This window comes from Pristiophorus japonicus, chromosome 1 (genome assembly GCF_044704955.1).
Source record: "Pristiophorus japonicus isolate sPriJap1 chromosome 1, sPriJap1.hap1, whole genome shotgun sequence".
Taxonomy (NCBI): Eukaryota; Metazoa; Chordata; class Chondrichthyes; family Pristiophoridae; genus Pristiophorus; species Pristiophorus japonicus.
The window spans coordinates 79,423,567-79,484,514 of NC_091977.1; the positions used below are offsets into that span (position 1 = coordinate 79,423,567).

Sequence of the window (60,948 nt, forward strand, 5' to 3'; positions counted from 1 at the left end):
TGGGTGAAGAAATTACCCCTCTCAACCTTCTACCAATTACTTTAAATCTATGCCATCTGGTTATTGACTCTTCTGCGAAGGGAAATAGGTCCATCCTCTCCACCCTATCTAGGCCCCTCATAATTTTATACACCTCGATAAGGTCTCTCCTCAGCCTCCTCTGTTCTAAAGAAAACTCCTCCAGCCTATCCAATCTTTCCTCTTAAAGTTCTTCAATCCAGGCAACATCCTCGTAAATGTCTTCTGTATCCTCTCTAGTGCAATCACATCTTTCCTGTAATGCGGTGACCAGAACTGCACGCAGTACTCTAGCTGTGTCCTAACCAGTGTTTTATACAATTCAAGCATAATCCACCTGCTCTTATATTTTATGCCTTGGCTAATAAAGGCAAGCATTCCGTATGCCTTCTTAAGCACCTTATCTATCTGGTCTGCTACTTTCATGAATCTGTGGACATGCACTCCAAGGTCCCTTTGTTCCTCTACACTTCTCAGTATCCTACCATTTAATGTGTATTCCCTTGTCTTGTTAGCCCTCCTCAAATGTAGAACCTCACACTTCTCCAGATTGAATTCCATTTGCCACTGTTCTGCCCACTCGACCAGTTCATTGATATCTTCCTGCAGTCTACAGCTTTCTTCATCATTATCAACCATACACCCGATTTTACTATCACCTGCAAACTTTGTAATCATACCCCCTACATTCAAGTCTAAATCATTGATACATACCACAAAAAGCAAGGGACCTAGTACTGTGCCCTGCGGAACCCCACTGGAAACAGCCTTCCAGTCACAAAAACACCCATCAATCATTACCCTTTGCTTCCTGCCTTTGAGCCAATTTTGGATCTAACTTGCCACTTTGCCTTGGATCCCAAGGGCTTTTACTTTCGTGACCAGTCTGTCATGTGGGACCTTATCAAAAGCTTTGCTAAAATTCATATACACTCTATAAATCACACTACCCTCATTGATCCACCTTGTTACCTTCTCTTCCTTTTTACATACTTGTAGAAGCTCTTACAATCTGTTTTTACATTTCTTGCTAATTTACTCTCGCATTCTATTTTCTCCCTTTTAATCAATTTTTGGTCATCCTTTGCTATTTTCTGAAGCTCTCCCAAGGCTTAGGCTTACTACTATTCTTTACAACATTATAAGCCTCTTCTTTTAATCTTTTACAAGGTAAAGTTATTTGCCCGATGGAAACACACCTAGTACAATTTCAATAATCATATAGGTACTCACACGAAGCTGAAAAGTGATCCATGATTGTTGTATTGCTGGTCACCAATAACTACTCACATTTATATAGCACCTTTAAAGGATAAATCCATCCCAAAGCTCTTCATAGAAGTGCAATCAGATGGAAATGGACACTAAACCAAAAGGGAGAGATATTAAGAAGGCTGACCAAAAGCTTGATCAAGGAGGTGGCTTTTAAGCAGGAACATGGAGGAGAGCGAAGTTTAGGAAGGGAATTCCAGCATGTAGAGCCTAGGCAGCTGAAAAAACAGCCATAACAGGTAGGGCAAAGGGAGAGGAAATAAATAAAAGGTCAGAATCAGAGCAATGCAGAGTTCTGAGGAGGTTGTAGGGCTAAAGCAGGTTACAGAGACACGGAAATGAATAAATTGTCTGAATCAGTGACAAAGATGTCCACAAGCTCCTTGCCCTGATTATTGGAGGTGAAAGTGGAGGGGGTGAGGGGAAAGAGTAATTTAAAAAAGTGTTGGAAGTGGTTATCGGTGCTTTCCAGTATGGTCCGGGAACAGTGAGTGGTTTGGGGGAGAGGAGAGAATGGCCCAATAGCATTTGATGTGGTCCAGGCGAATCTGGTAAGGGATGGCTAAGCCAATTGCTTGCCAGATACATTCAAGTCTGCCCCTCTAGGACTTAAGGGAGAAATGATGAAGGCTATACCAAGGGGACTACTAGGATGAGTGTGCGTCTAGGATGGGAGAGAGTAAAAGTTTTAATGAGGACAAGGGTTTCAACATTGGAAGAGGGAGTAGTTGAGCAGATCAAACAACTGCATAAGTATTGTGGCAAATTGAGATCCAAAAGCTGGGCAGTTGGCAGCTTGAATGTACATTTGTAAGTGCCTTCGGGGGAGCTTTACCAGGGCTGTTGGATGGGGTGGGGGGCAATGGGATACATTTGTCTATGAGTGTGACCACAGGAGTAGAAAGACCACAGGAATAGAGTGGCTCTGGGAGATAGCAAGGTTGAGGTAGTAGCCGTGAATATACTAGCAGGGTTTATATGGGAGAGGTTTAGGGAGGAAAGGAGGGCAATACAATCAACTGAGAGAAGGCAGGGTGAGTTGAATGGAGATGGAAATCACTGAGGTTGAAGAGTCACTCAGTGCAGAAACTGAGGGAGGATAGGAGGAAAGACAACTCAGTGAGAAACACAGGATTGTGCTCAGGAGGAGGAAAAGGTACCAGAGGAGTATGGGGAAAATACCAAAGATGTGATTTGGTGGTAAGGGCCACTGTAGCAGTTTGGGTAGGGAAAGTGTAGTAAGTAAAGCTGGCCGGATTGGCTTCAGTATGGAGAAAGATGTCGCCACCCATAAGCCAACTTTTCGTCAAAGCCAAGATGTCAATGGAAATATCCACAATAAGGTCCACAATGAATGGACATTATTTTGGAATACTGTCTATCAAATCATAGGGAGAGGTTGTGGGCTGAAGGACCTCAACAGTTAATGTATCAGAGTAAGTTTTTACTTCAAGAATAACACAAAGCAGAAAAATACTCTATTTTCCAAAACTACTTTAAACAGAATTTAATTTTGGAGTAATAAATGAAAAAGATCTTCTGAACTTTAAATATTACCTGATTAATTGAAGAAGTAGGAAGCATAGTCATAACTATCGAGCCATTATGACAGAGTCGTCTCTGGCTTTCTGCAGTAACCCATTGTGCTTTTATTGCAGCACTTCACTTTGCTCTATTCAAACCTGATTGTGCAGTATGCAATTACAGTATTAAGAGCTTTGTTCCCAAGCAGGTTGTCTCAAATTGTCTGCAAAACATTTAAGTTCAGTGTACAGAAAGGGTAGAGCATGCAAAAATAAATAAAATTGTTGCCAGTGCTGCATTTTGTGGTAACACATAAATGACATTTTGGATAGTTTCCAAAATCAAATTAGCAAAGTTTCTCATTATGAAAATAACTGTCCATTTTATTATATTTAAAAGCTAAACATTTTCCATATTTCACGAGATGTATTAATAGTATTTTTATTCTGGGGCCTCTGATTTTCACATAGTTGAAATATGAAAATAACACGATGCTTTGTGTTTTATAAAACAGAGCTTAATTGCATATGTAAATTGACATTGGCTTGTCTAATTTACAACATCACCTAATCTGCATGTATAAAGAAAATGGATCTAATTTGCATCAGAAATTTTTCTCATGACCAAGACAAAACCTTGTACAAAACCTTGCACAGGATATTTTGTTGCAAAATTAAAACACAAGCAACAGTCAATTAAAAAGACTCCAAGCATCTAGATTTTGCATTTAGAATCCAAGATCAATCACCTATGTGTTGCCAGGAAACAATGATTGCAACCCAGCAATATGTGCTTGAGTGTCAGCCTCGACTCAGTGGTAGCACTCTTGCCCGAATCAGAATGTTGTAGGTTCAAGCCCTACTCAAGGGACTTGAGCACATAATCCAAGCTGAAACTTCAGTACAGTACTGAGAACACTGCACTGTTGGAGGTGCCATCTTTGGATGTTAAACTGAGGTCTCTTCTGTCCTCTCAGATGGATGCAAACAATCCCACAGGACAATTCAAAGAACTCGCTGTCCTGGCCAATATTTATCCCTCAACCAACATCACTGTAACAGATCATCTTGCCATTTATCTCAGTGCTGTTTGTGGGACCTTGCTGTTTGCAAATTTGCTATTACATTTCCCTCCATCATAACACTTCAAAAGTATTTCATTGGCTGTAAAATGCTTTGGTACGTCCCAAGGTTGTGTAAAGCCTTTCCTTTTATGGGAGAGACAAATAATGAGGGAAAATGTTAAAGCTTTCTGTCACACTCATCTTCATCCTACATCAAGCAAAGGGGCACTGGGGAATGTTGAATTTAGCATCATAATTTGTATATTTTTGATGTATAACAACTTGCACTTATAAAGCACATTTGATGTAGAAAAAGTCCCATGGCGCTTCACTGGAGTGTTCTCAAACAAAATTTGATGCCGAGCCACATAAGGAGAGATTAGGACAGGTGACCAAAAACTGTGTGAAAGAGTTAGGTTTTAAGGACTATATTAAAGGAGGAGAGGTAGAGAGGCTTAGGGAGGGAATTCTAAGGCACAGACAGCCGCAATGGTGGAGTGATTAAAATAGGGATGTGCAAGAGGCCAGAATTGGAAAAGCACAGAGATCTTGGAGGCTTTGCCCTCTGCCACGTTATCATCTCTCCTTTAAGATCCTGCTTATCTACGGCCCTTCTAGACCCAGTGTTTTTAATCAGAGGCAGCAGTGGAAGTGGGGGATTGTACAGGATGAGGAGCTAGTGATGGCTGCCATCTTTGTAATGCCAGATTCAAGATTGTTTGAGATCCTAATATCTAAATACACCAGTTTTGTGGTCTCCAAAATACTTTCTCTTGCATCAACTAATGAGTGCGCATCTTGGTTGGGATACATTTGTAGCTTTGTGAGCTGTCTAATTAATCCATTTGTCTTGATCAAGAACAAATAGTAAAGAAATAAACTTTACTCATGCCCTCAGGATAACCAATGGATTATTTTTGAAGTGCAATCAATGTTGTTCTGTAGGCAAATATGAAGGTCAAGTTGTATACAAAATGACTGCACAAACGACAAATGAATGATCATCTGATTTTCTTTGTGGTGTTGGTTGAGGGAAAAATGTTGGCCAGGACACCAGGAGAACTCCCTGTTCTTCAAATAGTGCCATGTGGATCTTTTACATCCATCTGAGCAGGCAGATTGGATTAAGCTTAATATATCTGTACCTCTGACAATACAGCATTGTCTCAGTACAGCACTGAAGTGTTAAACCTAGATTATATACTCAAGTCCGAGAGTGAGGTTCTGAACCCACAACCTCTGACTTTGGGGCAAGAGTGCTACCAACTGAGGTGAGCTGGCTCCTGGTCACTGATGACCTTGTTTTATTCTAGATTATGAGATCCCAATAGCCTACTGGCAAGGTTCCTTTTTTTCTGGTAAAGTTTTGGATGCCTTTCCATTGTTCCCCCTGGTCCTCAAGTTAATGATGAGAAATTATTTAGGGCTCCCTACTGGCTCAAGATTTTCTGACTCAACCTCCACTTTGTATCAAATGTTTTCCGCACCCAATAGCAAAAAGGTCCCATGTGAGCAATATTTATCACATATTTGACCCTGAGATAAGTTTGCAACCATATATCTGTTACATCACCAAGACCACCTACTTCCACCTCCTCAATATCGTCCATCTCTGACCTTGCCTCAGCTCATCTTCTGCTGAAACCCTCATCCATGCCTTTGTTCTCTCTATACTTGACTATTTCAATGCTCTCCTGGCTGGCCTCCCAGCTTCCATCCTTCATAAACTTGAATGCATCCAAAATTCTGCTGTCCTTATCCTAACTTGCACCAAGTCCCATTCATCCACTACCCCTGCTCTAGCTGACCTCCATGGCTCCCTATTCGGCAACGGCTTGATTTTAAAATTCTCATCCTGGTTTTCAAAACCCTCCATAGCCTCACCCTTTCCTATTCTCTATCCTCCTCCAGTCCTACAACTATTTTGTAAAACCTGTAAATCAAATGCAAATCAAGTGCCCCCTGATTAAAGGAGGGGGGGGGGGGGCACCAAAACCATCAAATTAAACAAATGTACTTTTAACAATAATGGTTCAAATTAAAATTTGGTTGCCGGAGGTGATGATGTACTCCAGTCCCTCCCGTGCCCACCTCTTGCGGAAGGCCGCGAGCGCACCGGTGGACACTGCGTGCTCCATCTCCAGGGACATCCTGGCTCGGATGTAACCACAGAAGAGAGGCAGGCAGTCGGGCTGAACGACCCCCTCGACCGCCTGCTGCCTGGACTGGTTAATGGCCACCTTGGCCATGCCTAGGAGCTGTCCTACGAAGAGGCCTTCCGACCTGTCCGCTCCCCTCCGCACAGAGTACCCAAAGATCAGGTGTGTGGGACTGAAGTGCAACCAGAATTTGAGGAGCAGCCCCTTCAAATATTGGAAGAGGGGCTGCAACCTCGCACATACAACGTAAACATGGAACACTGACTCTTTCAGACCGCAGAAATTACAGGCGGCCTGGGAGTCCGTGAACAGACTTAAAACCTATTGCACGGAACTGCTCCATGCAACACCCTCCAGGTCAAGTCCCCAATAAATAAAGGGAGGACTCCCATGTAGAGAACACTCCATTGGGGACCCCTGCCTCCTGTCCTACAAGTCTTAGTTGAAGACAAATAAATCAATTAAATCAAGTGCTCCCCTTAAGGGGGGGGACACCCAAACATTTTCAACTAAGTGCCCCCTTGTTTCTTTTTGGTTTTTTGGGTTTTTTTTTCCGGGTGCACCAAAAAACAAATTATGCAAGTGCCCCTGGCTGAAAAGGTGGAGGGGGACACACACACACACACTAAAACCGGCAAATTAAACAAGATAAACTTTAGACATATAAAATCAAATTAGAATTTGGTTGCCGGGGGTGATGATGCACTCCAGTCCCTCCGGCGCCCACCTCTTGTGGAAGGCCGCAAGCATATCGGTGGACACCGCGTGCTCCATCTCCAGGGACACCCTGGCTCAGATGTAACCGCGGAAGAGAGGCTTGCAGTCGGGCTGAACGACTCCCTCGATTGCTCGCTGCCTGGACCGGCTGATGGCCCCCCTTGGCCGTGCTCAGGAGCAGTCTTACAAGGAGGCCCTTGGACCTGCCCGTTCCCCTCCGCACAGGGTGCCCAAAGATCAGGGAGCTTGGGACTGAAGTGCAACCAGAATTTGAGGAGCAGCCCCTCTAGACCGCAGAAATTGCAGGCAGCCTGGGAGCCCATGAACCGACTTAAAAATTTATTGCACAAGACTGCTCCGTGCACCATCATCAAGGCCAAAGACCCCAATAAATAAAGGGAGGACTCCTGTGTAAATGTTGATCTCTTAGAGGACGAGACCGGGGAATTAGTAATGGGGAACATGGAGATGGCAGAAACTCTGAACAAATATTTTGTATCAGTCTTTATGGTAAAGGACACTAACAATATTCTGACAGTGGATAGTCAAGGGGCTATAGGGGGGAGGAACTTAACACAATCACAATCACGAAGGAGGTGGTACTCAGTAATATAATGGAACTAAAGGCAGATAAATCCTCTGGACCTGATGGCTTGCATCCTAGGGTCTTAAGAGAAGTAGCGGCAGGGATAGTGGATGCATTGGTTGTAATTTACCAAAATTCCCTGGATTCTGGGGAGGTCCCAGCAGATTGGAAAACTGCAAATCTAACGCCCTTTTTAAAAAAAGGAGGCAGACAAAAAGCAGGAAACTATAGACCAGTTAGCCTAACATCTGTGGTCGGGAAAATGTTGGAGTCTATTATTCATCATAGGCAGTCCCTCAGAATCGAGGAAGACTTGCTTCCACTCATGAAATGAGTTCTTTGGTGGCTGAACAGTCCAATACGAGAGTCACAGGCGGGACAAACATTCGTCAAGGGAAGGGTTGGGTGGGACTGGTTTACCACATTCTCCTTCCACTGCCTGTGCATGACCTCTTCATGCTCTCGGCATTGACATTCGAAGAGCTCAACACCCTCCCGGATGCACTTTCTCCACCTAGGATGCTCTTCAGCCAGGGATTCCCAGGTGTCAGTGGTGATGTCGCACTTTACCAGGGGGGCTTTGAGGGTGTCCTTGTCATGTTCCCGCTGCCTACCTTTGGCTCGTTTGCCGTGCAGGAGCTCCGCATAAAGCATTTCCTTAGGGTGGGTCTCGTGTCTTTTATTATTAAAGAAGCAGTAGCAGGACATTTGGAAAAACATAATTCAGTCAGGCAGAGTCAGCATGGATTTATGAAAGGGAAGTCATGTTTGACAAATTTGCTGGAGTTCTTTGAGGATGTAATGAACAGGGTGGATAAAGGGGAACCAGTGGATGTGGTGTATTTGGACTTCCAAAAGGCATTTGACAAAGTGCCACATAAAAGATTACTGCACAAGATAAAAGTTCACGGGGTTGGGGGTAATATATTAGCATGGATAGAGGATTGGCTAACAGAGAACAGAGTGTCGGGATAAATGGTTAATTCTCTAGTTGGCAACCAGTAACTAGTGGGGTGCCGCAGGGATCAGTGCTGGGAACCCAACTATTTACAATCTATATTAATTGGAAGAAGGAACTGAGTGTAATGTAGCCAAGTTTGCTGACGATACAAAGATGGGAGGAAAAGCAATGTGTGAGGAGGGCACAAAAAATCTGCAAAAGGGCAGAGACAGGCTGAGTGGACAAAAATTTGGCAGATGGAGTATAATGTTGGAAAGTGTGAGGTCATGCACTTTGGCAGAAAAAAATCAAAGAGCAAGTTATTATTTAAATGGAGAAAGATTGCAAAGTGCCGTAGTACAGCGGGACCTGGGAGTACTTGTGCATGAAACACAAAAGGATAGTATGCAGGTACAGCAAGTGATCAGGAAGGCCAATGGTATCTTGGCCTTTAATGCGAAGAGGATGGAGTATAAAAGCAACTATATAAGGTATTGGTGAGGCCACACCTGGAATACTGCGTGCAATTTTGGTTTCCATATTTACGAAAGGATATACCTTGGTTTGGAGGCAATTCATAGAAGGTTCACGAGGTTGATTCCGGCGATGAGGGGGTTGACTTATGAGGAAAGATTGAGTAGGTTGGGCCTCTACTCATTGGAATTCAGAAGAATGAGAGGTGATCTTATCGAAATGTATAAGATTATGAGGGGGCTCGACAACTTGACAAGGCAGAGTGGATGTTTCCATTGATGGGGGAAACTAGAACTAAAGGGCACGATCTTAGAATAAGGGGACGCCCATTTAAAATGGAGAGGAGGAGAAATTTCTTCTGAGGGTTGTAAATCTATGGAATTCGTTGCCAGAGCTGTGGAAGCTGGGACATTTGAATAAATTTAAGACAGAAATAGACATTTTCTTAAACGATAAGGGGATAAAAGGTTATGGGGAGTGGGTGGGGAAGTGGAGCCGAGTCCATGGTCAGATCAGCCAGGATCTTATTGAATGGCGGAACAGGCTCGAGGGGCCGTATGGCCTACTCCTGTTCCTATTTCTTATGTTCTTATGAAATGTTCATCCCATTAGCTTGTGTTGTATTCAAACTCTGATCTCCGATGCAAGACCAGTGTCTAACCCATGATTGCACCATCCAAATCAAAAAAGGGTATACCAACTTTCTACCACTTCATAAAACCTGCTTAAGATGCAAGTAACTTTATTCTTCTCTTCCCAAAATCTGTGTTTAATTTAATTACACTATTCTATTTATTTTACCCTATCTGCTTTATTGGATTTAATATTTACTTCTGATGCAAGGATATTTAATTCAGATGCAATTAATTTGTCCATTCTTTTCCCCTCCCCACTATTGACATGATTACACATTTTCTCTCATTACTTCTCATGTTAAATTCATAGCTTTTTGTAAAGTGGCCATTGGTTTCGCACTGCACCAGGTAGCCTTTAACCACACCAATGGCTTTAAATGAATTGATCATTCATCATGCTCTGAACTTGGCTGACTGCAGCCAAAATGTCCAAACTAAGCATCAAAGCACCTCAAACATTCCCTTCTTGTCCCACTGTGAACATCTGTATAAAGTGTTGAGAAAGATTTTAATTTGGCTTCTCTCCCCTTCCCCACTGCTAACCTCACCATTAAATGTTCTGCCTGGTTTGTTCTGGTTTACTATGCTATTATAATTCCACAGGAATAGGGTGAAAATTACAACTCCCAGGATGGAAACAAATCACACACAGAATTTGTCCATAAAAATTACAATAAAAATCCCAGCTCAGAGAAAATTTTTGATTCTGGGGCTGAGCAGAACTCAAGCCAGTAAAATCAGAAAGTTTCCCTGCATGACAATGGTGACTACACTTCAGAAAAGTAATTTGTTGACTGTGAAGTACTTTGGGACATCAATATTTCTAATTGATGATGTTCACAAACTAAGAATTGCTTTCTGCCTGTGTTTTTTTCATACTTCTTTAGGTTTTGATCAACATTTATGATGAGATAATGATCACCAGGGTATCTCCTACCAGACACCATGTAGAGAATTACCAGAAACAGAGTAGAGGCACAATGATTAGGTGGGTAGAGTTAAAAGTAGGTTACAGCAAAAATATGGAAAGGAAAAAAAAAAGTTCAAATATGGGCTGAGATATAAAAATATTCAACCCAATTTTGATTTGAAGTCTCCAGCATCCAATTTATAATTCAGTAGCTCGTGTCTTGCCAAAGTCTTCCATAAACTCCCATCTCTCACAAGTGGCTCTCAATGCCTTTGCTTCAACATGATCTTTGCAGGCTAATAAAAACTTATGCTGATTGTTGATCTTATTTAAAAAATCATGAGGACAAATACACTTTCAAGATAGTACTTCAGTCAACATCCACTTGTAGTATAAATGCCAACTCATTAACAATTACTAGGTGGTTCGGTAAAGCAAGCATGTACAATTCAAAGCAACAATATTAAGGAGACACATGCAAGCTATTGAAAAATATTCATACCACATTGTGGTTTAATTGCATTTGAATCTAGACAATTGAGATTATGTCAAAGACCCACAATTAATATAACAGTAAACGCTTGAAAATGCCATTCTGCTTTCCAGGGGAATGTTCTCAATCTTAACAGCACATGGAATGATTGCTCTGTTGAATCTAGTCAGACGCCTGTGGCTACTTTCACCTGAGAAAATTCTGTTCCATTTTCCTTAAAGGAGCACGTTTCAGCAGAAGTAGCTTGTAAAGTAGGAAGCAGCTTGTAAGTTTCCCAAAAATTAAAAGCTATGGGGAGTCTGTTAAAAAAATCAATTTTATCAATCCAGGAAACAATAAGCTTCTTAAAATACATAATACAAACAACTAGTTGTTTGCAAAATAGGATTGTAAAATAATGCAATCTTTTTTTATTACATACAAATAGTATGTTTTCAGATCATAGCTAAATTGGTGCCATTTCATTTTCAAGAGCTCATCTTGAAAATGGAGCTTTCAACAAAAGCAACCATAGCATTTTTTTCTCAAATCAAATTAAAATATATCTTCTTTTTTTAAAGACATAATGGAAGTATTCAGATCCTCATTCAATAAATTGTTTTCTCATGCTCCAATATACTCAAGAACATTCATCTTTAACTCTATTGAATAACAGCAACCACGAATCAGCATGCAATGACTTCACATTTTGAAGTTAACTTAAACACAGGTAAATGAACCAAATGTGATCTTAACATTTTCAATTTATTAATCAATAAGTTTTTTTAACTAAACTTAAAAAAAACAAAATTTCTGCTGGACAAATATATTTCCCTGCAACACAAATCTACAATAACAAAATATGCAGCATTTATGAGAGCTCCTTGCTCCATAGATGTGCCTGATTTCTTCACCAATAACCCTATTTCAACATTTTGAGATATGTGCAATTTAGAACTACTTTATCGACTTCAAATAGGACTGCCACTAGAAGATCCATTAAAAAAAAAATCAAGTGTTTGGCAGCCTCTTACTATAATCGCAGTTCAGAGATGTACAAATAATGACATTCAAAATCATTGCAATTTTAGAATAGTGCTCAACATTACAAGGCATTAAAACACATGTTTTTAAAATGTGCTTTACTCTTTAAATCACAGCACTTCTCTCTCCTTCTATTACTTTACCTCAGTTATTGTGAAAATTCCTCCAAAGTGCTGACTCCAGTTAACTGGGACGACTGCTGAGGGCAAGATGGGCATTTCTTTCCCATTGGTTAAAAGTTGACAACAATAACAAGTCTACACCAGCACTAGGACATAAACATTTGACTGAATGAGGAAAAGTCACTTATCGTTTCACTGCCAGGCCATCCAGAGTACAATTAATTATTAGGCACTATGTTCGTGAGCATTCTTTGCACAAGTTCAAAATATCTGCACCCATTATTACAGCATAGCATTTTTGCAAAATATTTCCAACAGTAAATTTGAGTTCCATATTTTACTACTGAATTGCTAATGGAGCTCAGAAATGTGAAACAAAATAACGTCAAAAAGATTTCCTGCCATAGAGGAAGCACAAAGTAAATTTGCAATTTGGGGGAGGGAGAAAAAGGGCGAGAGTGGAAACAGGAGTGTTCTCTAGTATTCTACTTGGCCTGTAGTGTTAAGTTTACAATAATTCACACCACTTAACTGCTGTACAAACATAGCTGTAACTCTTAAGACTGTGTTTTGGTGTCACCAGCTCTCATTAAAGCCTTGATTGCCCTGGCCCGCATTTCTAGTTCTAGCAGTTCCAGTTGCTGTGCTGAAGGCTGAAGACCATCCCCATTAGGATTGGGAGAACCAGCAGATTGATCTCTCCCTGTGGTAGAGCCCGACAAACCTAGAATCTCATTTACACTCTTTTCAATGTCCTTTTGAATCTCATCTTCAACACCAACACGAGTTGTCGTACTTTTGTGAACTATCAAGTCTGTATTGTCTTCTTGTTCATTGCAGTTTTGTTCTATGTCACTATCATATGCTTCAGCATTTATGCTAAGGGCATCACTTTCATCTCCAGAGGCCCCACCTGATTCAGAAAGGACAAATCCATATTATTTAATGACTTAATGCATATCAATTAACTGAAAATGTACCTTTCATTGAGCTTAGTAAATAAAATATACCAAGAATGCAACAAGAAAATCCAGCTGTTGTATCTCCATTTTAAATATGATACATCACTGAACTAGTAACATTCCACATTTGACTAGAGAGCAGGCCATCCTAGACTGGGTCTTGTGTAACGAGAGAGGATTAATTAGCAATCTGGTTGTGGGGAAGTGTGAGCATAATATGGTAGAATCCTTCATTAAGATGGAGAGTGACAGTTAATTCAGAGACTAGGGTCCTGAACTTAAAGAAAGGAAACTTCGATGGTATGAGACGTGAATTGATTAGGATAGACTGGAGAATGATACTTAAAGGGTTGACGGTGGATGGGCAATGGCAGACATTTAAATATCACATGGATGAACTACAACAATTGTACATCCCTGTGTAGCTAAGAATAAAAAAAGGGAAGGTGGCTCAACCGTGGCCAACAAGGGAAATTAGGGAAAGTGTTAAATTCAAGGAAGAGGCATATAAATTGGCCAGAAAAAGCAGCAAACTTGAGGACTGCAAGAAATTTAGAATTCAGCAGAGGAGGACAAAGGGTTTAATTAGGAGGGGGAAAATAGAGTATAAGAGTAAGCTTGCAGGGAACATAAAAACTGACTGCAAATGCTTCTATAGATACGTGAAGAGAAAAAGATTAGTGAAGACTAATGTAGGTCTCTTACAATCAGAATCAGGGGAAATCATAATGGGGAACAAGGAAATGGCAGACCAATTGAACAAATACTTTGGTTCTGTCTTCACTAAAGAAGACACGAATAACCTCCCAAAAATACTGTGAACCGAGAGTCTAGCGAGAAAGGAGAACGAAAGGAAATCTTTGTCAGTCAGGAAATGGTGTTGGGGTAATTGAAGGGACTGAAGACCAATAAATCCCCAGGGCCTGATAGTCTGCATCCCAGAGTACTTAAGCAAATGGCCCTAGAAATAGTAGATGCATTGATGGTCATTTTCCAACATTCCATGGACTCTGGTTCAGTTCCTATGGATTGGAGGGTAGCTAATGTAACCCAACTTTTAAAAAAAGGAGGGAGAGAGAAAACAGGGAATTATAGACCGGTTAGCCTGACATCGGTAATGGGGAAAATGCTGGAATCAATTATTAAAGATGTAATAGCAGCGCATTTGGAAAGCAGCGACAGGATCGGTCCAAGTCAGCATGGATTTATGAAAGGGAAATCATGCTTGACGAATCTTGTGGAATATTTTGAGGATGTAACTAGTAGAGTGGATAAGGGAGAACCAGTGGATGTGGTTTATTTGGACTTTCAAAAGGCTTTTGACAAGGTCCCACACAGGAGATTAGTGTGCAAAATTAAGGCACATGGTATTGGGGGTAATGTATTGATGTGGATAGAGAACTGGTTGGCAGACAGGAAGCAAAGAGTGGGAATAAACGGGTCCTTTTCAGAATGGCAGGCAGTGACTAGTGGGGTGCCGCAGGGTTCCGTGCTGGGATCCCAGCTATTTACAATATATATTAATGATTTAGATAAAGGAATTGAGTGTAATATCTCCAAGTTTGCAAATGACACTCAACTGGGTGGCAGTGCGAACTGCGAGGAGGATACTAGGAGGCTGCAGGGGAACTTGAACAGGTTAGGTAAATGGGCAAATGCATGGCAGATGCAGTATAATGTGGATAAGTGTGAGGTTATCCACTTTGTGGCAAAAACAGGAAGGCAGTTTATCAGAATGGTGACAGATTAGTAAAAGGGGAGGTGCAATGAGACCTGGCTGTCATGGTACATCAGTCATTGAAGGTAGGCATTTGAGTATCGGAGCAAGGAGGTCTTATTGCAGATGTACAGGGCCTTGATGAGACCACACCTTGAGTATTGTGTGCAGTTTTGGTCTCGTAATCTGAGGAAGGACATTCCTGCTATTGAGGGAGTGCAATGAAGATTCACCAGACTGATTCCCGGGATGGCAGGACTGACATATGAAGAAAGACTGGATCGACTAGGCTTATATACACTGGAATTTAGAAGAATGAGAGGGGATCTCATAGAAACATATAAAATTCTGACAGGATTGGACAGGATAGATGAAGGAAGAATGTTCCCGATGTTGGGGAAGTCCAGAACCAGGGGTCACAGTCTAAGGATAAGGGTTAAGCCATTTAGGACCGAGATGAGGAGAAACTTCTTCACTCAGAGAATTGTGAACCTGTGGAATTCTCTACCACAGAAAGTTGTTGAGGCCAGTTCGTTAGATATATTCAAAAGGGAGTTAGATGTGACCCCTACAGCTAAAGGGATCAAGAGGTATAGAGAGAAAGCAGGAGTGGGGTACTGAAGTTGCATGATCAGCCATGATCTTATTGAATGGTGGTGCAGGTTCGAAGGGCCGAAATGGCCTATTCCTGCACCTACCTTCTATGTTTTTATATTGATATCATTATGATCCAATTAAAATTAACCAGTTTTACATATTAAGATGTTTATGCAGTAGCACTTAATCTACAAAAAATGAAAAAAAACAGCGAATGGAGTCAGGTGTGATCAGTACATTGCTCAGTATCACAGAAACCTTGCTGAACTAAGCTCACAAAGGGACCACTGCATTTTTATATCACATGACATTCAGAATTTCCAGAACATTAAAGTGGAAGTTAAATGAAATGTGTAAATATTTAATTCTGAGTGAGCAAATCATTGGTTTGAATGTATATGATTATATTTAGTACATCCATTTTTAAAATTAATGTGATTTAATTGACTGTGGTCTAGAGGATAGATGCTGGACTTCAAGGATTCCAGACCCCCCCCCCCACCCCCAATAACTACACTATAATTTTTAACAATTCACCTTCACAAATCCCATCAATGGCACTGTCCCAACTGGCATGGAAAGGTTGCCGTTACATTGAATTATCTCCGAGATCATCAAAGCTTCTCAGTGCTGTTTGAACTTGACTCTTCCCGAATAAAGAGTATTAATTTAATACCAGAGTTTAAACCATTTCTCCATGCCCCAGTCCCACCCTAATAACCCAACTGTGCTCAGAATAGCATTTGGAATGTAGCAAAAGGGTCTGAAGTTATTTCCTCTAACTGTAGAACCATCCCATTTGCACTGTGAGACTGTCACCAACAAGAAAATACGACCACAATTCCATGAACATGCAACCAACCTTGGATCTGCCTCCTCTTCACAATGTACAATAAAACTTAAATACAACATTTCACATGTGCACCAAAAATTTAATTTCCTAACTTCACCTTAAGAATGTCAAGCAAAAAAGATAAAATCCACCCTTTTCTACTGCCCTACTCAGCAATTTGACTCAACGATAACCAAGGTGAAACTCAAGGATTATGATGATCAAATTCAAAGTAGGTAAAGATACAAAAGTTCAAGGGGTTGGGGGTAATATATTTGCATGGGCAGAGGATTGGCGAACAGAAAACAGAGTCGGGATTAATGGTTCATTCGCGGGTTGGCAATCAGTAACTAGTGGGGTGCCGCAGGGATCAGTGCTGGGATTCCAACTATTTACAATCTATATTAACGACTTAGATGAAGGGACCGAGTGTAACGTAGCCAAATTTGCTGATGATACAAAGGTGGAAGGAAAAGCAATGTGTGAGGAGGACTCAAAAAATCTGCAAAAGGACATAGACAGGCTAAGTGAGTGGGCAAACATTTGGCAGATGGAGTATAATGTTGGAAAGTGTGAGGTTATGCACTTTGGCAGAAAAAAAAAATCGAAGAGCAAGTTATTATTTAAATGGAGAAAAATTGCAAAAGTGCTGCAAGTACAGCGGGACCTGGTGCATGAAACACAAAAAGATAGTATGCAGGTACAGCAAGCGATCAGGAAGGCCAATGGAATCTTGGCCTTTATTGCAAAGGGGATGGAGTATAAAAGCAGGGAAGTCTTGCTACAGTTATACAGGGTATTAGTGAGCTCATACCTGGAATACTGCGTTTGGTTTCCATATTTCAAAAAAGGTATACTTGTTTTGGAGGCAGTTCAGAGAAGGTTCACTAGGTTGATTCCGGAGATGAGGGGGTTGACTTATGAAGAAAGGTTGAGTAGGTTGGGGCTCTACTCATTGGAATTCAGAAGAATGAGAGGTGATTTTATTGAAACGTATAAGATTATGAGAGGGCTTGACAAGGTGGATGCAGAGAGGATGTTTCCACTGATAGCGAAGACTAGAACAAGGGGGCACAATCTTAGAATAAGGGGCTGCCCATTTAAAACTGAGATGAAAGTGAATTTCTTCTCTCAGAGGATTGTAAATCTGTGGAATTCGTTGCCTCAAAGAGCTGTGGAAGCTGGGTCATTAAATAAATTTAGGGCATAGACAGTTTCTTAACTGATAAGGGAATAAGGGGTTATGGGGAGTGGGCAGGGAAGTGGACCAGAGTCCATGATCGGATCAGCCACGATCGTATTAAATGGCGGAGCAGGCTTGAGGGGCCATATGGCCTACTCCTGCTCTTATTTCTTATATTCTTCTATACTTGAGCACCAAAGGGATTTGGTTTATACTGTGTCTGGCTTTTTTCACTTTGAAATCATCTTTATTTTTTTAAATGGAGATTTTACCATCTAGAGGCTGAACTTCAAGAACTACACATTGAGTTGTGCATGGATGGAGGTAGCTGTACAACACACAGGCACCTCATGCCAAAACCATTAAGAAAATTCTTGGCTGAGATATTGTTCAACTAGCCTTGCACAACTAATTTTTATATCAAGAGTCACAGGATATTCAGTAAGGAACCGCAAAATGCAGTACAGGTGCAGCGTCGAAAATACGGAGTTCCGGAATCCGGAAAAATCAGTGGCAGGGTCATCTGGAATCCATTAAAATGTTCCGGAATCTGGACCGCTGACCTTGCCGATCTCAAGGTCCCGCCACTGCCCGACCTCGGGCCTTTCCCCAACTGACCTTACCTCGGGGCTTCCTCGCCGGCCCACACGAACACCTCCTTTTCGGCGAGGCCCGCCCAAACACCTCCCCCTCGGCGGGACCCCACCCAAACACCTCCCCCTCGGCGGGGTCCCGCCCAAACACCTCCTCCCTCGGCGGGGCTCTGCCCAAACACCTCCTCCCTCGGCGGGGCCCCGCCCAAACACCTCCCCCCTCGGGGCCCCGCCCAAACATCTTCTCGGCGGGGCCCTGCCCAACAACCTCATCAACGGGGCCGGCCAGCCTGAACAGCTCCTCGGCGGGGACCCCCTCCCTCTTTTTTGATGTTCCAAAATCCGTAAGTAGCCAAACCTGGGCTCGGGTATTTCTGGATTTGTGATGTCAGAAAGATCGAAAGTCCAGAAATGCCCAGAATCCGGAACGGCCTCGGTCCCAAGGGTTCTGGATCCTTGACGCTGCACCTGTACTCTACAAACGTAACAAAATATGATAACTTTAATTTGGTTACCAGTGAATTAGAGGACTTCTTTCCAAATATAAAAAATCTGTATTCCTTAAAGTGTATCCTTTATATCACAGGTAGATAGTTTAATTTAAATCTACCTACAATGCCTGGAATGCTTTAATACAAAGCCACCCCTTGCAATAATGGCTGCTATCTTGAAAATACTATAACAAGGAGGTTAAATTATCAACATAAATACATTTCCAGTCCTTTTGAGAGTAGAAATGTTATCTGTGGAATGTATTTTGTTAAGGGTAGAATAGATATAATGATAGCTTACTACACTGGAGTTTTGCTTGGGAGTTTTTCAGGGAATTTTAACCTGGTTATTCATCCCAGCAGATAATCTTGTGGCAACTATAGCTGTGCAAACAATGTGGCGGATAGAAAGGAATCAAATACATGGGCTAAATAGATTTTTCTGATTTCAAGTTTTGTTTTAGATCTTAAATAAACTGTGTTGTCTTGGTTTGAGTTAGAATACATTTGGGACAGTCAGTCACTGAGCTAGGATGAGGGTTATATTCCAGTAGTTAATGTACCCAGTAAAGCACTGGTTAGCTCCATTTTGATATTCAAGGTTACTGCTCTTCTGGATGTTAATTTAAAAAAGCATGTGATTCTGTCCATGCAATACAAAATGTCCAATATAGAATAGGATTCACCTTCCCAGACTAATTAAATCTACCCAGCTTTCTATGCAGTGGAAAGTATTAAAGTAGCAAAGCTCTTCCTCCAATTTTATCTTTAACAATTTGAAATGCACAAAGCTGATGAAGTGCAATAGCAAAATCAGTTTGAAGCACTACCAAATACTTTTAACATCTTGGATTATTTTAAAATAATCTACACATAATTGATATGAATGAACTGTGCAGCATCACTAAATTAAGGATAACAGTTTCAAATTTTTACTGTTGAGGATTTTCAAAGTTTCAAAGTTAGTGGGCAACTGTTACAGCATTAGTTTTGACCTGTAGCATTTACATTTCAAATGCCACAGTACGGCAACGGTGTAAACAAGTTAAAGGTGAACTGTAGCTAACAAAATGTACAACTTTCTGCAATATGTCAATTGGCAATTGTAAGACGATCAATCATCACATATGTTAGTGTAGGATTTTCTACTACCTGTAGCCAGAAATGATACAGTTCACAGGCTTTTCTGCTGATTGTGCAAGGGAACAAAGATGCAGAATTAAACAGCTAGAGTAGGTATGTCAGTAGAATAGCACATATGTAAAGTCCAAGCACAAATTTCTTGAAAGCAATGTTTGTGACATATGGACCACCAGCACTTTATCATGCTGTAAATTACTAATATGTAACAGCAGAACCCTCTACATGGACACATGGATAGTTTTCTGAAGTGATTATATCATAAGTGAAGACTATGCTTCAGCTATTTATCATAGCTGTTGAGGAAAAAAAAACAGTAAAATTCAACTCTACTCTATTTGTTCCAAAAGTGAAATGTTCCGGACATACACACTAACCCAGAAAACTAGTCACAACTGTCAGCCCAAAAAAACTAATGCAAAAAAGCCCTGCTTGTAAACTTATGCCATATAAAAACAAGTGGTTACACAGGGATTTGTAATTTAAGCTGTTGGCACACTCATTTCTTCACTGAAACTGAAAAAAAATATAAGTCCATGAAAGTCTGAAGGGAGAAATCCATATGTCGAGGAAATTGGTATGCATTTAAGGCGGGAGTTGCCCCAAAATATTTTGAATTTTTACATTGAAAATGACACATTCTGGCAAAGTTTAAACTCATTTATACTTCACAATTGATTTAAAAAATATATATAAATAGAATTATTTTTTAATGAGAAAAACAGGCCAACAATATCACTTCCCCAAAAGTCATTCCTTCAAGAGTCATTCTCCAATATATCAATCCTTCTGTGCTCCAGTTTACATTCCGAATCTCTCAGTTTGTACTGGAACTCTTCTAGTACTCCCTCTCGATACAACTTGGCATGCGTATCTTTCCCCAATTCTACCTCGCAATCTTCTTCAACCCCCTCTTCAGGCTAATCTCCTTCTCCCTCTTCCCCACCCGCAAATAAACCTGGCACACTTCTCCCCAAAAACAGGTACTCTCCTCCTCCCCACGCCACACCCTATTCAAGCTGACACTTCTTTTACACTTCCCAGTCACGCTGGCTCTCTGCTCTTTCTTTCCTCAACTCCCACATACCCGCTTCCCACTCCCAAGTTCAAACCAGTTCTTATCCATTTTCCTTCCCTCATCTCTTCATTACCATCATGTCTCCACTATCTTGCCATCCATTCCCCTTCTTATCCCTTTCTCGTTCATTGCAATCCATTTCCTCCTGCTAGTCCCCTCAGCACTATCTCTACCAGAATTTTGCGGCTAATGGAAGGGATGCTGGCTGCAGCATAGCATAAGTGGAAACTCCTGTCCTAGCAAGCATTCCTCTGTAGTGTAAAGCAGCCAGAATCCCTTCCAGTAGTGGCAGGACTCTTGTAGGAATGACAAGGCGGCGAGTGGGGCCAGTCCACAATGACTTTTGAGCAAATCCTGACACCTTATCCAGATTTCTAAAATATTAATCAGCATAAACACTGATGATTGGCAAGTATATCATCTCCTGCTTTTTCCAACAGAAGTTCACTTGGGTTTCTGGATACAAGGGGTGCATATTTTATCTTACTCCTATTTAAATGTGCACAGGAAAATTCCTTTTATTATTTTTGTATAGGATTAACCAATTCAAAATTGCTTAACTCTTAATTTGTCACGGTTCCACAAATTACAGTTTATAATGAAAAAAAAAAATCAGGAATCAGAAGAAATCACTGGAATGGAATCTACGACATAACTTATGCAAAGGGTACAATGCTTAAGAAAGACCGGTAAAATGGCACCCTCTTGTGTTCATTAACCCATTTAAGTTCCATACAGTTTTTGAAACCAGAAATATCTCTCATTGGAATTGCCATTTTGTGTATATCCAAATAACAGTTGACCTATCAGCCCAATTTTGATTACTGTAACAAATTATTAAAGATTTATTATTCTGTTATCAGATTACATCCATTTTGAAAGAAATAAAAATTAAGGAAATCAAGAAAGCAAACTTTAGGCAAAGGTAAAATAGTTTCCTTGATCTTATTTTTAATTATGGCAAAATATTAACTCAAGTCCCCATAACTTTTAAAAAGGATACACACAAGTGCCATAAGAAGAATTAAAAAAAATAAATGCAGCATTCCAATGCCAATTTAACTTACCCTGTTTCAGTTTGGGTGCCTCTTGTTCATTGTACTTTTTATAGGAAGATGTGGAATCTATATTATTATCCTGTCTGGAAAAAAGGTCAAAACTTCAGAGCTTGTTTTTATCCCTCTTTTGTTAGAATATATTTAACAATGCAGACGAATAAACAAATTTTAAAATCATAATATCCAATAAGAAAGAGCAAAAGAAAAATTCTAAGTAGACAACTTCTGCCATCTTGTGGCAATTTTGAGGTAGTACATACTGTACAGAATTTATAAAGTTATTGAAGGCATGTTACTGTAATTCAAAGCTAAATATACTTTATAGAAAAAACACTTGAATGTAAATAAAACCAATTAAATTCATATTTATTTCTTCCACAAAATATCGTCAGAATAGGGTGGAATAAACTAGCCCAACAACCAAGAGCTACTGCTTTGTTCCTTGGAATGGCATACATACAAAAACGTATACAGGTTCGACCTCCCAAATCTGGAGTTCCAAACTCCGCAATGTTCCGAAATCTGGACATCGCGCTGATCCGTAGAGGGGTCGTCTGAAATCCAGAAAATGTTCCGAAATCCGAACATTTTTTTTAAATGGCGATAGCGGTATTTTTTTGGAATTTTGCGCCAAAAATACCGCTAATCACTCCGCTATATTTTAAAGGCCCAACGGTAAAAATCAGCGAAAACTGCGGTCGGTCCGAGCCAACTTTACTCCGGGGCCGATTACCGCTGTGAGTTGGGCCTTGGGAGGGGGAAAACATACAGAAAAAATTGCAAAAAACAAACAATAAAAAAAGAATCACAAAACATTTACAAGACACTTCACCATTGAATCGCTGAAAAATAATTAAAAAATAAAAACTTATCCTTTTTGCAGGTCTTCATACTTACCGCTGTCCCAATGGCTGCAACGCTGGTTTTTCCCGGGCAGTTTTTTTCGACCTAACTATGGGTCACCGCTGAGCCAAATAGTTTTTTTTCCGCAACAGTAAATAATCCCCCCCCCCTCACCACGACACACGCACCAAAATAAACTGCAAAAAACAAAACAAAACAAAAAAATCACAAAACATTCACAAGACACTTAACTATCTAATCACTGCAAAAGAATTAAAAAATAAAAACTATAACTTACCTTTTTTGCAGATCTTCATACCTACCGCAGTCCTTGGGGCTGCAACGCAGGTTTTTCTCGGGCGTTTTTTTTTGCCCAGAATATGGCCGGCCGAAAGGTTCCGAAATCCAGAAATACCCGAACCTCGGCCCGGATATTTCCAGATGTCGGAAAAACATTCCAAAATCCTGAAAATTCCGAAATCTGGAATGGCCTTGGTCCAGAGGTTTCTGGATTTCGGAGGTCGAATCTGTACACACATTTCACCAATTAATCTCCATCAACTTCCATTATCTTTTAACTTGCTTATCGGAGCTGGACAAAACTTAAATTGCAAAAATACACACATATGCAATATTGTTTTTGTTCATGATCGGTTACTCAGGAGTCAGCCATTTACACATTTTCAAATAATGGCTCCCATATTTTCTTGAATAATTCCCATTTCAAAAAAACACATTTTCAGGAAGGACACTAGAGCTGTGGAAAGACTATGGCCAAGATTCACTAGATAGATTCCGGGAACAAATAGTTAGGAGTTATACAGGTTCTGAAAATTAGTAGTTTCCCGAACTGGAACAGGGAAGGTTAAGTGTGCATGGGTGTGGGCAGGGGAGGTTAACCAATTGAGCTTTTAAAAATTGCAAAACATATTTAGAGTATAAATAGTGAAGAATTGTTACCACTGGTTGGGGAACCGGCAACAATAGGGCATAGATGGATCAGCAGCAGTAGAACAAAGGGGAAATTCAGAGTCCCCCATCCCCCTCCCCGCCCCCAGAGGACTATTTTGCAGATGATACAAAACTTGGCAAAATTGTAGATAATGATGAGGATAGTTATAAGCTTCAGAATGACGCAGACAGAATGGCAGATGGAGTTGAATGCAGAGTGTGAAGTGATGCACTTTGGGAGGAATATGAAAAGACAGTATACTATAAATGGCATGATTCTGAAAAATGCAGATAAGCATTTGTGGACCTTGGTGTCCATATCCACAAATTCTTAAAAGTGGCATGCCAAGTTGATAAGATGATTAAATGCATATGGGTTATTTGGGTTTATAAATAAGAGGCATAGAATATAAAAGCTAAAGAGATCGTGCTTGAAATTTATAAATTACTGGTTAGGCCTCAGCTGGACTATTGTGGACAATTCTGGGCACTACACTTTAGGAAAGATGTAAAGGCCTTAGAAAGGGGAGAGGAGGTTTACCAGGATATTACCAGGGATGAAGGACCTCAGTTATGAGGAGCGGTTGGAAAAGTTAGGACTGTTCTCCGTGGAACGGAAAAGTTTAAGAGGTGACCGAATAGAGGGTTTCAAGATGACGAGAGGTTTTGATAGTGTAGATAGAGAAAAACTATTCACTCTGGCCAGAGAGTCAATAACCAGAGGTAAAAGATTTAAAATCATTGGTAAAAGATCTAGAGGGGAGATGAGGAGAATTTTTTTCACTCAGGAATTTTTTTCACTCATGAAAATGTGGTGGAAGCCAATTCCATAAATAATTTTTAAAAGGGAGTTGTACAAGTATTTGAGGATGAGGAACTTACAGGATTACGGGCAAAAAGCAGGGACGTGGGACTAAGCACTACTGCTCTTTCAAAGAGGCAATATGGGCCGAATAGCCTCCTGTGTTATGCTTTTTTGATTCTATTAAGACATGGAATTTTTTTTACATTCGGCTATTGTGATAAAGACTATACATTTCACTTCAAATTAAACTGGCTAGGCATTTCAAAAAAGCAAAAAATGAACTAGAGAAAAGGCAGTAAAATAGCATTAGAATAGATAAATTCAGTTGGTACAGGCGTGATCACTCAATTCCTTCTATGCTATAATTCCTGTGATTTTCAAGGATTAGGAAAACAATGCATTTTTGGTGACAGCTTTACTTTTATGTTGATTTTTTGTTAAGGTGTTACCTTAGCTAAGTTAGTAGTGTCTCTAAGTTAGAAGGTTGTGGCTTCAAGCCCTATTTCAGACCCTCTATAATCTAGGTTGCCACACTAGTGCATTACTAAGTGAGTGTCATAAGAACACAAGAACATAAGAATTAGGAACAGGAGTAGGCCATCTAGCCCCTCGAGCCTGCTCCGCCATTCAAAAAGATTGCAAAACCGAGACCCATCTATTTGGACAGTTAGATGTTTAAGATCCCATGGCAATTTCCAAAGACCAGCAGGGAGTTTTTTCCACTGGCCTGGAAGGATGGTAAGAAATGAAAATGTGGAACAATGACCCATAACCTTCCCTCAACACTACCAAAAACAGATTGATCATTTATTTCATTAATATTTTCAGAATCTTGCTGCTGTATTTGCCTACATAACAGTGACACATTCAAAAGGCAACTTGTGTGAAGCATTTTTGATACATTTTCCTGAACTGTAAGGTGCTGATAAATAGGATTACACTTTCCAATGTAAAGTGCTTTGGAATATCCAGAGGATGTGACAGGCACACTATAAATCTAAGTTCTTCCTTTTTTTCATGCAGTAGTGTCTCAGCAAAGAATGTTGACTGATATGCTCCCAAGCATGGTTTTATGAAAGAGAAATCATGTTTGACAAATTTGCTGGAATTCTTTGAGGATGTAACGAGCAGGGTGGATAAAGGGGAACCAGTGGATGTGGTATAGTTGGATTTCCAGAAGGCATTCGATAAGGTGCCACATAAAGATTACTGCATAAGATATAAGCTCACAGGATTGGGGGTAATATATTAGAATGGATAGAGGATTGGCTAATGAACAGAAAAGAGAGTCTGGAAAAATGAGTCATTTTCTGGTTGGCAAACAGTGACTAGTGGGATGCCGCAGGGATCAGTGCTGTGTCCTCAACTATTTACAATCTATATTAATGACGTGGATGAAGGGACAGAGTGTAATGTAGCCAAGTTTTCTGATGATACAAAGATGGGTGGGAAAGCAAATTGTAAGTAGGACACAAGAAATCTGCAAAAGGATATAGACGGGCTAAATGAGTGGGCAAAGATTTGGCAGATGGAGTATAATGTGGGAAAATGTGAAGTTACCCACTATGGCAGAAAAAAATAGAAAAGCAAATTATAATTTAAATGGAAAAATTGCAAAGTGTTGCAGTACAGAGGGACTTGGGGTCCTTGTGCATGAAACACAAAGTTAGTATGCAGATACAGCAAGTAACCAGGAAGGCAAATGGAATGTTGGCCGTTATTGCAAGGGGGATAGAATATAAAAGCAGAGGTGTCCTGGTACAACTGTACAGGGTATTGGTGAGGCCACACCTAGAATACTGCAAACAGTTTTGGTCTCCGTATTTAAGGACATACAGGCATTGGAGGCTGTTCAGAGAAGGTTCACTAGGTTGATTCTGGAGATGAGTGGGGCGGCTTGACTTATAGAAACATAGAAAATAGGTGAAGTAGGCCATTCGGCCCTTCGAGCCTGCACCACTATCAATAAGATCATGGCTGATCATTCCTTCAGTACCCCTTTCCTGCTTTCTCTCCATAACCCTTGATCCCCTTAACCGTAAGGGCCATATCTAACTCCCTCTTGAATATATCCAATGAACTGGCATCAACAACTCTCTGCGGCAGGGAATTCCACAGGTTAACAACTCTCTGAGCGAAGAAGTTTCCCCTCATCTCAGTCCTAAATGGCCTACCCCTTATCCTTAGACTATGTCCCCTGGTTCTGGGCTTCCCCAACATCGAGAACATTCTTCCCGCATCTAACCTGTCCAGTCCCGTCAGAATCTTATATGTTTCTATGAGATCCCCTCGCATCCTTCTAAACTCCAGTGAATAAAGGCCCAGTAAATCCAGTCTCTCCTCATATGACAGACCAGCCATCCCTGGAATCAGTCTGGTGAACCTTCGCTGCACGCCCTCAATAGCAAGAACGTCCTTCCTCAGATTAGGAGACCAAAACTGAACACAATATTCCAGGTGAGGCCTCACTATGGCCCTGTACAATTGCAGTAAGACCTCCCTGCTCCTATATTCAAATCCCCTCACTATGGAGGCCAAAATACCATTTGCCTTCTTTACCGCCTGCTGTACCTGCATGCCCACTTTCATTGACTGATGAACCATGACACCCAGGTCTCGTTGCACCTCCTCTTTTTCTAGTCTACCGCCATTCAGAAAATATTCTGCCTTCGTGTTTTTTCCCCCAAAATGGATAACCTCACATTTATCCACATTACACTGCATCTGCCATGTATTTGCCCACTCACCTAATCTGTCCAAGTCACCCTGCAGCCTCTTAGCGTCCTCCTCACAGCTCACACCACCACCCAGTTTAGTGTCACCCGCAAACTTGGAGATATTACACTCTATTCCTTCATCCAAATCATTAATGTATATTGTAAAAAGTTGGGGTCCCAGCACTGAGCCCTGCGGCACCCCACTAGTAACTGCCTGCCATTCTGAAAAGGACCCGTTTATCCTGACTCTCTGCCAACCAGTTCTCTATCCGTGTCAGTACATTACCCCCAATACCATGAGCTTTGATTTTGTACACTAATCTCTTGTGCGGGACCTTGTCAAAAGCCTTTTGAAAGTCCAAATACACCATAACCACAGGTTCTCCCTTGTCCACTCTACAAGTTACATCCTCAAAAAATTCCAGAAGATTCGTCAAGCATGATTTCCCTTTCATAAATCCATGCTGACTCGGTCCGATCCTGTCACTGCTTTCCAAATGGGCTGCTATTTCATCCTTAATAATTGATTCCAACATTTTTCCCACTACCGATGTCAGGCTAACCGGTCTATAATTACCCGCTTTCTCTCTCCCTCCTTTTTTAAAAAGTGGCGTTGCATTAGCTACCCTCCAGTCCATAGGAACTGATCCAGAGTTGATAGATTGTTGGAAAATGATCACCAATGCATCCACTATTTCCAGGGCCACTTCCTTCACTGGGATGCAGACTATCAAGACCCGGGGATCTATCGGCCTTTAATCCCATCAATTTCCCTAACACAATTTCCCGCCTAATAAGGATATCTTTCAGTTCCTCATTCTCACTAGACCCACTGTCCCCTAGTACATTCGGAAGGTTATTTGTATCTTCCTTTGTGAAGACAGAACCGAAGTATTGGTTCAATTGGTCTGCCATTTCTTTGTTCCCCATTATGATTTCCCCTGATTCTGATTGTAAGGGACCTACATTAGTCTTCACTAATCTTTTTCTCTTCACGTATCTATAGAAGCTTTTGCAGTCAGTTTTTATGTTCCCTGCAAGCTTACTCTTATACTCTATTTCCCCCCATCTAATTAAACCCTTTGTCCTCCTCTGCTGAATTCTAAATTTCTCCCAGTCCTCAGGTTTGTTGCTTTTTCGCGCCAATTTATATGCCTCTTCCTTGGTTTTAACACTATCCTTAATTTCCCTTGTTAGCCATGGTTGAGCCACCTTCCCAGTTTTATTTTTACTCCAGACAGGGATGTACAATTGCTGAAGTTCATCCATGTGATCTTTAAATGTTTGCTATTCCTTATCCGCTGTCAACCCTTTGAGTATCATCTGCCAGTCTATTCGAGACAATTCACACCTCATACCGTCGAAGTTACCTTTCCTTAAGTTCAGGACCCGAGTTTCCGAATTAACTGTCACTCTCCATCTTAATAAGGAATTCTACCATATTATGGTCACTTTTCCCCCAAACAACAAGATTGCTAATTAGTCCCTTCGCATTACACATCACCCAGTCGAGGATGGCCAGCTCCCTGGTTGGTTCCTCGACATATTGGTCAAGAAAACCATCCCTAATACATTCCAGGAAATCCGCCTCCACCGCATTGCTACCAGGTTGGTTAGCCCAATTTATATGTAGATTAAAGTCGCCCATGATTACTGCTGTACCTTTATTGCACACATCTTTTATTTCTTGTTTGATGCTGTCCCCAACCTCACTACTACTATTTGGTGGTCTATACACAACTCCCACCAGCGTTTTCTGCCCTTTGGAATTCTGCAGCTCCACCCATACTGATTCCACATCATCCAGGCTAATGTCCTTCCTTACAATTGCATTGATTTCCTCTTGAACCAGCAACGCCACCCCACCTCCTTTTCCTTTCTGTCTATCCTTCCTAAATGCTGAATACCCTTGGATGTTGAGTATCCAGCCTTGGTCACCGTGGAGCCATGTCTCAGAAATGCCAATCACATCATATCCGTTAACTGCTATCTGCGCAGTTAATTCATCTACCTTATTCCGAATAATACTTGCATTGAGGCACAGAGCCTTCAGGCTTGTCTTTTTAACACACTTTGCCCCTTTTGAATCTTGCTGTAATGTGGCCCTTTTTGCCTTGGGTTTCTCTGCCCTCCACTTTTACTATTCTCCTTTGTATCTTTTGCTTCTGCCATAGAAACATAGAAAATAGGTGCAGGAGTAGGCCATTCGGCCCTTCTAGCCTGCACCGCCATTCAATGAGTTCATGGCTGAACATTCAACTTCAGTACCCCATTCCTGCTTTCTCGCCATACCCCTTGATCCCCCTAGTAGTAAGGACCTCATCTAACTCCTTTTTGAATATATTTAGTGAATTGGCCTCAACAACTTTCCCTGCACTACTCTTCCTGTTGGTCTTCCATTCCCTATCTGGCTGTGGACCCTTTACCTGTGGTAAGACCAACTTACTAAACGTGCTATTCACGTCATTCTCAGCATCGTGCATGCTCCAGAGTGAATCCACCCGCAGCTCCAGCTCCGCAACGCGGTCAGTCAGGAGCTGGAGGCGGACACACTTCCCGCACATGTAGTCGTCAGGGACACCGGAAGTGTTCCTGACTTCCCACATAGTACAGGAGGAGCATAACACGTGTTATGTAGATAGGTTGAGCCTCTACTCATTGGAGTTCAGAAGAATGAGAGGTGATCTTATCGAAACATAAAAGATAATGAGGGGGTTCAACAAGGTGGATGCAGAGAGGATATTTCCACTCATAGGGGAAAGTAAAACTTGGGGACATAGTTTCAGAATAAGGGGCTGCCCATTTAAAACTGAGATGGAGGAATTTCTTCTGAGGGTTGTAAATCTAGGGAATTCTCTACCCAAGAGAGCTGTGGAGGCTGCGTCATTGAATATAGTTAAGGCGGAGATAGACAGATTTTTGAGCAATAAGGGGATAAGGGGTTATGGGGAGCGGGCGGGGAAGTGGAGCCGAGTCCATGATCAGATCAGCCATGATCTTATTGAATGGCGGAGCAGGCTCGAGGGTCCATATAGAAACATAGAAATATAGAAAATAGGTGCAGGAATAGGCCATTTCGGCTCTTCGAACCTGCACCACCATTCAATAAGATCATGGCTGATCATGCAACTTCAGTACCCCATTCCTGCTTTCTCGCCATACCCCTTGATCCCCCTAGTAGTAAGGACTTCATCGAACTCCCTTTTGAATATATTTAGTGAATTGGCCTCAACAACTTTCTGGGGCAGAGAATTCCACAGGTTCACCACTCTCTGGGTGAAGAAGTTTCTCCTCATCTCGGTCCTAAATGGCTTACCCCTTATCCTTAGACTGTGACCCCTGGTTCTGGACTTCCCCAACATTGGGAACATTCTTCCTGCATCTAACCTGTCTGAACCCATCAGAATTTTAAACGTTTCCATGAGGTCCCCTCTCATTCTTCTGAACTCCAGTGAATACAAGCCCAGTTGATCCAGTCTTTCTTGATAGGTCAGTCCCGCCATCCCGGGAATCAGTCTGGTGAACCTTTTTGCTGCACTCCCTCAATAGCAAGAATGTCCTTCCTCAGGTTAGGAGACCAAAACTGTACACAATACTCCAGGTGTGGCCTCACCAAGGCCCTGTACTCAAATCCCCTCGCTATGAAGGCCAACATGCCATTTGCTTTCTTAACCGCCTGCTGTACCTGCATGCCAACCTTCAATGACTGATGTACCATGACAACCAGGTCTCGTTGCACCTCCCCTTTTCCTAATCTGTCACCATTCAGATAATAGTCTGTCTCTCTGTTTTTACCACCAAAGTGGATAACCTCACATTTATCCACATTATACTTCATCTGCCATGCATTTGCCCACTCACCAAACCTATCCAAGTCGCTCTGCAGCCTCACAGCATCCTCCTCGCAGCTCACACTGCCACCCAACTTAGTGTCATCCGCAAATTTGGAGATACTACATTTAATCCCCTCGTCTAAATCATTAATGTACAGTGTAAACAGCTGGATCCCCAGCGCAGAACCTTGCGGTACCGCACTAGTCACTGCCTGCCATTCTGAAAAGTACCCATTTACTCCTGCTCTTTGCTTCCTGTCTGATAACCAGTTCTCAATCCATGTCAGCACACTACCCCCAATCCCATGTGCTTTAACTTTGCACATTAGTCTCTTGTGTGGGACTTTGTCGAAAGTCTTCTGAAAGTCCAAATATACCACATCAACTGGTTCTCCCTTGTCCACTCTACTGGAAACATCCTCAAAAAATTCCAGAAGATTTGTCAAGCATGATTTCCCTTTCACACATCCATGCTGACTTGGACCTATCATGTCACCTCTTTCCAAATGCGCTGCTGTGACATCCTTAATAATTGATTCCATCACTTTACCCACTACCGATGTCAGGCTGACCGGTCTATAATTCCCTGTTTTCTCTCTCCCTCCTTTTAAAAAGTGGGGTTACATTGGCTACCCTCCACTCGATAGGAACTGATCCAGAGTCAATGGAATGTTGGAAAATAACTGTCAATGCATCTGCTATTTCCAAGGCCACCTCCTTAAGTACTCTGGGATGCAGTCCATCAGGCCCTGGGGATTTATCAGCCTTCAATCCCATCAATTTCCCCAACACAATTTCTCGACTAATAAGGATTTCCCTCAGTTCCTCCTCCTTACTAGACCCTCTGACCCCTTTTACATCCGGAAGGTTGTTTGTGTCCTCCTTAGTGAATACCGAACCAAAGTACTTGTTCAATTGGTCCGCCATTTCTTTGTTCCCCGTTATGACTTCTTGATTCTGACTGCAGGGGACCTACGTTTGTCTTTACTAACCTTTATTCTCTTTACATATCGATAGAAACTTTTGCAATCCGTCTTAATGTTCCCTGCAAGCTTCTTCTCGTACTCCATTTTCCCTGCCCTAATCAAACCCTTTGTCCTCCTCTGCTGAGTTCTAAATTTCTCCCAGTCCCCGGGTTCGCTGCTATTTCTGGCCAATTTGTATGTCACTTCCTTGGCTTTAATACTATCCCTGATTTCCCTTGATAGCCACAGTTGAGCCACCTTCCCTTTTTTATTTTTACGCCAGACAGGAATGTACAATTGTTGTAGTTCATCCATGCGGTCACTAAATGTCTGCCATTGCCCATCCACAGTCAACCCCTTCAGAATCATTCGCCAATCTATCCTAGCCAATTCACGCCTCATACCTTCAAAGTTACCCTTCTTTAACTTCTGGACCATGGTCTCTGAATTAACTGTTTCATTCTCCATCCTAATGCAGAATTCCACCATATTATGGTCACTCTTCCCCAAGGGGCCTCACACAACGAGATTGCTAATTAATCCTCTCTCATTACACAACACCCAGTCTAAGATGGCCTCCCTCCTAGTTGGTTCCTCGACATATTGGTCTAGAAAACCATCCCTTATGCACTCCAGGAAATCCTCCTCCACCGTATTGCTTCCAGTTTGGTTAGCCCAATCTATGTGCATATTAAAGTCACCCATTATAACTGCTGCACCTTTATTGCATGCACCCCTAATTTCCTGTTTGATGCCCTCCCCAACATCACTACTACTGTTTGGAGGTCTGTACACAACTCCCACTAACGTTTTTTGCCCTTTGGTGTTCTGCAGCTCTACCCGTATAGATTCCACATCATCCAAGCTAATGTCCTTCCTAACTATTGCATTAATTTCCTCCTTAACCAGCAATGCTACCCCACCTCCTTTTCTTTTTATTCTATCCTTCCTGAATGTTGAATACCCCTGAATGTTGAGTTCCCAGCCCTGATCATCCTGGAGCCACATCTCTGTAATCCCAATCACATCATATTTGTTAACATCTATTTGCAGAGTTAATTCATCCACCTTATTACAGATACTCCGTGCATTAAGACACAAAGCCTTCAGGCTTGTTTTTTTCACACCCTTTGTCCTTTTAGAATTTTGCTGTACAGTGGCCCTTTTTGTTCTTTGCCTTGGGTTTCTCTGCCCTCCACTTTTCCTCATCTCCTTTCTGTCTTTTGCTTTTGTCTCCTTTTTGTTTCCCTCTGTCTCCCTGCATTGGTTCCCATCCCCCTGCCATATTAGTTTAACTCCTCCCCAACAGCACTAGCAAACATTCCCCCTAGGACATTGGTTCCGGTCCTGCCCAGGTGCAGACCGTCCGGTTTGTACTGGTCCCACCTCCCCCAGAACCGGTTCCAATGCCCCAGGAATTTGAATCCCTCCCTGCTGCACCACTGCTCAAGCCACGTATTCATCTGCGCTATCCTGCGATTCCTACTCTGACTAGCACGTGGCACTGGTAGCAATCCCGAGATTACTACTTTTGAGGTCCTACTTTTTAAATTTAGCTCCTAGCTCCTTAAATTCGTTTCGTAGGACCTCATCCCTTTTTTTACCTATGTCGTTGGTACCAATGTGCACCACGACAACTGGCTGTTTTCCCTCCCTTTTTAGAATGTCCTGCACCCGCTCCGAGACATCCTTGACCCTTGCACCAGGGAGGCAACATACCATCCTGGAGTCTCGGTTGCAGCCGCAGAAACTCCTATCTATTCCCCTTACAATTGAATCCCCTATCACTATCGCTCTCCCACTCTTTTTCCTGCCCTCCTGTGCAACAGAGCCAGCCACGGTGCCATGAACTTGGCTGCTGCTGCCCTCCCCTGATGAGTCAGCCCCCCCAACAGTACCCAAAGCAGTGTATCTGTTTTGCAGGGGGATGACCACAGGGGACCCCTGCACTACCTTCCTTGCACTGCTCTTCCTGCTGGTCTTCCATTCCCTATCTGGCTGTGGACCCTTTCCCTGCGATACGACCAACTCGCTACACGTGCTACTCACGTCATTCTCAGCATCATGGATGCTCCAGAGTGAATCCACCCTCAGCTCCAACTCCGCAACGCGGTCTGTCAGGAGCTGGATGCGGATACACTTCCCGCACATGTAGTCGTCAGGAACACTGGTGTCGTCCCCGAGTTCCCACATGGTACAGGAAGAGCATAACACGTGACCGAGCTGTCCTGCCATGACTTAACCCTTTGATAAGCAACAACAATGCTAAAGTTTACTCACTGTTATGTAAGAGAAAAAAGAAAAACTACTCACCAATCACCAGCCAATCACTTACCCCCTTGGCATACTCCTGTTTTTATTTCTTATGTTATTACTTTTAAAACATCTTGCACCTTGAATTTGCCTTTTCCTCCCACAAAGTAGACAGCACAAGAGTATTAAGAGGCAGATTTGTTGCCAATCCAGTTAACTATTGACCTAGACAAACCTTCATCAAAAATAATTATACATGAGGAATCATCTTGGACGATTAATAAAATTGTGGCCACAACTTCTGTAATATTATTGTATCCATTGTTCTAAAAAAATAAAAATTAAGATAATTTGAAATGTATCCAGCATGCAGACAGACATAACAAATAAATGTAAGAAAGAGGAGCAGGAGTAGACCATTGGGCCCCTCGAGCCTTCTCCACCATTCAGTAAGATCTCAACTCCACTTTCCTGCACTATCCCCATATCCCATGGCTCCCTTAAAATCCAAAAATCTATTTTGAATATACTCAACGACTGAGCCTCCACAGCCCTCTGGGGTACAGAATTCCAAAGAATCACCACCCTCAGTGAAGAAATTTCTCCTCATCTCAGTCCTAAATGGCCCATCCCTTATTCTGAGATTGTGACCCCTGGCTCGAGATTCACCAGCCAGAGGGAACATCCTCCCTGCATCTACCCTGTCAAGCCCTGTAAGAATATTTTGTATATTTCAATGAGAACACCTCCCATTCTTCTAAACTCTAGAGAATATAGGTTTAGTCTACTCAATCTCTCCTCATAGGACAATCCTCCCATCCCAGGAATCAGTCTGGTGAACCTTTGTTGCACTCTCTCTATGGCAAGTATATCCTTCCTTCGGTAAGGAGACCAAAACTGTGCACAATACTCCAGGTGCAGTCTCACTAGGGCCTTATATAATTGCAGTAAGACGCCTTTACTCTTATACTCAAATCTTCTTGGAATAAAGGCCAACAATCTGAATAAATACAAACAAACCTTCCAAGGCAGAAAAATTTTTTTACCCACGAAATGGGTGATTTGTCAAAACCTACATTCAATTAAGGTTCATTCAGCATACAAAGTGTTAGCAAACTTGTTGGGTCCGTCCCATTGGAAAACTTATTTAACAAACCACATTATCTCCCATTACACATGTGACCTTTAATTCTAACCCCAAAAGACTTCTAATACAAGGTTCAACAAGAATTTCTAAAATCCAATCTGTCCTCTGATACAAAAAGAAAATTTCCAAATTATACACGAAAAAATTTCTTTATTTTTCTAAGAAAATATTCAGAATAGTTCCACCAAGAAAGAAGGAATAGAGGAGAGAGGCTGAAAAATCAAGAACTGTCACTCATGTCCTCTCACACACCAAGTTCCACAAATTCCTATCCTCGTCATGTTTGTACCCCACCAACTTTAAGGTCCCCGCTCTTGTCCTCCGAGGCCTTGCTCCACTTCATCAGAAACCTCCTGTTGTATCTTCTGGTCTGACATCTCAACTCCTCTCACAGAAGATACATACATATCTTGGGCCACCCTTGCATTCCAATTAGTGTGTCCCAGTACAATTGCGTGGTTAGCTTGCTTTGTTTTTTCCTACTGTCGTTTGTTCAAAACAGAAATGTGAGGATAGTACACATATTTTGCTTAATGCACCTTCCCTTTAACAGCTTACAAACTTCATGAATTGCTCCCCATCAAGGAAAATGCTAGCTCCCTGCAGACTTTGCTACAAAGTGCAAGTCCGAGGACCTCTGATTTAGGAAGTATTTGCATGTCATACCAGGAAGATGCCAACAACCTGAGCACCTTCCCATAAAGCATGCGGCAGCAAAATAATTACTTGGGTTTTTGTCTAAAATCAGTGTAGATCTCATGAATGAACTCAAAACTCACCCAGTTTTTTCCATATCTTTGATTACCCCAGTAATTCTTCTCTTAGACTTTATCCTCATCTTCAAATCTAACTTTTACAATCTATCTGTCTCTTCCTCACCCCGGGTTCTTTCCAATCATCGTATCAGATATACCACTTGTAGAACACCCTGATACCATGCAACAAATCAGTCCTTAAACCAGTCCCCTCTTGCTTTGTACAGTAAATCAGACATTCTAAGAATTCTTTGCTGCTTTCCCCTCCTTTCACCCCTGGGGTCTCAGGTGACCACTGAATCTATGGCTAGTAATCATATACATTGGGTTACTAACTGATCGGGTGTTCAATTTTGTATGAAGCATGACTTTACAAACTGGAGTACTTAGATTTAAGGGGTCCCCAAAGGAATCCCATTCCCGAAAACATCAGATTTCGGGGTTTTTTTTTTGTAATTTTTGATTTGAGTATACAATTTTTGAATACCAATAAAAACAATTCTGTAATGATAGCGGTATTTATTTTGGGTAATAGATTCTGTCTTTCAGAAGTTTGATCAAAGAACCCCCAAACTGTATTAATATTTTTGAGGAGGCCCAACGTTGAAAATATTGAAAAGCACTGGTGTAAAAAGATACAGATTAAGACCACAGTATGTTACAAAAACATCAGACTTCAAGGTAAGCATGACAACTTTAGTAAAATTTTGAAGGGGTTGAAAGGGGTGAAAGAGAATTATCACTGTAGGAAGATAACTTCTATTTAACTACACGGAAACCATTTTAAGCATTCCCATCTGATATCTTTCATTTTTACTGCATGTCGAGATGAAACTTTTTGGGTAAGAAAATCAGCAATGAGTAAGAAACAGGAGGCATTGGAACAATCTTGTATAAATAAACAAAAAATCATCCAAAGGGATAACTTTATAAATGTTTGTAGGTACTGACGATATAAAACAGTACAGGTACTATATTGTAGCATAGGTTAATTCCAATGCAAATCTCGTACGTTGCCACCACAATGCATTTAAACCAGTACCTCAAAAGAGGATCTTGACTGCACCAACTTTCCTTCTTTACACCGTCATGTAGCCTGTTGGGGTGAGTCTGTAAAGTATTGCCAATTTTGAGGGAGTTTTGTGCTGAGCACTTTTGTCCATCTTGATCTGTCAGTCTAGCAGTTATTCTTTAAAAACACAGCATAATTAAAATATAACTGCATTAAAGTGTTTTTTTGAAAAACAGATGAGAACTTGAAATAAATAAAATTACAACAGTGTGCTGGCAATCCCAAATGTGTGCCAAGTAAAACAATGCAGGTTTACATATGATTTCCCACACACTAAGTTTCTGATAAAGCAATGTCTTTCTCCATAGCAAAAGTCGGAAAAGCTGACAGCTAAATCACTTGAGTTACTGAATTGCATTCCCTTGCTGCCATATTAAGAGCATCAGTGGCAAGAACCTGCAAAAAGGCCACTTGCATACTCTTCAAAAAAGTGTGTGATGTACGACAGTGGAAAATCAAAAAAGCAACATCAATGTTTGTGGAGGTAAAGAAAAAAGTCCTGTAATCATATTATTTCCCATTATAAATGTGGAAATCGGAATTTGTAATGGAAAATATAAAAAAAGGACTGATGTGCAATGTTCCCTTTAATTTTTTTTTGGGTGCGCCGCCCATTCAAGTTTCCACGGATGCATGGTTTTCCCCATTGTGAAGCCGGCAAGCAGCCTGTGTGGGACCTTCAGAGCACTGCGCAGCCAAGTGCCGCGCAGCTTAACGGGAACATAGCTGATGTATGACTTTTAAAAATGGGAACCAAAATAACTCTGAGCTCTGGTTCAATTATCCTCACCCCGGCTTCACCTCAAGAGTACACTTGGTCTCGACTCCCCTTGTATAATGCAATGAAAGATCAATCTATTTTAAAAAGTCGAACACATGGAAATAGCAACAATTAACTGAACCAAGTGAATTTTATAGCTCATCAGTCTGGTGCTGCTGGGTAACATCACTTTTACACAGTAAACAGCTTTTAATAGACATTCCAATTACATGTTTTGCAATATCGCACCATTTTTTTTTAAATGACGGGATCATTTGTTTTATAAGTTGCCCAAATTTAAATATTTTTTGTAGCGGTTGACCCTTCAGTGACATTGACTTGAAATTTTAGATTGAAATAATGCAAACTGTTTTATACATTTCCTTCTTACTTTTGAATAGCATAGGAGGAAAACCTAATTTGTTTCCCCCTCACAGTAAACGTTTTGTCCACCAGGTGCTGCTATTTACTAAAACATGCCTAAATATTACTGACAAGAATCATCTTCTTAGGCGGTCCCTCGTATCGAGGATGACTTGCTTCCACGCCAAAAAGGGATGAGTTCACAGGTGTTTCAATGAAGGACCTAATATTCCAGGTCCCGAAAGATATGTTGAAGAGTGGAAGATGCCTGTGCGTGGATTTAAAAAAAAAACATGTGGTGGCCATTGCACACCAGCCATCACACAGGCTTGACAGAGGTAGGTCTTGGTCCAGTGGCAAGGAATAACCAAGACGACTGAATCTGTACACAGTTTACAGACTATTTGACGTCTACATGAACACATTCATGCTGCTTTGAAATTTAAAAAAAATTGACCAACCTGGTTACCACACATGTTCAATACATAATTACAATATTATGACCTTCTGAATATACTTTTAATTTGATCTAAAGACATAAATTGTACATAAATATTTTTACAAAATATAAATAGTACCTGACAATTGCAATTTGCCCAAGAGCATGAGTTAGATAATGACTGCAAAATTTTGGACAAAAAAGTACATTATATTTAAAACAAACTTTTAATATACTTGTGGCACCCACAGTATATTGCTCTATGTTGTTATACCATATTAAGTAATGAACTTTGAATCAGTTATTTTAGGCTGATATAATTGCTACCAAGTAATGTTTAATAATCTTTGAACATTGATATGTAATATTGTCAAACCTAGTGTTTAACCTCCCATTTTATGTTCATCGTTTTAGGAAAAAGTTTGTATTTTCATCTTGCTTCAAGAACACATTACATACATACACACATTTATTCTACATTTCTTTCCTACTGTTATTTAACTATGCCGGTGCAAAATATTTAATTACCACAAAATATCTACATACTTTCAGCATTGGAAACCCGTCCTACTTCTGTTGTCATGTATTCTCTGATCAATATTATGTAATTGTGAAATCAATAGGTTCAAAGATAACAGAGGGGAACAAAATGGATTGGATTTCCATCCTAGATGATCGAGGACGAATCGAGTAACAATGTAACGGGAACAGATTTTGTTCCCTTTTAACTTTTGATCCCGATGAACACAGCTAGCTAAAACATCTTTAAATTTATTGTGTTTCTTCTGGTTATAACTCACTGATATTATATACCTGCTCAAAATACCATGGGCCTGAAATTGCGGTTGCAGGCTTCCCACGAGCAGATGCTACCGACCTGCAAAGAAATTTACGCATTTATCAGATGGTCCCGGAAGTTCGGACACTTGCGCTCTTGAACCTCTCTCGGTATCTGCGGGTAGAGGCTCACATATTCCAGGGACACATGCGGTTTCGCAAGTGTCCCTGGGATCACATGGGCCAGCCCAATGAATGAAAGAAGGGAGATCCCCTTTCATACTTATCGGGATTCCATATGTACAGAAAGCCCATACGTATGACTGGGAATACCCCCAAAAATACACGTACACTTAAAATAATTTTTTTTAAATCACATTTAAAATCAAAATGGCATTTAGTTAAATATTTAAAACAAAAATGTAATTAAAAAAATTTAAAACATATTTTAAAGGGTCTAAAAATAAACTTAGCTTATTTTACAGGTTTTTAAAATATATGAATTGTTGAAAAACATTTATTTTTCTTTCCATCAACAAGTCTTACGCTGGTAAAAGCAAGTTTTCTGCTTTTACCAGACATAAGAATTTCATGGACATTCGCTGGGCAAACAGTCCAACTCTCTGCCCGGGAGGCCCTTTTGCCGGGAATGCGTGCAATCTGTTAAAATGATTATTGGCAGAGCGCAAGTGTTTCACATGCCTAAACCCGGAACCTGCGTACGCACCCGTAGGGGCCGCAAATTACGGCACCATGTATTCTGCATTGTGATTTGTAACCTGAAGAAATGCAATACAGCAAATGATTGCATTTACTAGTGCTATGCATTCAACATTGTACTTTCAAAACTCACAATTCTTGGGTACAATGAGCTAAAATTCCAATATTTACAATTCACATTGTTATCTTCTCATCAATAAATAGTCAAAGTAAAGACCTACAAAAGGCAGTTTCACTGCACTAAAGCTCATTCATCCAGCAACACCCTGGTTCTCTCATTATAACATCGAACTGGATTTTGAACATAATACGCAAGTCTTATTTCTGGCATATTTTTGAAGTTGCGGTCAGTCATTTACTGCTTCTTCAGTGGCTGTGCTGTGTCCCCTCTCCCATAGCCTCCAATCAGTGAAAATGACAAAAACTTGGTCTTTTTCATGGTAATAATTGCTGTTAAATACCCCATTAAATGTTAGACCTGGTTAGATTAGGTGGAACTGGAGTTTTAACAACATATTAACTGCTAAACAAACAATATGGCCCTGAAAATCTATTTTCATTTTGTGGAGTGCCAAATTTCTCCATTATGATAAAAATTTATATTTTTAAGGAACTTAAAAAAAAATATATATATTTTTTGAAAGTTTGTTCGTATTTTTTTCAAGATTACCTTTCCTCCACGCGAGAGCCCCAATCTTGTTTTGGTCTCTAACATTTTTTTTTAAAAAGTGGGGATAAAAGCAGCTTTTCATTTCCTGTTTCCCCGCCTGTGAGAATTCTGCATTGTGATTGGTTACTTAGACAGATTGTTGACATCACAGCAGATCGCAGTAGGGATTGACCACTAAAATCAATTACGCGTCGAAAAAGGCAAACTTCTCACCACAAAAAGCGCACGATCTTTGTGGGTAGCTTTCTTCAGGGCCAGTGGTAATGGCTTTGCTTCGCCGCTGACCACAAATTCCGGGCAATTTCGGTTAGAAATCACTGATTTAACATGATCAACTTTTTACACACAATTCTTGCTGTAAAAACCCATGAAAATGTTAAGCCTTTTTGAATAAAGTGCAACTGAGTTTTTAAATTGTGTAAAGACTCGGATTTATATAGCTCCTTTCACGACCACCAGACGTCGCAAAGCATTTTACAGCCAATGAAGTACTTTTGGAGTATAGTCACGGTTGTAATGTAGGGAATGCAGCAGCCAATTTGCACGTAGCAACCTCCCACAAACAACATTGTGATAATGACCAGATAATCTGTTTTGTTAAGTTGATTGAGGGAAAAATATTGGCCAGGACACCGGAGATAACTCCCTGGCTCTTCTTCGAAATAGTGCCATGGGATCTTTTATGTCCAGTTGAGAGAGCAGATGGGGTCTCGGTTTAACGTTTGATCCGAAAGACGTCACCTCCAACAGTGCAGCGCTTCCTCAGTTCTGCACTGGGGTGTTAGCTGAGATTTTTGTATTCAAGTCCCTGGAGTGGGACTTGAACTCACAACCTTCTGACTCAGAGGCGAGAGTGCTACCAACTGAGCCACAGCTGACACATATCAATTACTGAGTCAATTAATGCTCAACAACCTCTCTGACCCTGAAAAACTAATTTTCTATTGTGGAGCGTCAAGTACGTCCATTCCATGATAAAAATTCTGTAGATTTTTTTAAACTTAAAAATATAAAATAAACTTTATTTTTTATTAAAGTTTATCATATTTCACCTTCTACCTTAATTCTGTGTGTATTTCCCAATATATATTTTGCTTTTTATAAACTTAATGAATAAAAACTTCCTGGTTTGCTGTCTGTGAGAATTCTTCAATGTGATTGGCTGCTCAGCCTGCTTGATGACATCATTGCTAAACATCACAAATGTCATAAAGATGTTGCCAGATGGAAGTCATGTTGGACAATCATGTCGGACAATCATGTCGGACAATCATGTCGGACAATCATGTCGGACAATCATGTCGGACAATCATGTCGGACAATCATGTCGGACAATCATGTCGGACAATCATGTCGGACAATCATGTCGGACAATCATGTCGGACAATCATGTCGGACAATCATGTCGGACAATCATGTCGGACAATCATGTTTGGACAATCATGTTGGACAAGGGGAAATCAACGACACACAGCCCGCTAAAAGTTTGTGGGCAGCTTTCTTTGAGGTTAGCGGCGAATCCATCACTTTGTCGCTGACCGCAAAATCCGGACCATTTAAAATTGTTCGTTTGCTCCATTGTAAAACCAATACATGTACTAAAAGATACTTCTGCCAAACTCTCTCAATTCTATTGCTCTTCCTGTTTTACTGCTGTCAGCAAATGTGACAAAATTGTATTAGAGTCAATACCCAGCGCATGAATTTAGATTAGAACATGGGTGCCAGCGCTAACTCCGATGGAACCCCACTCAACACCAGCATCCAATCTGTCATTATGTTTCATATAAATACACTTCTTTTCCTGAGAAAATAAATTATCTATATCCTACTCTGGATTTTAATGGATTTTAGTTTAATTAGGAGTCTTTTATATGGAACGGTGTCAAAAGCATTCTAAAAGTTCAAATAAGATACGTCATTGGAAGTTCCACTATCTATTTTACATGAAATTTCTTGGGAAGAATCATATCTTCTAAACCAATGCTGGCTGACTCATATTACTATACCAATATTTCCTCAGCCTATTAATACAATAGTATCTAATTGACAACAAGCTTCTGAGAGTGCCATTGCTTGATTCTGTTTTAGAAATACAGGTATATTTGCTTGCTTACCATCATGGGAAACTGCAATTAGTTTCAATGTTTTCTTTACAATTGGCCAATTCCCTCCATCGTCTTATTTAGAACCCTTATCTTAGAATATAATGTTGGAAAGTGTGAGGTCATGCAATTTGGCAGAAAAAAATCAAAGAGCAAGTTATTATTTAAATAGAGAAAGATTGCAAAGTGCCGCAGTACAGCGGGACCTGGGGGTACTTGTGCATGAAATGCAAAAGGATATTATGCAGATACAGCAAGTGATCAGGAAGGCCAATGGTATCTTGACCTTTATTGCAAAGGGGATGGAGTATAAAAGCAGGGAAGTCTTGCTACAGCTATACAAGGTATTGGTGAGGCCACACCTGGAATACTGCGTGCAGTTTTGGTTTCCATATTTACGAAAGGATATGCTTGCTTTGGAGGCAGTTCAGAGAAGGTTCACTAGGTTGATTCCGGGGATGAGGGGGTTGACTTATGAGGAGAGGTTGAGTAGGTTGGGCCTCTCTACTCATTGGAATTCAAAAGAATGAAGTGATCTTATCGAAACGTATAAGATTATGAGGGGGCTTAACAAGGTAAATGCAGAGACGATGTTTCCACTGATGGGGGAGACTAGAACTAGAGGACATGATCTTAGAATAAGGGGCTGCCCATTTAAAACAGAGATGAGGAAGAATTTCTTCTCTCAGAGGGTTGTAAATCTGGGGAATTGGCTGCCTCAGAGAGCTGTGGAAGCTGGGACATTAAATACATTTAAGACAGAAATAGACAGCTTCTTAAACGATAAGGGGTTATGGGGAGCAGGCGGGGAAGAGGAGCTGAGTCCATGATCAGATCAGCCATGATCTTATGGAATGGCAGAGCAGACTCAAGGGGCCGTATGGCCTACTCCTGTCCCTATTTCTTATGTTCTTTTAATATGCGCCATCTTGGCCATGGGGAATTGTTTGTTTTAAATACTTTTAACTTGTCAAGTACTTCTGTCACACTGACTTCAAAACCATCTAAAAAATTAGATAGTAAATTATCTTCTGCTGAATACCTGACAAAAATTTAAATTTACTATTTTATCTTCTTCAGTTTATCTTTTAGAGTTCTAAGTTCTTCTGTAACTATTGTAATATTGTACCTGGTCTCTTTCTCAATACTCATCTCTTAGGTCCATTTTGCAAATCTAATCTCAATTGCAACCTACATCAGCAATTACCTATTTTGTCAGGGTTCTTCACTTTTATTTTCTTGAAATTTCTGGTTCCTAATAGTTTAATTGCCCAACTCATACATTTTGGGGACTGCTGTTTAATTTACATTATTTTTCTTGGGATATACAGTTATCTTGCATCTGCAACACTATAGTTTTAAATTATGTATGATCACGGATTGTAAAGTGAATTCAAAGATACAGATGTACACATATACACACACACTCTTTGAGGTGTAGAAACAGTTGCAGTCGGAGGCTTCCTGCGGGGAAATGCCCCCGATCTGCAAATAAAATGCCCGCGTACTTGATGGTCTGGAAGGCACGGAGATTCACAGTCCTGGGCCTCCCCGGGCAGAGAGCCACGAATCTCAAGGGCACATGAGGTTCGCAAGCGCCCTGGAATCATGTGGGTCAGCCCAACGAATGAAAGAAGGGGATCCCCATTCATACTTATGGGGATCCCGTATGTACAGAATACCCATAAACATGAATGGGAATACCCAAAAAAATACATGTATACATACAATTTTTAAAAATTACATATTTAAAATTAATTAAAATGCTGGTTGTTTAAATATTTAAAACCAACATTTAATGTTTTGAAAAATAAATTTAAAAGTTTTATAGGGGCTAAAAATAACCGTACCTTATTGTACAGGTTATTTAATGTTTAAATGATTAAAAAAACATTAAAATATTTTTTTTCCAAACTCTTAATACACTGATAAAATTAGGTCTTACACCTGCTTTTACCAGCCGTAAGAAATTCACGGGCATTCCTTGAGCAAATAGCCCAACTCTCCGCCCGCAGATGCTCCTTTCCTGGGGATGCGTTGGCTCCGTCAATCTTGACAGATCGCGCGCATGAAACCCCAGAACTTGCGTGGCCCTTATGGCTGCGTATGCACTTCGTACGCGTCCATAGGGGCCGCAAATTACAGGCCCATGCTTCGCTCAGTTGACTAAACAGCAATTTCAAGAGCACACTTGTAAATAATTATTTTCAGTGACTTATGTGTCATATCAAAATTAACAGTTTGCATGTGTAATTGCAGTAAATTGTGCCATTTGTGTGAGAGAAAATAGCTTTGAACATTTATTTTAGTCCTTCTTACTTTCCCGTATGCTCTGGCGTTCATGACAGCAAGACTACAAGAGCTGCCATTGGCATTTTACTTCACGAGCATGGGATATAATCTTTTGACTCATCGAAATAATATATGAAACAAAGGGGCACATCAGATGACTGGCAATTGAGGTCACATCCATTCACCATTAAACAGTCATGTTTTGTTTATGGAAGATGAACTTTGTAAACTGCTTTGTTTTAAAACAAAGTTTTATACACAAAGACAGAACAAATAAAGTGCAACAAGAAAATGTAGTTTGAACAGCTCCAACAAGTTTCCCAGTACCACTAGGTCAAGGCATTTTCACACTTTTTGCTCAACTTATTTTGTGGGAAGAAAAAAGTAAAAAAAAGTAAAAGGGAATATTATTTGAATGGGGAGAAATTACAACATGCTGCAGTGCAGAGGGACTTGGGGGTCCTTGTGCATGAAACTCTTTTTGGATCCTTGTGCATGAAACTCTTTAGGTGCAGCAGGTAATCAGGAAGGCGAATGGAATGTTGGCCTTCATTGCGAGAGGGATGGAGTACAAAAGCAGGGAGGTCCTGCTGCAACTTTATAGGGTATTGGTGAGGTCGCACCTGGAGTACTGCGTGCAGTTTTGGTTACCTTTCTTAAGGAAGGATATACTAGCTTTGGAGGAGGTACAGAGACGATTCACTAGGCTGATTCCAGAGGTGAGGGGGTTACCTTAGGATGATAGATTGAGTAGACTGGGTCTTTACTCGTTGCCGTTCAGAAGGATAAGGGGTGATCTTATAGAAACATTTAAAATAATGAAAGGGATAGACAAGATAGAGGCAGAGAGGTTGTTTCCACTGGGCGGGGAGACTAGAACGAGGGGGGCACAGCCTCAAAATACGGGGGGAGCCAATTTAAAACCGAGTTGAGAAGGAATTTCTTCTCCCAGAGGGTTGTGAATCTGTGGAATTCTCCGCCCAAGGAAGCAGTTGAGGCTAGCTCATTGAATGTATTCAAATCACAGATAGATAGATAGATTTTTAACCAATAAGGGAATTAAGGGTTACGGGGAGCGGGCAGGTAAGTGGAGCTGAGTACACGGCCAGATCAGCCATGATCTTGTTGAATGGCGGAGCAGGCTCGAGGGGCTAGATGGCTTATTCCTGTTCCTAATTCTTATGTTCTTATGACCACAAATAATGCTTTGGAGATTATTGAGCAGGTTACAACACATTACTTGTGGCCAAAATGAAAATAGCTTCTCCATCAGTTCCAGTCCCAATAAATAGTTTTCTGTTGGAATTCTTCTTCACATCGTCAATGTCAAGATTTTTGGTTGAATGTAATATAAGAACATAAGAAATAGGAGCAGGAGTAGGTCATTTGGCCCCTCGAGCCTGCTCCGCCATTTAATACGATCATGGCTGATCTGATCTTGGGCTCAGCTCCACTTCCCTGCCCGCTCCCCATAACCCTTCACTCCCTTGACTGGACCTGAAGCAAATTAATGGTAGAGAACTATGCACTATGCCCAATCACCAATAAAGAAAAGACCCAGTACTTGCTTTAACTGGGACTTGCTCAATTGATGGGAAAAGCTTTCCAAAAATATCGATGATATAGAAACATACAAAATAGGTGCAGGATTAGGCCATTCAGCCCTTCTAGCCTGCACTGTCATTCAATGAGTTCATGGCTGAACATGAAACTTCAGTACCCCATTCCTGCTTTCTCGCCATACCCCTTGATCCCCCGAGTAGTAAGGACTTCATCTAACTCCTTTTTGAATATATTTAGTGAATTGGCCTCAACAACTTTCTGTGGTAGAGAATTCCACAGGTTCACCACTCTCTGGGTGAAGAAGTTTCTCCTCATCTCGGTCCTAAATGGCTTACCCCTTATCCTTAGACTGTGACCCCTGGTTCTGGACTTCCCCAACATTGGGAACATTCTTCTTGCATCTAACCTGTCTGAACCCATCAGAATTTTAAACGTTTCGATGAGGTCCCCTCTCATTCTTCTGAACTCCAGTGAATACAAGCCCAGTTGATCCAGTCTTTCTTGATAGGTCAGTCCCGCCATCCCGGGAATCAGTCTGGTGAACCTTCGCTGCACCCCCTCAATAGCAAGAATGTCCTTCCTCAATTTAGGAGATCAAAAACTGTACACAATACTCCAGGTGTGGCCTCACCAAGGCCCTGTGCAACTGTAGCAACACGTCCCTGCCCCTGTACTCAAATCCCCTCGCTATGAAGGCCAACATGCCACTTGCTTTCTTCACCGCCTGCTGTACCTGCATGCCTACCTTCAATGACTGATGTACCATGACACCCAGGTCTCGTTGCACCTCCCCTTTTCCTAATCTGTCACCATTCAGATAATAGTCTGTCTCTCTGTTTTTACCACCGAAGTGGATAACCTCACATTTATCCACATTATACTTCATCTGCCATGCATTTGCCCACTCACCTAACCTATCCAAGTCACTTTGCAGCCTCATAGCATCCTCCTCGCAGCTCACACTGCCACCCAACTTAGTGTCATCCGCAAATTTGGAGATACTACATTTAATCCCCTCGTCTAAATCATTAATTTACAGTGTAAACAGCTGGGGCCCCAGCACAGAACCTTGCGGTACCCCACTAGTCACTGCCTGCCATTCTGAAAAGTACCCATTTACTCCTACTCTTTGCTTCCTGTCTGACAACCAGTTCTCAATCCATATCAGCACACTACCCCCAATCCCATGTGCTTTAACTTTGCACATTAATCTCTTGTGTGGGACCTTGCCGAAAGCCTTCTGAAAGTCCAAATATACCACATCAACTGGTTCTCCCTTGTCCACTCTACTGGAAACATCCTCAAAAAATTCCAGAAGATTTGTCAAGCATGATTTCCCTTTCACAAATCCATGCTAACTTGGACCTATCATGTCACCTCTTTCCAAATGCGCTGCTATGACATCCTTAATAATTGATTCCATCATTTTACCCACTACTGAGGTCAGGCTGACCGGTCTATAATTCCCTGTTTTCTCTCTCCCTCCTTTTTTAAAAAGTGGGGTTACATTGGCTACCCTCCACTCGATAGGAACTGATCCAGAGTCAATGGAATGTTGGAAAATGACTGTCAATGCATCCGCTATTTCCAAGGCCACCTCCTTAAGTACTCTGGGATGCAGTCCATCAGGCCCTGGGGATTTATCGGCCTTCAATCCCATCAATTTCCCCAACACAATTTCCCCACTAATAAGGATTTCCCTCAGTTCCTCTTCCTTACTAGACCCTCTGACCCCTTTTATATCCGGAAGGTTGTTTGTGTCCTCCTTAGTGAATACCGAACCAAAGTACTTGTTCAATTGATCTGCCATTTCTTTGTTCCCCGTTGTGACTTCCCCTGATTCTGACTGCAGGGACCTACGTTTGTCTTTACTAACCTTTTTCTCTTTACATATCTATGGAAACTTTTGCAATCCGTCTTAATGTTCCCTGCAAGCTTCTTCTCGTACTCCATTTTCCCTGCCCTAATCAAACCCTTTGTCCTCCTCTGCTGAGTTCTAAATTTCTCCCAGTCCCCTGATTTGCTGCTATTTCTGGCCAATTTGTATGCCACTTCCTTGGCTTTAATACTATCCCTGATTTCCCTTGATAGCCACGGTTGAGCCACCTTCCCTTTTTTATTTTTACGCCAGACAGGAATGTACAATTGTTGTAGTTCATCCATGCGGTCTCGAAATGTCTGCCATTGCCCATCCACAGTCAACCCCTTAAGTATCATTCGCCAATCTATCCTAGCCAATTCACGCCTCATACCTTCAAAGTTACCCTTCTTTAACTTCTGGACCATGGTCTCTGAATTAACTGTTTCATTCTCCATTCTAATGCAGAATTCCACCATATTATGGTCACTCTTCCCCAAGGGGCCTCGCACAACGAGATTGCTAATTAATCCTCTCTCATTACACAACACCCAGTCTAAGATGGCCTCCCCCTAGTTGGTTCCTCGACATATTGGTCTAGAAAACCATCCCTTACGCACTCCAGGAAATCCTCCTCCACCGTATTGCTTCCAGTTTGGTTAGCCCAATCTATGTGCATATTAAAGTCACCCATTATAATTGCTGCACCTTTATTGCGTGCACCCCTAATTTGCTATGCCCAACTTGTGAATGTTTGAAAATGTATAGAGACATTGAAGTTGAGAACGTGGGAATTATATATGGACAGTATAAGCTAAGAAAGGATTCATGAAGGAATAGCTATGAAAATCTCAGACTCGAGACTGCAAAATGTTACAATACTTACACAGCTTGAAAAAAAAACCCACAGCTTGCAAAAAAAACCTCAAGGTCTTATTAGATCATGTTATTAACCTGAAACATTAACAGAAGGTCTTTGTTTAAAATCAGACCATACTTAGGTCGGCTTATGAGTGGACAAAGGGAAAGAGGGATCAAAGAGGATAGGCTGAACTCGGATGTCACTCTAATTGTATCTTGTTATCTTTTACCGAAAATGTATAACCGTCGTCCCTTTACAATGTAACGTCACTTTGTCCGTAGGAAGTGGGTGCAATCTATCAGGAAGCATTCCTTCTGTCTGATAAGGTCCCCGATCGGGATTTGCTTTTTAAATAAAAGCTTGCTTTGTTTAAAGCACAATTGGTATTCGACTCAGTGATTTCACTGAACCAGATTGAGGGAAAAGAATCCAGAAATCAACAAACTCAGCTTACTGCTAAGTTCTGAGTGAAAGCTCAGTTGTATACATAAATTCAAACCCAAAGATGTTACAATTAAAGGAATGCTGCTACTTCCTAATGAGCACTTTGTGAATAATAGGCAGCTGAAAAGTACTGCTCTTGAGTGATATCTTACTCCCTCAATACTGATTCTCAAACGAACGTACACAGCCCCTGATGTCTATGGTGACATCCAAACCTACTAGATAGGAACAATGTGTGATTTGTATTAGGGTTATCATCTTGAATTTGTTCAAGAGCTTGAGGTCCTAAAAGGATCAATCTGCTCAAAAGAGGAGGAAATTATCAATATATCAAAGATGCAAGTTTTTGTTATTCTGGCTAAGTAAACCTTCCCTAAAACTTTGCTATGCAATACAATACATTGGCTATTTTTGTAGCTAAGAATACACAGATAAGAAGGTTCTGATCTGAGAAATTAACTCCCTCAAACTGGGGAAGAATTGCCCTTGAAATGAAAGGCATAACTTTACACAACAGTATTCCCCCATCCATGAGTTTGACATCAAAGATACGAGACCTCATTCTAAACAGTTAGATTCTCTCTTTGTTGGTAGCCCGATCAGTGATGGGGGTGGGATAAAAACAGAAAATGCTGGAAATATTCAGGTCAGGCAGCTGACGAAGGGTCATCAACCTGAAATGTTAACTCTTCTCTCTCCACAGATGATGCCTGACCTGCTGAGTATTTCCAGCATTTTCTGTTTTTATTTCAGATTTCTAGCATCCCCAGTATTTTGCTTTTGTATTCGTGATGGGGTGGGTATTGGCTGATAGTTACTGTTGAATTATTGAAGCAAGAGCATTAACATGATTAAGATTTTTCCCATCATTTGGTTGCATCTAAGCACTAGTCAAAGCAATGAATGATCGTGGTCAAAGTTTGTGCTCAATGAGCCAACAAAGTAATTTTTAGTTGTCAAAATAAATAATTTTTATAATCAAGAAATCAACTAGGGGACTGTCCTTAGCATCCTGTAGCAAACAAATATGCAGATTTGATTCCCAAGGCCCATTTCCCCGTGTGTGGAAAAGATAGTGAACAATTCCATTCTGTCAGTGGTGTGGCCTTTTCTTACCATGCTCTCCTTAACAAATAGAGACAAGCAATGCAGCCTTTAAAGTGGCTTCTCCATCACTTCCATCATAAAAGAACATTCTACAAAATTACCAATTATTTATGAGACCCTTGCATCAAATTCTTCGTTCAATGATTTCATGGCTCCAACATTATAAAAAGATAGGATATAGGTTAAGAGGAGCAATGCAATAAGTCACAGACCTCTGCAGCTCCCACTAAACCAGCTTGCGACATACAAAATAAGGATAATAGGCAAAACTAACAATAAATCCTTGTTGAGACACTGTCTAAAAGGGCAATAAATAATTTTGAGCATAATTTAATTAAAATAAATTTGTATGAATTCATTTGTTGAATATATAGGCATGAATAACTTTCACAGAAAACAGTCAAGATAGCGGCTTCATGTGCTGCAAGCACTTTCAGACACCCAACCTACTTTATCAAAAAATTAAAAACTGTACTTACTGACTTTCTGTTTCCAGTTTCCTCTTGTATCCATTATTCTCTCCTACCTCTTCTTCAGTATCAGATGAACCAAGATCATCAACTAGAATAAAAACAAATGCTGCAATATAATTTGAGAGCCTGGAGTCGAGATGGACTATTTAAAATTTGAATTTGCAAATATAGAATGTATCTGTTGTCAGATTTAGTAATCCTTGTCCAAAATCAGGACATACAATAGATCACCAAATTAATATCAGTTTGACTTACATTTTAAGTAATATTTCTTTTAATGTTTGGATCATGTATTACATTTTTGTCATGACCACAGCTTCCACTGCATCGCCAAGTAGTTTTGATCGTCATGATGGTTCTCTTAAGTGCTTGATTAACATCAAAAATCAATATATTACATGAAGATTTCACATATTCAGCAGAATAGTCCCAGAATCTCAAGTCTGTCTGCATAATAGTTTCTCATCTCTGGTAAATCTATACTGTATACTCTCTATTGTAAGAAATCATGAATCTGAAGAAATTGCAAATTATAAAATAAATAATGATTTTATAAAAGAGGTACTTATGCCAGCTCAGCAGACACAGAGAGTTAAGGTTGTTACAAGGTCAGGACCCAGGAAAACAGACCTTCATGGCATAACTATGCTGATATGGGATTTTAGCAAGGAGCCTTAAAGATAAACAAGCTGTCTCTTGAACAAGACATTCAGGCAGAGATATGTAAAAAGCTGACCTCATGAGGATGGGAGGGGGTTTTCAGAGGTACTTACTCCCCTGTAATTGCACCATGGAATGTGTAAAAATGATTGATGCAAGGTATCCACCTGCCCATCAAACTAAGGTATGAAAATGGGCAACGAGAGACAGGCAGACTGAGGAGAGTTTCCTCAAGGTGGACCTCATGCTGGCTTCGGCCTAACAACTTGGTCAAGCTCAAACCTCTGAGGTGGACTCCATGCTAGCATCGCCCTACCACCTCCACCAGCTCGGGATCTGTCCCGAGATCACCGTTCTGCCTCAAAGTCCATCCGTTCGTCCCGCTCCGGGGTCGTAGATCACTCTCATCTGTCATGGGTTGTATGTCTACTATATCTATCTTAATCAGCGTGTTGTATCTGATGATGCTTAAAACTGTCGCTCTTCAATAAAATGCCTTACAACTCCTAAGACCCTTTGGGTAATGTGTGTGTGACCTATGATCCAAATCTTACACTATGGCTTTCATGTTCTTTCTGTACTGGGGGTGAGGGAGAATTGCATACCATTTTGTCATTGTAAAGAAAAAAAGATTACAAACAGGGTATCGAGTGCTGCATTTACCAGTTAAAATGTAACAAGTGAAATCGGTGTTACTTTTCTGCTGTAAAGGAAGCTGTTGCATTGTATGAACAAAATAGAAACAGTTGATCTTATGCAGAAGCAGATTGTACAGTCTGTTCTGACTCAATTTATTCCCAAATTGCCAGAGCAGACACAGCACACTGACAGCTTCTTATCCCAAGTTCACCTTGAAAGATGGGTACTTATTCAATCTCAGGAAATACATCTCTCTCCTTTGTATCACTTAGTTTTCCTCCTTCCTTTCACCATGCCTTTCCTGTATGTCATCCCTTCTCATTTTATTTAATCTCGTACAGGTGACTATGTTAAAGGCTACTCAAGTTATTAATTGTATTCCTTGACAAAGGTAAAAGTATCTATTACATATGATTAAAGCTGAAATGCTATGATTTATATTTAAGCCACGTTATATTAAGCCTGGAAATTACTAGGGTTGATGTTACCGCACAAATACCCAACTAGCTCAGATCAAATTGTTTTCTCCACTATTATAATGGAGGTACAGGTATTAACTAATAGGTATTTATATGATAACATGATGTCATTATTTCCAGGCTGTACATAAAATAAGCCAATATACACACTTTACATATGGTCAACATTTTAGATTCCCTTTTTCTGAACTCAACTTTTTATATGTACAATTATTAATACTTGTGAAAGGAAAGGGAGGAGAAAAAAATACTTTGAACAATGTTCAGACTTTCCTCAAAAAGGTTTACATACAAAAATGTACATATAAATTATTTTATACTCACTGGAAATTATTTTCTGCCAAATAGCTGTTTCCTTTCCCATTAATAAAAATAGAGCGGTTAACAACTATTTATTTCTTACCTTCAATAACTTGGAGAAGTTTCTTATCAGATAAAAGTGTCAGTTGCTCCAGACATAGCACCTTAATTTCTTCCACTGAGCAGTTCTGCTGGAGACAAAATATAATTATTGGATTGTGAGAAATAATCCCACTGCATTATCTAGGCAAATGCTAATACAACTGGTTATTAATAAAATTTGGTTTGGATTATAATATCTGCAAATAAGCTGTTGTTTTAATAATTTGAGCTTTCCCAGAGAGAAAACACTGATGTGTAACAGAATACATTTAACATGAAAGGAAACTTATAACCAATTTGAAGAAGTTGGCCATTTGACAAGCCTCAAGCTCACTTTATGAGCAAGCCCAATCAGAGGTATTAGCTCAAGACCTGCTCAATTGCAATTCTTTTCAAATTTTGACCAACTCCAGAGGAGATCAACTAGCATTACACAAAATTGATTCTGGATTAGTTTAGTGCCTTAATTGCCTATCTTCTCTTAATCCATTTCCATTCAATCTCTTCTAGATCCATCTGAACATTAATAATTAGTTGAGCTGGATTATCTGTAGGCATATTGCAAAGATCACATTTCATTAAAAGTTTATTTTTGAATTGTGAGTTAGGAATTAAAAATGAGTCAAAAAGGATCATGATACGTGTCAATTAAAATAAAAAATAAAAGAGGTGCTTGGACATGAAAACCCAATCCCTATTTATATCCTTGGGGCAAATAGTGAGTTTTATTTAACCAGAATACAAAAGATTGAATTACCCAGGTTACATGCAGTACACTGGCATATTTTCTCAGATGATTTTGTTGTTACAATACCTTTAAAATATCTGGGAGCATTTTCTGGAGCTTTTTCTCCCCTATGACTCTGAAGCACTGTTCCAACATTTCTTTTCTATCAGAGATATACAAACTGATTGGCTTCAAGGCAATACTGAGGTCAAGGCCCCCTTCTTCCAAGTCACTGGGCTCATTGGGTGTCTCTTTTTCTGAAGCAATTCTTCCTGCCTTCAAGGACATAAAACAGTTACAGAACTGCAAATGCAAATCATAACTAAAATTACAATTTTAGAAGAATCCAAATGGTACAAGTATGAAAATGTGAATAGGCAGATGGTGCATAATCTTGAAAGATAAATGTCAAATCACTTTAATTTACTCATTCTTCAAATGCAATTTGTTGTAGGAGGTAGGCACCTTTAGAATATACCAGAACACTAGGCATTAGGCACCTGCTAGATATATCTAAACGCATATAAGTTTAAAGTGGCCACACATAAAATGGCTGCCCAGGCATGATGGGAAATCAGGTAGTCAAGCTGTGAACTGTTGAATGTTCAATAACCGAGCAATAACCCTGTGAGGCCCACAATAGGAATGCCTTGGATGCAGGAAGAAAGAGATAAGAGGAAAACCATCCCCTGTGAACAAGGCCATAAACCAATTAATTCCCCAGGAAGAAAGATAAGAGGGAAACCATCTCCTGTAAACAAGGTTATAAACCAATTATTTCTCCCAGATGAAAGAACTAGGAAGAGAACCTATCTCCTATAGTAAAGTCATCAATCAGCCCAAGCTGACAATAATCGAACATATGGTTCCCGAGACACTAGGGGAATTCTATTGGGTTAAAAGAACCTATATGTAATCGATAATCGTTGTGATTGGCTTGTGTCCAGCCGTGATGGGCTGTGTAGCTGTAGTAAACTGTTTGTAACTGTTGTGAAACATATAAAGGTGCATGTAACCCTTTGTTCTGTGGAGAGAAACCTGGATACGGTCCTGAGTTTTCCTCCCCGCTGAGCGTAATAAAGGCCGCCAGGCGTTGGAACCGACTCTAAGTGTTGAGTGATTCTTCAGAGAAAACACTAACGCTAACACAATTTAACCTCCATAAACAAATCATATAGCTATATAACTTTCTGAACTGTATGGCAGAATACCAAAACATTTGAACCAGCTGTAACTCCTGATGCTGTAGGGATACCTCCCAATTGCACTGTCCTGTCTGGAACACAGCAGGGTTGCTTGCATGCAATTTTGTGAGCCAGCATTGGTGATGGTCATTCCCAATTCCTTGTTTTCAATTCTTAACTGGGAAACATATTGAGCCAGATTTGAACAAACATAAAATAAGGAAAAGCTCCAAGGTGCACTTGGTTAGAACAAGAACCAAGGGAATAAAAGGCAAGGAACTTAAAAAAAAAAATAAAAGTTAAACTACATTCATTGAACAAGGAGGTCATACCCAAGGCTGAACAAATGAGGAAAAATGATATATTCAAACAATACCCAGGTAGTACAGAAAACGCAGATGGACTGTGACCGTTGATACCAGTTTGACATCAATGTGCTCGTCAACTTGAACTACCAAAGCACGATAATGATTGGTAAAAGTATGTAAAATATTCTATTTATTTGATTGGAAATAGTATTGAGGTAAATCATGTAAACGAGGCAAATGAGGTCTAAAATTCACTAACTAGCAGGGTAATATCATATCGAGATCCATCCCTATAACCCATTTAGTTAACTTTTTGTTCAGTGAAGGATAGGTCTATCTAAGGTTATGATACTCAAAAGAACCCCTGACAACTTTTTCAGATCCTAAAACCAACAGGTGGTATGGACTGAAACAGAGGATTAACTGACTAACCGATTGGCCCGAGATAGTAGACCTCAACTGCAACTAAGAAACCATACTCTGATCAGATCTAAAAATTAAAATTCATCAAGAAAAAAATCTAAATATGAATCAAGTACTTCTTCCGTCTTTCGGATGAGACGTCAACATAACAAAAACAGTTTATCTGGTCATTATCACATTGCTGCTTGTGGGAGCTTGCTGTGCGCAAATTGGCTGCCGCGTTAGCCCACATTACAACAGTGACTACACCAAACAGTACTTCATTGGCTGTAAAGCACTTTGGGATGTCCGGTGGACGTGAAAGGCGCTATATAAATATGAGTCTTTCTTTCTTGTGTGTGATAATGAAAATTTCTGTTGACTATGGGAGAAAGGGTAAAACTCAAGTCCACAACAAGACTTTTCTGCACAACTTGTAGAGAAAACTAATTGGACAAGATGACTACTATAAGATACCAAGCTTTTAAAGGATTGTTCCTAGTGCTTCCCTATAAAAAAGACTTGCATTTATATAACGCCTTTTCTGACCAACGGATATCTCAAAGCGCTTTGCAGCCAATAAAGTACTTTTTGAAGTGTAGTCACTGTTGCACTGTAGAATGGATGATGGCAGAGCATTAACAACTTATTTCTCATCCATGGTGTTCACAGCTGTAAATGTCTCATCTACCTCAAGATGCAATTGTCTGGATAAGGAATTTGAGTTATCTGCCTTTGTTAGGCACATACCATGAAGTTTTAAGGCCACTTAAATTGAAATCCAAGTTCCCACCTCCACATGTTTCAAGTTGCTAACACTTGTAGACCTTGGTGCTTTCAGTTAGGATTTATTTATTCCCCAATAACACACCATTAAAAACAATCCTTTCCAAACCTCCAGGCCCATAAAATTCAAAACAAACTAATCAATAAGATGGGAATGGGACTGACTTCCCTGTCTTTGGGGGCTGCATTGCCGTGTCTTTCGGCTGTAATTTGGACATCATTGGTCTGGACAGTAGATTAGATGTCATCTTCATCATCATCATAGGCAGTCCCTCGGAATCGAGGAAGACTTGCTTCCACTCTTAGCATGAGTTCTTAGGTAGGTGGCTGTACAGTCCAATACAAGAACCACAGTCTCCTGTCACAGGTGGGACAGAAAGTCGTTGAGGGAAAGGGTGCGCAGGGAACCTGGTTTACCGCACGCTCCTTCCGCTGCCTGCGCTTGATTTTTGCATGCTCTCGGCGACGATACTCGAGGAGCTCAGCGCCCTCCCGAATGCACTTCCTCCACTTAGGGCGATCTATGGCTAAGGACTCCCAGATATCAGTGGGGATGTCGCACTTTATCAGGGAGGCTTTGAGGGTGTCCTTGTAACGTTTCCTCTGCCCGCCTTTGGCTCGTTTGCCGTGGAGAAGTTCTGAGTAGAGCGCTTGCTTTGGGAGTCTCGTGTCTGGCATGCGACTATGTGGCCTGCCCAGCGGAGCTGATCAAGTGTGGTCACTGCTTCAATGCTGGTGATGTTGGCCTGGACGAGGATGCTAATGTTTGTGCATCTGTCCTCCCAGGGGATTTGCAAGATCTTGCGGAGACATCGCTGGTGGTATTTCTCCAGCGACTTGCGGTGTCTACTGTACATGGTCCACGTCTCTTCTCAATCTTCCTCGCTGCCATGCTCCACCTCACAGTTGATAAGCTTCCCGCTGGAGTGGAGCTAAACTACAGAATCAGTGGGAAGCTCTTCAACCTTCGCCGTCTCCAGGTCAGGTCCAAGACCATTGCAACCTCCGTCATCGAGCTACAGTACGCGGACGACGCCTGCGTCTGTGCACGCACAGAGGCTGAACTCCAGGACATAGTCAACGTATTTACCGAGGCGTATGAAAGCATGGGCCTTACGCTAAACATTAGTAAGACAAAAGTCCGACACCAGCCTGTCCTCTCTGCACAGCACTATCCCCCAAACATCAAGATCCACGGCGTGGCCCTGGACAACATGGATCACTTCCCCAATATCGGGAGCCTCCTATCAACAAGAGCAGGCATTGATGATGAGATCCAACACCGCCTCCAGTGCGCCAGTGCAGCCTTCGGCTGCCTGAGGAAAAGAGTGTTTGAAGATCAGTCCCTCAAAACTGTTACCAAGCTCATGGTCGACAAGGCCGTAGTAATACCCGCCCTCCTGTATGGCTCAGAGACGTGGACCATGTGCAGTAGACACCTCAAGTCGCTGGAGAAATACCATCAGCGATGTTTCCGCAAGATCCTGAAAATCCCCTGGGAGTACAGACGCACAAACATCAGCGTCCTCGTCCAGGCCAACATCGAAGCACTGAGCACACTTGATCAGCTCTGCTGGGCAGGCCACATAGTCCGCATGCCAGACATGAGACCTCCAAAGCAAGCGCTCTACTCGGACTCGTCCACAGCAAACAAGCCAAAGACGGGCAGAGGAAAGGTTACAAGGACACCCTTAAAGCCTCCCTGATAAAGTGCGACATCCCCACTGTCACCTGGGAGTCCTTAGCCATAGACCGCCCTAAGTGGAGAAAGTGCAATCAGGAGGGTGCTGAGCTCCTCGAGTATCATCGCCGAGAGCATGCAGAAATCAAGCGCAGGCAGTAGGATGTCAAGAAGTAAATTGGTACACATGGTGCAGGATGTTTAAGGATGTGAAGAATCCCCCTGTTTTGTACAGAGTGTATTGTAAATGTTTACAACTATGTGACCTTTAAAATAAATGTGAATTCAGGTAATATTAAATAATTCCCATAAATATTAAGAAATGCAGCAAAACTGCATTAAATACATTTTGCGACGGCAGTTTGTTTCAACAATACACAACACATTGGCCCGTAATTTGCAGTCAGCGGCTACGCAATGGCGATCGCTTCCGACTTTGAAGAAAGCTGCCAACAGAGATCTTGCAATCTCTGTGGCGAGAACATTAACTCCTTTGACATTTAATTGTAGCGCTGTCTTTAAGGGATTCCTCGCGGAGTGCAGCAGTGATGTCATCAAGCTGTTTATGCAGCCAATTACATTGAAGAATTCTCAGACGGCAAATCAGGAAATGAAAAGCACTGATTATCTGCATTAAAAAAAAATGTTACAGAGCGCAAAATAAAGATTGGGACATTCATATGAGGTTATGATATAACCAACGCAAGACAATCACGGATTCCCGCACAGCCGCAGGTTCATGGGCCGCGTCTAGAGTTCATGGACAGGCTCGGGGGGGGGCGGGTCCAGGGGCTGGGATTAGGGACCGAGTTCATAGGCAGGTTCATGCCCGGTGCCTGGCGCCGGCTTCATGAATACGTCTAGGCGTCAAGTTCATGGGCTGGTTCAGGGATCAGGTCCAGGGACCAGGTTCATGGGTAGGTTCAGGGATCAGGTCCAGGGGCCGGGTTCATGGGTAGGACAAAGGTTCTCCACCAACCCGCCACACAGCACTGCCCCCCCAGTCAACAAGATCCACGCGTGGCCCTGGACAACATGGATCACTTTCCATACCTCGGGAGCCTATTATCAGCAAGGGCAGACATCAACGATGAGATCAACACTGCCTCCAGTGCACCAGCGCAGCCTTTGGCTGCCTGAGGAAAAGTGTTCGAAGATCAAGCCCTCAAATCTTCTACCAAGCTCATGGTCTGCAGGGCTGTAGTGATACCAGCACTCTTGCATGGCTCAGAGACGCGGACCATATACAGTAGACACCTCAAATCGCTAGAGAAATACCAATGATGTCTCCGCAAGATTCTGCAAATCCCCTGGGAGGGCCGACGCACCAACATTAGCGTTCTCGATCAGGCCAACATCCCCAGCATCGAAGCACTGACCACACTCGACCAGCTCCGTTGGGCAGGCCACATAGTTCACATGCCTGAACAATGCTCTACTCGGAACTCCTACATGGCAAACGAGCCCAAGGAGGGCAGAGGAAACGTTTCAAGAACACCCTCAAAGCCTCCCTGATAAAGTGCAACATCCCCACTGACACCTTGGAGTCCCTGGCCAAAGACCACCCTAAGTGGAGGAAGCACCTCGCGTCTCATCGCCGAGACCATGCAGAAAACAAGCGCAGGCAGCGGAAAAAGCGTGCGGCAAACCTGTGACAGAGACTGTAATTCCCGGATTGGACTGTTCAGTCACCCAAGAACCCACTGTTCATGGGTAGGTTCAGGGGCCGGGTTCATTGGGAGGTTTAAGGCCCGGGTTCATGGGGCGGTTCAGGGGCCGCTTTCCCTGCCAGTCCCTCCTCCTGACTGGAGCACGGCGCGGGCTGTTGTTGGCCGGGGCGCCCGGCGGGGGCGGGCTCACCTCGGTGGTGCTCGAATCCGAGTTGAGCCGCTTCCTCTCGCCGTGAGGCTCCTCGCCGTGACAGCGCTTTCGCTTCTTGTCTTTGGCCGATTTCTTGCCCGCCATCGCACGCCGCTTCAAAAATCCGATTCCGCTCGTGCCCGCCGGAAGTGACTTTCCGCCCCGCCCATCGGTTCTGGTGACCTCTGACCTGTGTGTTCAGGCGGGGTCACGGCCCGGCCTCATCTGGGCGGCTCGCTCGCTGCACGTGGGCCGGGAGCTCAGCGCTCGGAGCTTCCCTAAAACATTTGATAATCAAGGGTGGGAATTAATTTCCCCAATGTCTTCAAGGAAAAAACAATTTTGCAAATACCCGCCTTATGTTCAGGTGGCTCAACTCATTAAAATAATTTAGGCATATTTCTGGTTCGAACAAAACGAAGGGAAGCTCGTTCTCGACAATCTTAATAATGTCCCCGT

The 60,948-nt window shown here is 41.4% G+C and overlaps 1 protein-coding gene across 4 annotated transcripts; it reads right to left on the minus strand.

The window, feature by feature from the left end:
- Positions 1-10,783: 10,783 nt before the first annotated feature.
- Positions 10,784-60,648, minus strand: LOC139264538 (caspase activity and apoptosis inhibitor 1). Of its 4 annotated transcripts, none has more exons than XM_070881166.1 (7): positions 60,490-60,648; positions 54,356-54,544; positions 53,543-53,627; positions 51,368-51,449; positions 36,899-37,045; positions 21,597-21,670; positions 10,784-12,849 (listed from the first exon to the last, which is right to left on the minus strand). In XM_070881166.1, the coding sequence occupies exons 1-7, from the start codon at positions 60,592-60,594 to the stop codon at positions 12,494-12,496; spliced, it is 1,038 nt and encodes a 345-aa protein (XP_070737267.1). In that variant the 5' UTR covers positions 60,595-60,648; the 3' UTR covers positions 10,784-12,493. The 4 variants fall into 4 exon arrangements, with proteins under 4 accessions (XP_070737267.1, XP_070737257.1, XP_070737286.1 ...); XM_070881156.1 differs by having other exon boundaries at positions 53,543-53,630; XM_070881185.1 differs by lacking the exon at positions 36,899-37,045.
- Between the last annotated feature and the right edge of the window lie 300 nt (positions 60,649-60,948).

Excerpts from the sequence above, each read along its gene's own strand:
- LOC139264538 (XM_070881156.1), bottom strand. The coding sequence starts at position 60,594 with ATGGCGGGCAAGAAATCGGCCAAAGACAAGAAGCGAAAGCGCTGTCAC. Across the intron at positions 51,450-53,542 it reads ACTTCTCCAAGTTATTGAAG|TTGATGATCTTGGTTCATCT; the intron begins GTAAGAAATAAA and ends TTTTTATTCTAG. Across the intron at positions 12,850-21,596 it reads GGCACCCAAACTGAAACAGG|GTGGGGCCTCTGGAGATGAA; the intron begins GTAAGTTAAATT and ends TTTCTGAATCAG.